General features: G+C 40.6%; 2 protein-coding genes across 2 annotated transcripts; both read left to right on the forward strand.

Moving 5' to 3' along the window:
* Positions 1–936: 936 nt before the first annotated feature.
* specc1la (sperm antigen with calponin homology and coiled-coil domains 1-like a) lies at positions 937–31,250 on the forward strand. The gene is made up of 17 exons (XM_072432875.1): positions 937–1,077; positions 11,394–11,547; positions 12,151–12,274; positions 13,148–13,774; positions 14,243–15,225; positions 16,174–16,381; positions 18,063–18,136; positions 18,315–18,490; positions 19,426–19,592; positions 20,416–20,534; positions 21,234–21,324; positions 21,785–21,874; positions 23,473–23,632; positions 26,875–26,977; positions 30,240–30,356; positions 30,440–30,499; positions 31,145–31,250. Exons 2-17 carry the CDS (start codon positions 11,428–11,430, stop codon positions 31,232–31,234), a joined length of 3,309 nt encoding a protein of 1,102 aa, XP_072288976.1. The 5' UTR covers positions 937–1,077; positions 11,394–11,427; the 3' UTR covers positions 31,235–31,250.
* Positions 31,251–36,452: 5,202 nt separating this feature from the next.
* Positions 36,453–53,371, forward strand: adora2aa (adenosine A2a receptor a). The gene is made up of 3 exons (XM_072433602.1): positions 36,453–36,510; positions 42,385–43,005; positions 52,145–53,371. Exons 2-3 carry the CDS (start codon positions 42,674–42,676, stop codon positions 53,112–53,114), a joined length of 1,302 nt encoding a protein of 433 aa, XP_072289703.1. The 5' UTR covers positions 36,453–36,510; positions 42,385–42,673; the 3' UTR covers positions 53,115–53,371.
* The last annotated feature ends 18,718 nt before the right edge of the window (positions 53,372–72,089 follow it).

Consider the following 72,089-nt stretch of genomic DNA (forward strand, 5'->3'; position numbering starts at 1 on the left):
ACTTTTAAACCCCTGCTCAAGGGAAACTTACTTTTTAGTCAGACCAGGAACATTTTTGGCAACACAAGAACATATTTATCACTGCCACTGGGAACTATTTTCATTCCTTCTCAGTCTGGCACAAACTTTATTGATCCACGAGAAATTACATATATTTATACTTAATAAATGTCTTGATTGTTATTGTTTCTTTGAGAGATTTTTGTGCATTCCAAATACATGTGCATAGTTTACGCTGCTCCAAAAGAGTAGAATGAAGAGGAAAAAAAACTACTTAAAAGCATATTTAAATATTCCACACTAAACAGATGCTAATCATAAAGCCAGTTAGACACAGCCACTGTTGCCATGAGAACGTGAGCACAGGGGACTGGGTGCTTCTTTTTTAAAGTTGGGGTACATGATTAAGTTTTTTAATAATTTAACTTGTTCCTTGCTCTCACAAACCCTTTGGCACGTGGTTAATATCCACATACATCCATTTTCAGGCACGCGCACAGTTTTACAACAGCTTTTTTTAAACAAAGTGAAACTGGGACGGACCACCCTATCGCAGCCAATCAGAGCGCTGCTTTCAGCTCTCACGTCCGGCTTGACGAGAAATAAAATACGTTATTATTACACGCAGACAGAATTTTGTTTTGTCACAAAGTCCTTTTTTCTTTTCTTTTTTACAACATATTCAACCAAAAAAAAACAAAAAAAGGAAAACGGAAAAAAAAAAAAGTTTGAAGTGTACCTTTAAATGATTGATTTGTCATCGAACGCATAATAAGTGCATTCAAAGCGCGCTTGGGCCATGGATAAATATTAGCTCAGGTTATGAATAAACATATGCAGAGGGAGTGGCCCGCCGCACAGAGGGGCTCGTGGGCACTGGTGGGTGATGCTGAGGTGATGCAAACACTAGAGGACTCACAGACGCTCTCATTCTGCAGCTGCCAACTCCCCCGAACCACAGCCCGAAACCAATGCTGCCTTCCCCGGCATCGACCGCTCCTCGCACGCCGCTATCCACCGCCGATGACGGGGTACTGGAAGAAGAAGCCTTAAGGGGGATAAATGGACGGAATCGCGGTAGGAAAGTCTTTAAACAGGCTGACAAAGCTCTGAGTTGTGCCGGGTGATGCTAATGCTAAAGGGTCGGAGCTAGCAAGTTTAGCTTTGCCGAAGTGTAGTGACAGCTCAAATGAAACACTTCGGCAAAACAAGCGTGTAACCAAAGTGACGTATTTATATTTAATGTGGTGCTATAATTTCAACTTGCTAATGGCAGAATTAAGCGCAATAACTAATACAATAACTGTTTTTTGTTTGTTTTACTACTGATGCAAAGTTAGCAGATGTGGAACATCAACCGGAAACACCCTTTCACAGTGTTGTTTGACTAGCTTTTTAAATATTAATTTGATTACATTTTTTTAAAAGTCTAGTGTTTACTACACACTTTAGCATGTATAAGTACGTATCATACATTTGTCTGCTTGATAAAAGTATATATTGTTTGTCTTGAAAAGTATTAGCGGACCTTTGTTGTGAAAAGGATTCGCCAAACCGGAAGTTTGTTATTCTAGCTTGTGACAAACGCTAAATAGCTTCGTTTATTGTATTTTGGCTTCAAATTGCCTTTTTACGTCTGTTTTTTGCCTCTAACCGCAAACTGTAGGACGTATGTGTACGTTCTTTAATAAAGTAGGTTTGTAAGTCTTAAATGTACATACAGTTCGGTACATTTTGCGTTTTATTTTGGCCGTAGTCTTGCTTTGTAGGTGTTGCCCCCTGAATAATGCAGCAGGAGCCCCCTTTAAGTCAACACAGTTTGTGTTGTCAGTTGTCTGTCATTGTCATGTTTGTGTGGCCCAGAGAATCTGCTGTGTATAAGCCACATTCCTGTCTTTTCTCCCTTCATCTCGTGTCTTTTCCCCCTCAGACCGTCCCAAATATTTTGAATCAAAGGTAACCAGAGATGTCCAGAGTTTTCCCAGGGCTAATGATTGATGTCAGGAATGCACTGCCAAAATAAATCTCATGTCAGCTTGTATCCCGGGACCTCACGAGCTATTCCATACCCTTGGAGCCATAATATTAGTCCTGACATCCAAAACAGCGATTAACCTTAAACGCTGTGCTTTTTAACTTCTTTTCCTCACTTAAACATTCAAACAGTAGTCATCGAGCAGCTGTGGTCCACGTTGAATTATTAAGTTTTTCCGTTTAACTGTTTAGTCCTCGCCAAGTCACAATAACACATTTTTGAGATATGGCAAAAAATAAATAACAGTTTTTCCCCTCATATTTATCAAGCTCAAGAGTTATTTTGTCGAGCAAAATAATGATGGCTCTCGGTTTTCCTTTCGTGATTGTAAATATGGATGTTAAGATTATAGGTTAATCGATAATCGTGATTATTCAGGTCACGAGAAGCTAAATTAAGCATTTTTCGTTCAGTCTATAGTCCAAAAAATAGACATTAAATGTAAATAACTTTTTTATCTGGCTGTTATTGTCGTATTTAACTTTATTTTGTCATTCAGAAAGTTACATTTCATAAAGCCGCTCACAAACTGGAGGAAAAGTAACATGTCAGACCACAGGAATGAAAGAAAATTAAAGCTTTCACTATTGTTTAGTCTCAATAATTGTGAATAATCGATAAATTGTGTTGTTTTTTCTCACAATAATCGTAACTCTAAAATTTGATATCATGACATCCCTAATCGTAAACAAGACAGACATTTGAATCATGCCTTTCAACCCACATTAAATCCCTCTCTCCCTCCAAAGTCCAGACTGAAGACTTCTTGATTAAAAAACAAACAAACAAACAATTAGACATGACTGAATCTCGAGCTCTATTATAATCTGATTAATTGCCAGAGCTAGTTTTGAGTGTGATTATATTTGCTGTCAAAAAGATCACAATGAAGACAATAATGTTGAGACTACTTCATGTCACTGACGCAATCACCTTGACTCTTGTTAATCCTGATAAACCCTCTTCTAAATGTACAATGTCAATATAAAAAAGACTATAAAAGCATGTGCTGAATTACATAAATAGCAGAACAAAGCATACATTTTTATGGATTATCGTAGAGGTGGAAGTCTTTATTTGACAGTCCACAGCTCAAATTTGATCATACGACACAAGAATAACACACACAAAAAATCCTGCCTGACAAGTGCAAGGAAAAGATAACCACAATATAGATATCGACACCGATAAATGTTGTTCCTTCTCTTATTCATTGAACAATAAGTCAATCGTAATTGTTGTGACAGGCCTAGTCGAGCATCGAGCTGTGAAAACGTAGGGAGAAGCAGAAACTAATTTACTTTAGAATATACTATGAAAAATGAGGGATAGAAATGTCTTGTGTAAACTTCCAAAAAAAAGATGCGACATTTCTGCTCGTTTGTGGTTCATTTTATCATCTACTCACGTTTTGTTCGAGACGTCGACCTCAGCACGACATTATCGCCGCATCGCTCGGCGCTCCTGTAGCGTATCACCAATCGTAACCAAGGAGTGAGAGACGGAACGACGGCTAACGTGTTGTCGTAAAAAATGAGCAATTATGAAGCCCTTTAAACTGTGGCCTGCTGATGTATTTTCCAAGAGCAGTGGGAGGTCGCTGTGCAGTATCCGAGTACTTTACAAGAGCTGGGTTTATAATCAGGAGTACCAAGTTGTAGGTTTAAGTTGATGGGGGAAACTAAGGAAAACCATTCACATCCAGCCGAGACGGAAAAGGTCCCCAAAGTAACACGCATAAGTTCTACTCGTTTGAAATGTATTAATGCAGAGTTTATTTGACCCGGCTGTGCGTCTGTTCGCCCGCTGCTTGTCCTTGTGCTCACAGCTGTCCTTTTACGGTATACAGTTGTTTCTTTTACTAGAGACGCCACAACAGGAAGCTGATGTTATGGCAAGGAAGTGCCTCCCAGCAGTCAAACCAAGAATGAGGAAGGCCAGCATCAAGGGGCTATTTATGAAGACCCTCCTAATTTTCCCTGAAGTAACGTGCAAAAAAAAAAAGAAATCGCTGGCAGCGGTTTGTCTCTTTGTTCAGCTGCGTCTGTAATGAACACTGGACACGTTTGTTCCTCTTGGATCTGGTTGGCCTTGGATCCAGTCCACTGCATTCATCAGCAGTGAAATCAAGCCCCTATTTAATTTGAATTACAACAAGTGTTAGTCTCCCAGGCTCGGAGGCACTCGGGTTCGCAGTGAGCGGCCGTGGACTTATTTGGGTATTTTTCTTTTCTTGATAGCTTTTCTAGGCTGCACGTCGTTAGTCATTCAGGTGATTAATCAGTTAATGGTGTCTTGGTCAACTAATTGTTTTATTTGGATTAATATGGACAACAGCAGAAGGGACTAAGTATGGCGTGGGTTCTCTGAGGTTTAGGGAGTGCCTGCATAGTTTATTCTGCCTTTTCACCTCTAAATATTTACTAGAACGTCTCTGTTTACAAAGCAGTTTTTGCAAAAATCCTAACCATTTTGGGAACTTTTGCAAGCGCCAAAACTGGCTCCCTTTTAGTCAATGAATTGCATGAAAAGTGAATTAAAACAAACCATGTGTAACTTAAAAGTTTATTGAATAATAACCTCAGCTATTGGAAAATGACGTCATGTGCACATGACACCAGGAAGTAAAATAATATAATCATATTTTGAACATCTTAATCATTATCTGGAATATACAGACTCTAAACATGGACAAAAAGACCTTTTATAACAAAGACAGTGGCATTATTGAATCATAATGTACAAGAAATGTTTTGACTTAATCAAAATGACAAACTGAAATAACCTTCAGATAAAAACAGTCTTTACTTTAAATCTAATTGGTTGGTTACTTTTTACATTTTAATAAAAGTTAGCGTTGAGAAATGGTTTAATGTAAAATGCAACATATTTGATACAACTCTTTCCAGACGTATTACTTAATGTATTACTATTACTATGTAATCAAGGCCAGTTTATTTGTAGAGCACATTTCATACACAAGGCAATTCAAAGTGCTTCACACGACAGGAAAAATGCATTAAAATCACAAAGACATGACAGAAATCACAGTTTAAGACAAAAGAGAAGAGAAGATCCTTTCAGTCATATGCACAGCTGAACAAAACTGTTTTTAGCTTAGATTTGAACATTGTTAGAGTAGAACCTGTCTCACATCTTCAGGAAGATTGTTCCAGATTTTAGCTGCATAAAACTGAAACGCAGATTCCCCATGTTTAGTCCTGACTCTGGCACCAGCAGGAGGCTGGTCCATGTTTAGTCCTGACTCTGGCACCAGCAGGAGGCTGGTCCATGTTTAGTCCTGACTTTGAGCACCAGCAGGAGGCTGGTCCATGTTTAGTCCTGACTCTGGCACCAGCAAGAGGCCGGTCCATGTTTAGTCCTGACTCTGGCACCAGCAAGAGGCCGGTCCATGTTTAGTCCTGACTCTGGCACCAGCAGGAGGCTGGTCCATGTTTAGTCCTGACTTTGAGCACCAGCAGGAGGCCGGTCCAAGTTTAGTCCTTACTCTGGGCACCAGCAGGAGGCCGGTCCATGTTTAGTCCTGACTCTGGGCACCAGCAGGAGGCCGGTCCATGTTTAGTCCTGACTCTGGCACCAGCAGGAGGCTGGTCCATGTTTAGTCCTGACTGGCACCAGCAGGAGGCCGGTCCATGTTTAGTCCTGACTCTGGGCACCAGCAGGAGGCCGGCCCATGTTAAGTCCTGACTCTGGGCACCAGCAGGAGGCCGGTCCATGTTTAGTCCTGACTCTGGGCACCAGCAGGAGGCCGGTCCATGTTTAGTCCTGACTCTGGGCACCAGCAGGAGGGCGGTCCATGTTTAGTCCTGACTCTGGGCACCAGCAGGAGGCCAGGACCCGAGCAGCAGCGTTCTGGATGTACTGCAGCTGTTTTACAGCTCGTTTGGAGAGGCCAGTGAGCAGGCCGTTACAGTAGTCTAATCTACTGGAGACAAACGCATGGATAAGTCTCTCCAAATGTATTAGACACTATATTTTTTATTTTGGCAATGTTTTTTATATGGTAAAAGGCTGCTGATGTTATTGAATTGATGAGTCTGACTCTGGAGGTGACCGCTAACACTTTCTCTTTGTTTCTGTGGCCAAAGACGATGACTTCAGTCTTGTCTGAGTTCAGTTGGAGAAAGTTGTTTTTCATCCACACACTGATCTGTTGGATGCAGTGACATAGTGAATCCACTAGTCCATATTCACCTGCCGACAGTGAAACATAGATCTGACTCGTCTGCAAAATTGTGATGGGACACATTTTTTCTGCGTATCATCTGACCTAACGGCAGCATGTAGAGATTGAACAGAAGGGGTCCCAGGACTGACCCTTGGGGCACTCCACAGGTCAGGGTCATGTGGTCTAAGACACAGTTACCAATTTCAACGAAGTACTTCCTGTCTTCCAGATAGGACCTTAACCAGTTTAGGGCAGTGCCAGTGATGCCCACCCAGTCCTCTAGTCTCTGTAAGAGGATCCCATGATCCGCAGTGTCAACCAGCCAATTTGGGGAAAAACAGACGGATCAAAGAAGACACAGACATGATCAGACAGAGCAACATCGACCACATCAACATGTACCCTCTGATTTTCATGTTTATCCTAATGGCCCACTGACAATTTGACCACCCCAAGCAAGCGGGAACCACACATATTGGCAAATATTACCACTTCTGACTAAAAGCAGTCCAAACCAGCTTGTATCACGCCGTCAGCTGTTCCACCTCTGACACGGCGCTGAAATGACATTGAGAGTGTACACTGTGGAGAGAGGCAAATGGCTGACTCTGGCCTATTTTGGGGCTCAGTTGGTCCATTCATCCTCAGTGAAAAGATGAGGGCTGAGCTAAAGCTGCTCCTGACATCTGCTTTGACGTTCAGCTCTTCACAACACAGGGGAGGATAAGGGCGAGTGTGTCAGAAGTGGATAGAACGCCCTTCACTTCTCTCACAGTGCAAATAAACTGGAGAGTCACTAAGCCAAGACATATGAACCAATCTCCAGGGCTGTTTTCACACTAAAGCAGTCCCCCTGGGGTCTTTTGGATTCTGTCATTATTCGTGAAGGAATGCCATGCTCGTGCTAGTTTTGGTTCTTTATCCTGCTTTGGTCCTGGTTTAGTCCATGTCAGAACTGCAGCAAGTCAATTGAGTAATCACAACTAATCGATTGGAGAAATAGTTGCCAACAAAACCCTCTAAAACATGCCATGAGCCGAGAGAAAAGGTTTAATGACTCAGACAGAGCAGGAATCGCACAAAAGTTACATCGGGAAGGTGTAAATTTTGTGTTTTAGATTAAAAAACACAATTTTTGTCTGTATTCTCCACCAAGACATCTTAAAATTGAGTAAACATCTCATATTCACTGGCTTTTTGCATTCTAAACAACTAATTGATTGATCGACTACCAAAATAATCGTTAGTTGTAAGTATTCAAACTATGCTCCATAGAAATTTAAGGGGGGCATAAGGTGTTATATATGTGAAAACAAAATCTACTTCATGAGCCTTTAACCTTCACAATGTTCCCTCATAATCATCTTACTCCAAGTTGAATTTCAATTGATTCTTGCTTGCTTCCGAACCCCAGTATTGTCCTGCTGTCCCTTTGAAAATGTCTGTTTTCACCTATCTCCGCCCATTGCTCTAAAAAAAAACATAAGAAACATGTAAATGACAATGTCTGCTGCTAGTTACAGTGAAATGCCACAGGGAAGATGATCAGTTCTGTGGTTTTGAACAAGAACTAAATGAACCCTTTTCTATTATGAAGTGGTTTTAGATGTAGGACAGTGCGATGGGTCACATTTTAAAAGGTTTTCCAATGGTCAATGATCAGGAACAAATGTGAAAAGATTAAAAGTCTGTGTTGTGATCGATCAATTAGTTATTTCTAATGTTTTTGTTGTATTGCCCAGCCCTAGTTTCACGTCACTTTACAATGAACAAACTATAAAATCTGTTAGTTTTAGCTTAATACTAAATCATACGTCAAAGATGGCTCCAACCCTCAGAAGTGTAACATTATTCTTATACGGTAAAGCTCGACGTGTCCCACCTTTGGGCTCTAACCTCCACTTGGTAAACACTCTTTAGCTAAATTGCGGTTCTGCCATAATGACACAGTAGCTCAAACTGCTTGAAAACGTGACCGTTTCGCCTTCTTTATTGGTTTTTCGAGGTGCCAGACGAGAAGTGCTGAACCCACGCTGCTTAAAGGCTTTATACTTTCTCATTGTGCTCGGCTTCAGTATTTGTCTCCCCAAGTATTTCATTTCAGTTCATCGTAAGTCACAGGGCGTGGAGTATTTTTCAGACGTGGGCCGATCTCCCTCCCGCATCTGTATCTCATTTGAAACCTTGAATCGTTTTTGTGTTTATTTATTGAAGACGCAGCGATACCGAGAGCTGTGCAAACATTTGTGATTGTGCCCCTCGGTATGACGGCCTCTTTCGACGAGGCAAAGTTAGATTCACGGGGAAATAAATGATGTATCTGAAGTACATTATGCAAGCAAAAGCGTGTGGATTTCTGTCAAAACACTGCTCCTGTCTTGAATAAATACTTGAAGATTTAGACTGAATGAAACACTTTTATTTCACCAAAAAGCATCTGATCTTTTAGTGACGTTTCAGTGTAAGTTAATCGTCCAAGAATCTCTTTTTGGTCGGCTACGGCACTAGAATAATTCAAATACACTCTTACTTTTCCACTGGAGTTTTTGAGCAGTCTTACATTTTTGTCCCACTTTCATTTTGCAAGTGTTCTGAACTTTCCAAGTTCACGTTAAAGCACTTTATTCCTTCGGTCCAGCTGTGCTCATAAGCACTTTTCATGCTTTTTGCAGCGTTAAATCAGGTTATCCAGAGACGCGGACATAAAAATCTGTGAACAAAGCACTTTATAAGGAGTTGTTGTTTGGCGTTCGTCCGCTTTTGACTGAAAATGAAATGCCCTCGAGCGCTCAGGTTTATTTGTGTGAATCATGTGTCTCCAATTGTCAGCTCGGACCAGGTTTGGAGTTTGGCACAAGATGTCCATTAAATTGTGATTAAAGCGTCTTATCGAGGTCATTTGAAGAGAACAGTTTGAGTTCTTTTATCGAAGCCAGGCCACGCATTTTGGCCTTGGCACGAGTGTATTCATTTACAAAAGTACATTCACGTTGTATATTTTACAGAAAGTGAAATGCCTTCTACTCGGTCTGAAGTTTTGGAACCCAGAAACATATTTTCCTTTCCTCATAGAAACTCCTTTGTCTGATAATTGACACAAGTGAGAGTTGTACTGTACTTTGGCAGTGTTATTGGCAGTAAATGATATAATGATTTACATTTAATTCCTGCACTGGATAATTTTATTTGTACTGGTCACAACCACAATCGCATGGAGAAAATATCAGCGATAATGTTGAAACTACTTTATGCGACAGAAAAAGCAGAATAATCCCAGTAAATCCTTTTCTAAATGTATAATATTGCGACAAATAAAGAGCAGAAGGGAACACTTAAGTGCTTATTAAGTGCTTAGTAGTAGCTATAATTAGTTTATTTGACACTCAACAGCGCAAATGTTATTGTGATACAAAAACGATTCCTTATTAGTGTAAAGAAAATGTCGAAACACGATAAATTTGATCGTACCGGCTGTAGTTTATTGAACGATAAGTCGATGTAGCAATTCTGGTGACTTGGATGTTCTCCACTGGGTCAGGAAGGAGATGTAAATCATGTTGGAGCAAGTACTCAACTCCTTTCTGCTCCAAACGCCCAGAAACTCGCCTCTACTGAGCTTTTACAAACAAACCAGCGCCCTCTGGTGGAGACTGTGTCCACGCATCGACTGCCACTGAATCATGGAAAGGAGAAAAGCAACGGTCAGTGGAGTCTGTGTTTGAGGGACCATAAACGGGCTCGCCATCGACCCTCTACATTGCAGTATTCTTTTGTTTTCAGCTCTTTTCAGCGTGACGTTTCACCCTCCTCGTGTGTTTGAATCAGTTTGTGCCATGTGTGTTCGTTGTGGCTGCTGTGGTGCTTTCTTATTTACATATTGAGCAAAATGTATGCAAAAAATGGCAGTTTAAAGCTCCGTAAAGCAGATAAAGGTCTCTGTGTTGTGCTTTAAATACAAAGAATAAGCAATTGTGACAAAACCACTTTAAAGTCAATGCAAGTTTAACCAGCCATAAGTAATATTATAGATTTTAGTGTTTAATTCAAATTTCAAAATAATAGGCCTTATTTTAATGTGTAGATTTGAGAAACAACAGATTCTTTCTCAAAGATGTGACCTCTAGAAACGCACATACACACTTAATCCTCCACTAGTTTGAGTGTGTGCGTGAGTGAGTTTGTGTGTACAGTTTGTATGTTGTAGCACAGTCATGGATACTTTTATTGCAAGATTCATGTACATTTATGCGCGTTACTGTGGATTGTATCGCGTCTCGTGCTTGTTTTACTACGTTGTCATGTCTTGCTGTGTGGTCTTTGTGTACTGTTGGTCTGTGTTGTGTTTGCTTTGACCCTCTGTCCCCTGTACGGATGGAAACTGCATTTGCTGTTCATTAGTACATGCTGTCCCATACAAACAAACAAACAAATAAACAAACAAACAAAAACCTAAAAATCTCCAGTGCTGACGTGGGCTCATAAAGAGTCTGCAGGTCTGTCACATACTTTGGACCATTCAGAGACTTGTAAACCAATAGAACAATTTTGTAATTCTATGATGGACTGGCCAGTGTAACGTTTGTACTACTGGGGTAATGTTTCTTTTTTTCTGTCATTTCTTGCTTTAGTGACAACCCTGACTGTAGTATTTTTTTTGCGTTAGTTGTAGCGGCCTGATGCAGGACTGTGTGACGCCGTTACAATAATCCATCTTAAATGCATAAATAAATGTATGGACCAGTTTTCTAGTTCTTGTTATAAAGTTATAAAAGCGGATCTACTTTATCTTTGGAAAAATGGCATGATATTAAAACGACATTAGGCTCCAGATGAGTTTGAAGTTGGGACACAGGGATCCTGCTTCTCCCACCCTTTTGGCATTGCTCGCCGCTGCACTTACTTTTCTTTCACATCATAATATGTTTAAACGTTTATTTGTCTCGGCCTCCTGAACGTAAAGCTGCGTAACGTTCTTAAACTGACACATTTTTATCTACAACGTCCTCCTCCCAGCCTCTTGAGAACTTGGGAAACGCCCAGTTTTTCATTATTCACGCGTTAAATGTGATCTCACCGTTTTGGGACTCGGTGGAAAGAATCTCTCCTTCTTGGAAAAGCAGCTCCATCACGCTTAACTTTTTTTCTCTTCTTCTTCTTCTTCTTGCGCAGATCAAGTTATAAATGAGGCGTCGGAGGTCTCAGCATGAAGAAGTCGGTGCGTCCCGGGGCGACTAAAGCGAGCGGGGAGAGAGGGAAGGCCGAGGGAGCTTTAACCACGGGCAACGCTAAACCAGCTGCCAAAAACAACTCTAACCTGTCAAAGGTAATGGCCAGATTGTGTACTTGTATTGAAAATATAACACAACTCTTTACAATTAAGTTATAAAATGATAATTATCATTCTTTCAAAGCCCTGTATTTAGCCCATTAACTGCTTATAAAACAAGTTAAAATGTATATGAATAAGTCATTATATTCAGCTTTTAGGCCCATCGTAGTGACTAGTGGGGCCCAATGCATCTGCAAAGAATTATTGAAGAAGTATTTATTTATTATATACAACTAGAGATGTCACTATGTCAAATTTAGTCTTCTGATTATTGTGAGAATAAACGATTCGGCGATTATTCACGATTATTGCGACTGAAATCTTTAATTTTCTTTCATTCTTATTGTCTAACATGTTACTGGCTTTATGAGATTTAACTTTCTGACCGACAAAATAAAGTTAAATATGACAAAAACTAAAATATTACATTTAGGTCTATGTTTTGCACGATTTTGGTTCTTCGGATTATATTGTGACCTGGATAATCACAATTATCACAGAATAATCTTGACGTCCCGCTGGCAGCACAGAGCAAGTCAAGCGCTGTGGTTTATATTTCGTATTATTTTGTTCACAGTGCAGCATTTCTCATTCTAGGTGAAGAGCAATGACGACCTTTTAGCTGCGATGGCCGGAGGGGCCCCGGCTCCGAGTGCTGCCTCCAGTAAGACCAAACGGACCACCACCTCCGGGACCATGGACAAACCAAAGACCACTTCAGGTACGGACTTTTCAATAGTTCAGACATCTGTATCAGGCCTGAATTACACCGTCTTTAAAGTATGAATCATGTGTGCGGGAGTGATTGGTGTGAAGGAATAATGATCCATGATACATCAATTTCTGATAACATGGCCTAATTTTTCACAATACCAAGGAAGAAAACTGTGATGATGATAATTGACGATACATATCTAAAGCTTCAGTTGCTATTTAAATTATTGTTCCAAGTACTGCTTCTTTATCTTTATCTCTTCTTTCATTTTTGAGTGTGTTCAGCCGCTCTCGGCTTTAGCGGTAGCAAATAACCACAATCTGTCGGCCTCCACTCAACACTGAGAGGAAAATCAACAGCAATGCACACAGATTGTTCTAAATGTCATATTTCCCCCAAAATAAATTACTGTATAATCACAAGCTTTACCATAGAGAACCAGCGACGCACACACTGACAGTAACTTGTACTTTGATCATAATACACCAGGTGTACTTTTATGTATTATCTGCCCTTTTTTATATAAACTTGGGTAGAATTGTACTTACATTTTAATACTAAAGTACCTATTTTATAGCTCATTTGAACACATAGCGGGTCCTGCTTATAGTATGTGAAAATGTGTAAGCGAATGACTGTAACTGTAAGAGAGAATGTCTTGTAACTGTAAAATGATGCACTTTCCTTTTTCCCCTCTTCCTTTTGAGGATGGCAGATGGGAATTAGCTTTCATATTCTATCATCTTTGCCCTTGCGCTTTATGTAACTGAACGCTGTCCTGTTACATTAATAATGAATGAATGACGCGGCGCAGCCCTTCTGACGACACTGCACACTGTTTTTAAATAAGCTGATCCTGAACTTGCCGTCCTTCATCAGGTGCATCGACCAAGCGAACCACTTCATCCACGTCAAAGGAGCCCAATTCTTCGCGGGACCGGCTGCGGATAACCCGGTCTTCCACCAAGAAACCGCAGCTCCTCTCCGGGTCGACGACGAGCAGCGACGCGGCCGCCACCAAGCGCCCCAGGGGTCAAATCCCGGCCGAGTCCGAAAGCCGGATGAGCAAGTCCAAGTCCGACGGGCAGATCAGCGACAAGGTGGAGCTGGAGTCCAAAGTGAAAGATCTGCTGGGACTGGCCAAAAGCAAAGACGTGGAGATACTGCATTTGAGGGGCGAGTTGCGGGACATGCAGGCGCAGCTCCATTCGGGCGGCAAAGACGTCCCGCAACAAGAGGTCTCGGAGGAGGAGGAGAAGCCCATAGTGTCCGCCTCCATAACGGCCGCCGATGTGGAGTCCACGCTGCTTTTATTACAAGGCCAAAACCACGCCATCCGAGAGGAGCTGAACCTGTTGAAAAGCGAAAACCGGATGCTCAAAGACCGACTGAACGCGCTGGGGTTTTCTCTGGAGCAGCGACTGGACGGAGAGAAGCTCTTCAACTACACGTCCCTGAGTCCAGACCTGGCGGCGGGGAGCGGCCAGAGCGACGGAGGAGGCACAGGTGAGCGTTTGTCGCGCTATACTAGACACGCCCACTTTCACAAAACAAAAACTGCAAACACTTTCTGCAACGATCATTCACGACGATTGAGTGAAATCCTTGACGTTCTTTCATACATACATTGCTGTTCCAATAGTTTGTGACCAGCTTTATGAAATCAAAGTTTCTGAATGCAAAAGTACATGTATTGTGGTTATATACGGCAACATTTTGAAGTGGATTGAGTTAGTTTTGCTTCTAAAATAGTCACAATTATTAGGTTTTAGTTTGTATGATTTATGTTGTGGTCGTAAAAATCCCGATTATCAATTAACTGAATAATCTTGACCACCCAATTGGTTTAATATAGTCAAATTTAGATTCTGATTCATTTATTCTTGCTTAAATATAACTCTTGCGTTTGATACGATTGCCGTCTGTCTGTTGTATTTTTCCTCTTGTGTGATTAAGTCTGATCTTGTTCCGAAGGCTCTGCTCCTGGTTCCCTGGAAGACCTCCTCACGGGACACCAACACGGCGGCTCTGCGGATAATTTGGACAGCGAATCCAGCGAGGTCTACCAGGCCGTCACCTCCAGCGACGACGCCCTGGACGCTCCCTCGGGCGCCTCCTCGTCCTCCGAGTCTGAGTGCGCCCCGAGCCGAGAGCGGCCCAGGCGGGGCAGCAGCGGGAACGCCAGCGAGGTGTCGGTGGCCTGCTTAACCGAGCGGATTCACCAGATGGAGGAGAACCAGCATAGCACGGCGGAGGAGCTGCAAGCCACATTGCAGGAGCTCGCCGATCTTCAACAGATAACGCAGGAGCTGAACAGCGAAAACGAGCGACTCGGCGAGGAGAAAGTCATCCTCATGGACTCGTTGTGTCAGCAAAGCGACAAACTCGAACAGTATGGCAGGCAAATCGAGTATCTACGCTCGCTTTTAGAAGAGCACCACATTTCTTATGCTTTAGAGGAGGATATTAAAAGCGGGCGCTACATGGAGTTGGAACAGCGCTACTCCGACCTGTCCGACAACGCGCGCTTCGAACGAGAGCAGCTTTTGGGCGTCCAGCAGCACCTTTCCAACACGCTGAAAATGGCCGAGCAGGACAACGCCGAAGCGCAGGAGATGATCGGAGCGCTGAAGGAGAGGAACCACCAAATGGAGAGGATTTTGGATTCCGAGAGGCAGGACAGGGGGGCGATGGCGGCAGCCCTGGACGAGTACAAAGCCGCCGTGAGCAGCGATCAAGCCGAACTGAGCCGGTGCCGGGGGCAACTGGAGCAGGAGAGGCAGAGGGTGGCAGAGCTGTACTCGCTGCACGCGGCGGGGGACAAGAACGACATTTGTCAGCTGCTGGAGGGGGCGAGGCTGGCGAAGGAGGAGGCGGAGGCCAAAGCGGTGAAGATGCACAAAGAGCTGGAGCAGGTGCACAAAGAGCTGTCCACATTGCAGGAGGCGCTGAGGAAGGTCAGTGCAGCAGGACGCCACAACCATCTTTGTTATTTTACGTACGGAAGCTTCTTGATGTACATTTCCCATTCATTTTTTTTCACATAATTTTAGGGGTAATATTGAATTTAGACATTTAGAGTATGTTCCAACACTTCAGTCTTTGAGTCTTAAGCGATTTTTAAATGTGAGCCTAAATGCACAGACCACAGACGCGAGGAGAATTGTATGAGGGTTTTAAATGTCATGATCATCCGAGCGCAAAGAGTGCAGAGCCAAAAGGTGAGAGCCGAGCGAGACGACACAATGTTCCAAACGATCAGAGCGTCTCACTTCTAGTTTAGATGCAAAACGGCGCTATCATTATTCAGTCAAATGTGGATCGTGTAAACTGAGTGTCGTTTGTAGAGTCAAATACTATTGGATGAAAGGACATGGATGAGAACGCTGCTTTCTAACTTTACGAGATGTGATTAATCAAAGTCCTTTTCTGCATTTCTTGTATTTGCATCGTGCGTCTGTGTGTTATGATTCACAGATATCGCGCTCGAGCGGATTAAAAAAAGCTCGCGAGGATCCAAAAGTCGGGTCACGTCTCCCCGATGTTTGGGAGATCCATACTGGGGCCTAAAAATGTCCTGTAGCCTAGTGCGTTCCAGGCTTCACAGTGAATAATGCGAGCTGTGCCACAAATCGGTGCTAAAATAAGCTGTCTGACCTCGATAGAAGTAGAACAAGTGTGTTTATTTCAGGTCATCTATTTCAACTCGGCTCATCTCCCAGTTTCAGTGCTGCCGGGAGAAAGAAGGTGCATTTTTAGCTCCGTCACTACCTGCCACTGAGTTTTTATATGTTCTTTTAATAATTTGAACACTGGGTACCACAGATCTCACACAAGTTGAAACATGAAATGGCTTTGGTTGTTGTGACACGTGTGCTTGACTGTGTGTTTTCCACGTTTCCCAGCTGGACCACGAGTACCGCGAGTTTCAGGAGCAGGCGCAGCGGCAGATCTCTGAGCAGGAGCGAGCGATGGAGAAGCAGCGCATGGACATCCAGGAGAAGGACACGGAGATCGGCGACATGAAGGAAACCATCTTTGAGCTGGAGGACGAGGTGGAGCAGCACCGAGCGCTGAAGCTGCACGACAATCTGATCATCACCGACCTGGAGAGTGAGTGGGAGTGGGAGGTTTGGAAGTCATCGTTTTGGTCACGTTTGTCCTGCGGGCGATTTGTGAACTTGGATTATATGATGGGAAAGTCTTTCAATGAGAGTTTAGATTGTTTTAATTTTGCATTATATTAAAATAACAGAAAGGGGAGAGTAAAAAGTAGTCATTAGTAATTCTACGTAGGTTTGGGCGATAATGACAGCAATTGATATAAATCAATATTTTTTTGGGATTATCTCTATGAAAATATTCAGACAAACTTATTGCAAGCCATCAAAAAATGCTAAAATGTGCTTGTAAATGTAATTTTTAGGGTTGAAGTGTCACATAAAACACAATAGGACTGTAACATTACTCCAAAAACGCGCAGAAATATCACATTATTTTATAGATTTCATGGCAAGTTTGTTGTATTTTTATATATTAAAAAAACACATTGCTTATTGCCCTTCTAGATTCTAGATTAAATATAACATTTGAACATTAAGTGTATCTCCAGAATAACAACTGCAATATTATATATGTTTTATACCTCTCGCCTATATTTCAAAACATTTCTAATATATAGTTCCTCATATATTGGAAATACGAGGTGAGCAAAATGGCAAAATTATGTTCTTGGAGAATAGGACACAACTTTTATTTAATTATATTCACCTAAGAGCTTTATTTTGTCTATAGGAATGTACTACACTCCATCTTCTGAGCGTTCTACCTGTCACTCACAGCCTGGATGAATGAGACGGCATATTCACATTATTATGAAAGATGCTGCGGGAGCTTCATCCACTTGTTTTACCGGTAGTTAAAATAGGGCTGTCGAAATTGCCCAGGGAATCATTGGCTTGGTCCAAACTAACACAGGACATTTTACCCAAATCAATCTACTTTATAGCACAAGACTTTTCCCTTGTTCCCCACTTTAATGAGTCTTCGTCATTGCAACGGCACAGATGAACTTAAATCTTGTACCACTCTTATCCACTTTAAAAAGAAGTCCAAGAAGCTTCATTTTCAGTATTTCTGCACATCAAGTGTTCATGTCTTTGGAATAAAGTCTCAATATATGTGACAGAAATAAACTAATAAACTAAACTAAGGGCTGATCTGTTGCAAAAAGAAGCAGAAGAGGGCGGAGTGGGATAAGATGAGATGACACAATCGACATCAGCAGAAACGCCCACTAACGGAAAGTTGGAACCATTAATTTTAATGTAGAAGCGCTGCTCTTTCTCCCTCTGTTTGACAACTACAAGAGCAAACTGGACTATAGCAGTTATTTTGGGCCAAATACAGACATGAAGACGTCTCCAAGAATACTAATGAGTACCACAATGCTAACACTGCCTTCTAATTTTTATTGAATCCTTTAATATCAACAGAATAATGCGTTTACATTTCTGATATACCACCATGTCAACAACCCCTTTAGAAATACACATAATCTTCAGGAAACGTCTTGAAAGAGTGAAAAAGTAGAGTGTTAGAGTGTTTCCCCCTTGTATTCATAGACAGAAATACAGAATAACACATACTTCATTCTTCTAGATCTTCGCAGGTTAATACATACATTTATGGTATAATTAATCACCCACACTTTACAATTCAAGCAGTGCACACAAAGCTATTTCAAAACTCTTTCACACAGTTTGTAAATCTGACATTTGCTTCTTTTCCCCAGACTCCGTGAAGAAGCTGCAGGACCAAAAACATGACATGGAGCGAGAGATTAAGATCCTCCATCGGCGGCTGAGGGTAAGGGTTGCATTTTACCGACGGTAAATTAAAAAAAGACAAATCAAAACGCACAAGTTTAAACATAAGTTGAAGAGATTCAGATGACGGTGACGAGAAAACGATGACTGAAAAGGACTCAAGCTATTATAGTCCATCAAAATCATTTGTTGTTCACGCCGTGACACGTCTGTAACAGGAGGAGTCTATGGAGTGGCGTCAGTTCCAGGCCGACTTGCAGACGGCCGTGGTCATCGCCAACGACATCAAGTCCGAGGCCCAGGAGGAGATCGGGGACCTGCGGCGCCGCCTACAGGACACGCTCGAGAAGAACGACAAGCTGAGCAAAGAGCTGGACGAGGTCAAGAGCAAAAAGTGAGTTTCGACTGTGGTTCCAAATGCATTCATACTAAAGTCATTTTTTCATTTTATTTAACAATATTCAGACCATATTTTATCACTGCATGTGCTCAGCTCTGCCTGTATCATCCTGTTGAGGTTGAAGTATTGCATAAAATCTGAATGAACAATAAAATGAACCACAAAAGTGCAGAAATATCACTTTATACTGTTTGGGAGATTTGACGTTTCCGTCTCTTTTTGAGCTCAGTTTTAATTGAAGACGATACTTGATATTCTGATTTTGCAGATCTTCAACACAGCCACTGGAGCTGAGCGGACAGTGTGGCACCATTTTCTCCAACACTGCGATATTATTCCCACCTCTAATTCATATTATAGGATTTAAAATGCTTTAGATGAACGAAAAAGCGGAGAAAGAACGAAAGAAAGAGAAAATGTAGTGTTTAAAGATTTGTCTTTTTTTTTTTCTGTCATCACTGATTTCATTATGTCATTATGTTATTATTCATCAAGTTGTTTTTTGTATGTAACTACTATGGATCAACATTTACATTAGGGCTGCAATAGAATGTCCTCTGCAAAGATCAAAATGTCCTGGGATTTTATTGAAAAGCCTCGTCGTATCTGAAGTTTAGACTTCTACAAACATGTTCCGATATTAATGGTAGTTTATGAATTAATAGTCTTCTCAAATGTTAACGCTTCTACAATGTGTGATAACGAAAAAAACAATGTCCATTTGATTCATGACAGTACATGCGAATACCAATGAATATAAACATGAATTCTGCCCCGCTTATCTCAGTCTGGGTCAGTTTTCACCTTTTCTCACCAGATGTTTAAGTGTATGTCGCTATGTGAAGCCTTCAACATTATCTATAACTCACTTTTAAATGGCAACTTTTTCAAAACAAACCTAATATTTTTGCTTCGATGCTTTCGTGCAGGCAGGAGGAGGAGCGTGGACGCGTGTACAACTACATGAACGCGGTGGAGAGGGACCTGGCTGCACTCCGTCAGGGCATGGGCCTGAGCAGAAGGTCGTCCACCTCCTCGGAGCCCTCGCCCACCGTCAAAACGCTCATCAAGAGCTTCGACAGCGCCTCTGTGCAAGGTCTCTGCACGCTTCACCACTTCTGTCAGCTCCGGTGTTCAATCTGACATGACACTACAGGCTTTTAAAGGGCATTTGACGGGTTAAACTACGCACTTCGCTAGTTAAAACACAGTGAACAGGAATATATTTTGCTCAACATTTTGCCAATTTTTTTCCTCCCATTTGATCATTTTGGTGACATTTATAATTGTACTTCCTGTTTTGACATGAGCAGCAGATGTGACGGATGTAGAGGCCAATCCACGACTGTTACCTAGCAACCATAATGTAAACATGAGAAAAAATCCATATAAATTACACAATAGTTATGATTTGACAAATAATAATAACAATGATTTATTTTTTAAACTGTCAGAAAAATGTGTCCTTTCCGTGTAAATGGCCTCTGCTTTTTTGATGGATCGTCGCTTATTGATGACATCACAGAGGGAGAATCTGATTTTAGGACTCGGCTCTACTTCCTGTGATTTTCTAACTTGTATTGGTCAATTATCACTCACAACCTGACACTCGACTGACGTAAAACTATGATGAATATTTACAGCAGGTTCTGTCCCGCCAAACTAAGTCGTAAACATGAGAACCTGCCATGTGCACTTTAACGTCACAAAAGAGTTGAACTTTTCCTATTACACTGATTTTGGACTGATATCCGCAAATTTATGGTAATTCTTAGGCAGCATCACAATCATCATAACTTTTAATCGCATCTAATACTTTATGTACTTGTTTTAAATGAATCAATATACTGTATCTAACGGCAGCAGCTTAATCACAGTTAAAAACGACCCTAAAACCATCTTGACGTCCTCTAACACAGGCCCGTGTCCCACTGCGGCTGCCGTCACTCCGACCGCTACCGCCGCTCCTCTGCCTCGGACGCCCCTGAGCCCCAGCCCCCTGAAGACCCCTCCTGCTGCTGCTGTCTCGCCCATACAGGTAATTATGACACGCCCTTTTTTTTAGCTTTTAATCACTGCGTTCATTTCAACTGCGCGGCAGCTTTAGTTGCATTTGTTTATCTCCTCGTTGTGATTCCTTCTGCTCCAACTCAATTCATGACATTGTGTACTTTCTGTATACATTTTTTTCTTAAACATGCTAAAGCAAAGATACTCAAAGCTAATAACAATACAAAACATGCATTCTGTTTGTCCTCTAAGTGACTGGAATAGTTGGTGTGTTACTGTACAAGGAAATAACTCGCATTTAAGGCAGATTCTTCACCATTCTTCATTCACTCTTAACCAACCTGCTAATACATTTGAAAAAAATAATAAAAAATACATATTCAGTTTACTTTTGCCACGAATAAAAAAAAAATAGACTTATTTATACTAATTATTAGGGCTGTTGATCTTTAGTTGTCCGGTCAACATTTTTCTGACAGCAGACGGGAAAGGACTGGAGTGGGTTGGCTGATGGTTTGGTCATTTTCTGTGCAAATAGTCGTTTTTGCATAAATTCACGAAAAGTTGAGAGAATTTTCACCAGTTTCATCACCACTGTCCCATTTAGCCGACCAATCAATCAAGAGATAATCGACCAAAAACATATTTTAATCGAATACAGCTCTACTAATTCTACTATTACTACTGATGATAACACTACTAATGATAATACTTTCTACTTGGACAGAGACACTCTTTGACCTCCTCCATGTCGGCGGCCAAACCCCTGTCTTCAATGAATGACAAGAGGAACACTTATTCAGACATCTCCATGCCGGGTAAGAAAGCTTTCATTTTTGTTTGCTTTTACTTTGACTAATGGCTTTATAGTAAACATAAGGCAATAGCTGTCAACGTACTAGTTACAAGTTAACTTTTCTAGGGTTTCTAGTGGGTTTTCTCCTCTGTTCAGATTGATTAGGTCGTCTGCATGTCACAGTCTCACAGGGAAGCGGATGTAGCGCGGACATAAAAGGAGAATAAAACCGCTGCCAAAGTTTCCATGCAGTTCAAGAGCTGTGTGTGAACGTGCGCGCTGGACCATAGCCTCCTCCGGTTCTGTTTATTTTGCTCTTTAATTTATTGTTTCTGTGCCGCGGGAGTGAGGCCTGGTGCGTCTGTCCGGCCCAGGAATGCGCGGCCTTTCTCGACCCCACATGTGCGATTTTTGAGGAAGTCCCTTATCACTTCCCGCTTGACAAAGTGCAGTGAATGAATGCCTGTTGCTCTCGTCCACAGCCGAGCACTCGTTCAGAGCCACGGCGGCCTCTCGGCCCCAGTCAGCGCTGCAGAGGGTCGCCAACATCGACTCGGCCAAAGCCATCTCAGGTTTGACACACCGATAAACTAAACGCAGACTGTGACTTATAAAAGGAAAAAAACAAACACCGACAGGGATGAAATGTACAATACAAAAAAGGCCAAACTGAACATAAACTGCCCCACGGCTCCTCCAAATCCTCCACATTTTACCCTCTGCAGCATCTTCTCGTGAGGCCACGTTTTCATCCTCCCACATCCCTCACAAAGGTTTCCAGGGAGACAGAATGAGCCACGTGTAAATTAAACATTTAAACATTCAAACATTAAACATTCCAAAACGAATACCGTATTTTCCGGAGTATAAGTCGCACCAGCCAAAAAATGCATAATAGAGAAGAAAAAACATATATAAGTTGCACTGGAGTATGAAATGCGGTTGCAAGTGTGAAAATAACAATAATATCACATATAAGTCGCTCCGGAGTATAAGTGTATAAGTATAAATATAAGTATAAGTCACACCCCGGCAAAAACTATGAAAAAAGGTGCGACTTATTGTCCGAAAAATATGGTATTTAGGTTCAACGTAATATGCCATTGACAAATAATAATATATAACATCGTATAGCGACCGACACAAAAACTATAAGTATAAAGTATGATAAAGTAATTAAAAGGCAGTTTTTAAAAAGGTGGTAGGTTTTCTGTGATTTTTTTTTTTTTTTTTTTTTTTTTTTTTTTTTTTAAATGAAGATTAACAATAACTTTAAAGCGGCTGCACTTGATTTTTTTGCATGTTATAAAGTAAAATCAGTTTTGCCCCAGGATAAATCTATTGCAAAAGCATCTTTTCAGGTTAAAATGAGACCACGTGTATTTATAGAGCGCTTTATTCTGTGCGAAGCCGGAAGTGCGTCGTTAGCATGTTAGCTTTAGAGAGCTAAATTTGAAAAGTGTTGTGAAAAAAATTAAGGACTTGTAATAAAGCAATAATTTCCAGGCAGAATCCATATAAAAGTCCTATTAATTTTTCATTTTATTATAGGGTAATTTTGTATTTGTGGGTTTGGAGTACAAATTGACACTGATGCTTTCCAGAATGATTGATTTGACTGGAAATAAGTGGTTTACAGCTTTATTTCTATGTACAGTATATCAAGCAGCTTGAGAGATCCCTTTTATAAGATGTGAGACAAAATGGAATAAAGAAAGAAAAAGTCCAACGTTAGCGAGTTAAAACATGATAATCCCAGTGCAGGCTTTTCTGAATAAACATTTCCGTTGAAATAGAACATAAAAAGCAGAATCTAAACGCTTGAGTAGTTAGTATCTATAATGATAGATTTATAAATTATACAAGGTATTTATACAACCTTTTACAGCTGAAATTTCACAATATCAGAAAAAATTACAATAACTGTTCCCACTTGTGCAAAGAAAAGCAACACACAATAAATATGGCTCCATCTCTCCTTGACAAGTATATTAATAATCATGACCTACCTATGAACAAAATCTATGCAGAAAGCAAATATCCTTACGTTACAATAATCTCTTTTACGTGGAAATTATTGCAGTTAATTAAGAAATTTGCTCTGATAATAAATTTAATAAAAATGTGTTGTGCTGCAGTTACTCTAGCCTGTTTCCTACTGTGTGTCCAGTGTCGAGGAGGAGCAGTGAGGAGCTCAAACGGGACATTTCAGCTCCGGACGGGGCACCCTCTTCTGGCCTGATGACCCTCAGCACAGGCTCCTCCCCTCTGTCTCTGTCCTCCTCCTCTCCGACCGCCTCCGTCACGCCCACAACACGCAGCCGACTCAGGTGAACCTCCGACACAACAGTCGTATCGCATTTCTGTTGAATCACTTACATGACATAATCCTGGTTAATAATCCGCTGAATGTCATGTTCTTCAGTAAGTTGAGTCTGAATGCTGCAAATACAAAGCCCATAAAAGCCATTATATATATATTTTTCTTAAGTTTCTCACGATAAAAATGTGTTTAGTCCTTTGTTGTTGTTGTTGTTGTTGTTTTGAGCTATTTTATGTGTATCATAAAAGGCAAACATGATGCTTTATTTGCAAATATGATGCTTTAAACATGCTCTGGAGTACCTTTAGTTACCTTTAATTTCCATCTGTATCTCTGCTGTTTAACCTGGGACTAAATGGGTTAGTGCCATCTACTGGCTGCAGAGGGAAATACACACAGTTTAAGATAAGATAAGATAAGATAAGATATTCCTTTATTAAGATAAGATATTCCTTTATTGTCCCACATGGGGAAATTTCATTGGTGCAACGCAGGTAGATACAGAGGTAGATCCAGAAGAACAGATCACTTATAGGAAGTCTGAAAAACACTTTCAGTAGAAGATCTCCTATAAATAAATAAAAACTCCCATAGACAAATAAATAAATAAATAAATAAATACCATTGCATGTGATCACGACAGTAATTGCACATGAATATGTGTCACGACAGCACATAGATTGCACATGAATTTCACAGTAATTGCACATGAATTCCAACAGCAATTGCACATATGACAGAGTTGCACATCAGTATTAGGTTAGGTCAGTATTGCGAGTGTTCAGTACTAACAGTTTTTGTTATAAAGTCTGACAGCAGCAGGAAGGAAAGACCTACGGAACCTTTCCTTCGCACATCGAGGGTGGATCAGTCTCTCACTGAAGCTGCTCTCCAGAGCAGAGAGAGTGTCCTGCAGGGGGTGACACTCATGGTCCAGCATAGATGTGAATCTAGCCAGGACCCTCCTGTCCCCCACCTCCTGCACCGAGTCCAGAGCACAGCCCAGGACGGAGCTGGACTTCTTGATGACTCTGTCCAGCCTCTTCCTCTCCCTCTCTGTGATGCTGCTGCTCCAGCAGGCCACACCGTACAGGAGGGCTGATGCCACCACAGAGTCGTAGAAGGTCTTCAGGAGTGGCCCTGTCACTCCAAAAGACCTGAGTCTCCTCAGGAGGTAGAGCCGACTCTGGCTCTTCCTGTACAGTGCGTCTGTGTTATGAGTCCAGTCCAGTTTGTGGTTCAGATGAACACCCAGGTACTTGTATGAGTCCACTCTCTCAATGTCCCTTCCCTGGATGTTCACTGGTGAGGGGGCAGTGGGGTGGCGTCTGCGGAAATCCACCACCATCTCCTTGGTCTTCCCCGCGTTGATGAGGAGGTGGTTCCGCTGACACCAGTCCACAAAGTCCTGCGCCAGTCCTCTGTACTCCGCGTCATCGTCGTCCGTGATGAGTCCGATGATGGCAGAGTCGTCAGAGAACTTCTGCAGGACACAGCTGTCCGTGTCATGTCTGAAGTCTGCAGTGTAAAGGGTGAAGAGAAAGGGCGCGAGGACAGTGCCCTGGGGCGCCCCCACACTGCAGGTCCGAGTGTCAGACACACAGTTCCGGGCTCTCACAAACTGGGGTCGGTCTGTGAGGTAGTCCAGGATCCACTCTGCCAGGTCATAGTCCACACCAGCCGTCTCCAGCTTGTCCCTCAGGAGCAGCGGCTGGATGGTGTTGAAGGCACTGGAGAGATCGAAGAACAGGATCCTCACAGAGCTGCCAGGCTTTTCCAGGTGAGAGAGAGAGCGGTGCAGCAGGGAGATGACGGCGTCCTCCACTCCGATGCCAGACCGATATGCAAACTGCAGCGGGTCCATGGCTGAGCTCACGGTGGAGCGGAGGTGGTCCAGGACTAGCCGCTCCAGTGTCTTCATCAGGTGGGACGTGAGAGCCACTGGCCTGAAGCTGTTGAGGTCTTTGGGGCGCGGTGTCTTAGGCACAGGTACCAGACAGGAGGTCTTCCAGACCTGTGGTACCACCCTCAGCTTCAGGCTCATGTTGAAGACATGCTCCATAACTCCACACAGTTCATCTGCGCAGGACTTAAGGAGCCTGGGGCTGATGCCATCAGGTCCTGCTGCCTTCCTCACTTTAATCCTCTTCAGCTCACTCCTCACCTGTGCTGCTGTGACAGTCAGTGGTTGGCAGGGGGACCGTGTGCTGGGGGGATGGGTGAGTCCAGGCGAAGTGGGGAGCTGACGACTTTATTGTCCCACATGGGGAAATTTCATTGGTGCAATGCAGGTAGATACAGAGGTAGATACAGAAGAACAGTTTAAGATAAACATTTCAGCTTTCTGGTTATTTCCTGCTCTCGAAAGCAGTTGTACTGATCGTGATTAGACGGAAGAAATTTACAGAATGATTCTCAGAGCCTTGTCGCAGATCCAGGACACGTCAGTTATCGAGGAGATTCAGAACAGGGTGTTTTTGACTCTCAAAGGGAGAGTTTTTTTTCTAACCAAGAGTCATTAAACTACCGGTTGTGTGAATGACGCTAAATGCTATTCCAAGTATGTTTTTGATGAGGGAACAATGTTAGAACATTATTAAAAGCTCAGAAAAGTAAGTTTTGCCTAATACATGTCCTTTAAAGGTTTTATCTAATACTAAATACTGCATTGATTTTACTATGTTAAAAAACTACAATTATTTACCGAACGTAAGCATTATCTGGACTCAAAAACACATGCAACAAGATGTTTTATCACAAAGATGATGACGTCAGTAATTAAAAAGTGTCTTAAAAGAATAAACTATTTCTGATTTTAATGACATGTAATTAAATTAAATGTCTGGATTTGTTTGATAATGTATTTTAAAAGTCTCAACGTTCAATAGAAATAATCGTTTGACTAGTCGACTACTAAAATAATTGTTATATAAAAGAATGAATCATGTTTTCCTAATTGAACGTTGGTAAAACTGCTTCTCTATTATTGACCATTGACTGTTTGATTTTCTAACTTCCTGCTGGTTAAAATCAACAGTTTTGGAAAGCCCTGCGAGGCCGCCACTATACAATAATAAACTTGAATTGAGTTGAAAGCTAGTTGCCGCTCCACTGCGCCTCATTCATGCTCGTCGGCTGCTTCTGAACGGCCAAAAACGCTGGGATTCATTTATCGTTTGTGTGAAATCATCCGTTGCAGGGTGTATTGTACTTGTGTGTTACAGCTGTGTATCTTTGTGTATTATTCAGGGAGGAGCGAAAGGATCCACTGTCGGCTTTGGCTCGTGAATACGGCGGCTCGAAGAGAAATGCTTTGTTAAAATGGTGCCAGAAGAAAACAGAGGGATATCAGGTAAAGCCTTGTCCTCGGGTTAAAGAGCTTAAAACGAGATTACAATTTCCCTCGACCAGTTTCACCGCTCAAGCTGGAGGCCTCTTATCAGCATAAAACAACTTGACGCTAACGTATAGAGATGGTATATGGGTATATCTGTGATTATTTTAGGGTTTTTGTCACAGATTTGCCGTTTTGAACCATCTAATGCAGGGGTGTCCAAACTTTTTTCAACGAGGGCCACATTTTGAAACTTATACGGAGCAGAGGGCCACAAAAAACCCAACAATGTCAAACTTGTCGAATTAAATTTTGTATTTGACATAATTTAGATGCCTCCACACCTTTAATAATACTTTGAACGTTTAAAAATTCTTGAATTTGACCAATTTTTACATTAAAATTCAATTTTTTTTGTTATTTGGGCCAACTTGGCAGGAAGCCGGAGGGCCAACAAAAATTGGTCTGAGGGCCGTGTATGGCCCCCGGGCCATAGTTTGGACATGCTGATCTAATTTGTACAAATGGATAAAAAAAGAACAATTGCGTTCAGAAATGTGGCTGTTTGTTTATAGAATCGTGCAGCAGATTATGTTATGGCACAAAGAAATACATTTTGTCAAGTTAATTTGTGAACTTAATACAAATTTGTGTTAAAATATATATATATATATATATATATATATATATATATATATATATATATCAGTCATTCGAGAATCAGAATCGGCCACGTAACAAGCCATAATATTGGATACAAAATTCAGATTTGACCATCTCTTATAACTCGTACGTTTATTTAATTCTCTGATTATTTGTGTTACTGAAGTGAGTTTACGGTACAATCCCAAAGCAAAATAATTGTGAATTTTCCATTTCTGGATTTCTGCCAGTTTTGCCCTCCCTCGGCTCATTTGGCGTTACCAAATAACATAAAATATAGACTTAAAGTGTGGTCCAGCTGCATCTCCCAAACAAACTGTTGATTCAGTCTTGAGTTGTAGATCTGCTCGATGATTTGAGCTGTGGGGGTCGTGGGAGGTCGAGGCCGGTCTTTTCCTTCGTAACAGGATGGATTTCTTGCGTCAGATGTTGCTCAAAGATTGTGTGGGTTTTGGCACTGGGCCAGTTCTTGTCGCAGTGAAAAGTTGGTTGTGATTAAAAGTGTGAAGCAACACAAAAGGTCTGGGAAGTAAGATAAAGTGTAGTAAAGTTTACAGCTCATTTGCTTAATACTAGATTGTGTACAAGTGTAACAAAAGACTGTTTCTGATCAGACACAATCTTGAGGCCGTCCGTTTCTTACCCAGAAACAACAGTTGTACAAGGGATATCTGAACCTGTAACCCTTTGGTTGGAAGGCTTCGTGACAGCAGAACTGTTATAACTGACGGTATAAGGTTGGACAATATTGACAACAGTTATTATCTCCATTTTCTGCAGTATCCTTATAACAATATCCAACAGAAATGTGTTAAAACTATATATATTGTCCAATGCACAGAAATGTTCAAATGTCAAATCTCTTTGCTTGAAATAAGATCCAATAAAACAAGTCAGAAATGCTTTGAAACAAGTGAAATTAATAGATCCTTCAAGTAGATTAATACAAATTACAAATTAAGATTCATATTCTGAAAGTCCCACTTGTTGTCTTTTTGAAGTATAAATGCTACTTTAATTAGTTCCATTAAATATCTTATTTGAGGTTCAGGTATTGCCTAAAACATGAATGGACCACATTTTGTACAAAAGTGTAGAGATATCCCTTTATACGCTTGTTTTTCGGGAGCTTTCCATCTTTTGTTTGAATTATAGCCGACACAATTGTCTCAAACAGTGCCATAATTTCTCCACCATCTAGTCTCCATCTCCACCTCTAGTAAAGTGAATAATGCTTTTATTTCTACTTCTTATCTTTCCTCTTGACCAATATAACCTCATCCATCGCCTCATATCCCTTAATCCACGCCTTGCACTAAACCTGAAGCCATAACCTTACTCCACTGACCCGAAAGCAAACTGCTCGTAGATAAACCCGTTTTGCATCTGCCGCGGTGAAATTATAGCTCTTTAAATGACGGCGTTTGTAGTTTCCATGGCATCATAAGCCTGTTTTTAGGAAGTACGCTACATTGAACTTGTATGGCATGTGAAAAACAACCAAAGCGACCTGAAGCTTGCATTTTAGCCAGATAAAAGCAGGTTTGTGACTATCTTTTACTTGAAATAATTGAATATGATTTGTAATTAGGAGGCGAAGCAGGTGCTGTTTTCTGTAAAGTTTTATTGGGTTCAGCAGCTGGTGGATTTATAGTGACAATAACGATGTTAAAAACCCATAACGATGACAGTGATATTTGCGTTGTGCGCTTATAGTTCCTGTGAAACAGTTTTCTCAGAAGCGAAGCGCAAACAACCTTTAAATGCCTTTTCACCAGCAGTTTAATCACATAAAATCCGCAATTGTGTCCATTCAAATGGACTCAAAACAAAATGTCTCTATTCTGCGTATTCACTGAAATGCATGTGGTTGTAACTAAAGCGGGGCCAAAGCGGGGCCAAAGCGGGGCCAAAGCGGGGCCAAAGCGGGGCCAAAGCGGGGCCAAAGCGGGGCCAAAGCGGGGCCAAAGCGGGGCCAAAGCGGGGCCAAAGCGGGGCCAAAGCGTTTTCTGACCTGTTTAAATCAAGGTTAATCAATGTGAACCAATGTGATGTTAAAGATTAGAGAGATTGTCCGTTTATAAAAAACAAACATATTGACTACAACCAACGTCCAGCTCCACGTTGTGTTGGAAAATTCTACTAAATAACTCGATTAAAGATGGAGAGCTGCACTTTTAATCATAATTTAGTATTAAATAACATTGATAATTGAGGAAAAATTGTTTTATGGGACTGCAGTTATCGACTGTTTTAGTAATCGAGTAATCTATCGGTTCTTTCTTCGATTAATTGAGTGAGTGTTTTTTTTTGTACATTCTGTAAACCATTTAGCGGTGGCTGCATTTTGCCGTTTTGCAGCGTTGGCTCTGTGTGCCGCTCACTTTGGCCTCCGTGTCATCTCGGACTGTCTGTTTCACAACAGATTATTATAACATGGTCGTGGTCCTCCGTGCCGTTTCCATGGATGTACCTGCTGTTTCAATGAACCAGACCAGTGCAGTGTTTTTAGGTCGAATAGTCTTTTTCATAATTCAGAGAAAAAAACTGTCCTGACTATACCATTGTATGTAACTCTCCATAATGGGCACTTAATCCGTACATTAATTTTTTTCAGAACATCGACATCACAAACTTCAGCAGCAGTTGGAACGACGGGTTGGCCTTTTGTGCGGTTCTTCACACGTATTTGCCCGCGCACATCCCGTACCAGGAGCTCTCCAGCCAAGACAAGGCAAGCTCTTTCTCCTGACAGAACTTCACGTGTGTCACTGGTTCACCTGCGTGTTTACTGACCTCAACTCCATTTTCCCGCAGAGGAGAAACTTCACGTTGGCTTTCCAGGCCGCAGAGAGCGTCGGAATCAAATGCACTTTGGTAAGATTTATGACCTTGAGTAAATCAGCGTGTTTTTAAGTGTGGAGAACTGTCCAGCGTTTATGAAGCTGGGATATTGTCCTGGTCTACAGATGTCTGACCTGTTTACTTTTATGGTATTAATTATAGCCTGTTTACACCTGCTGTGGTGTGCAGAGAGTCAAGGATCTGGACAAAAACAGGAACATTTTAGACTAAAGCAAAGTTGCATGCGCTCTTAGACCAAGAATAATAATTATGACTGTGTTTATTAATCATCATTTACTTATCGTTAATTCACTGTTATTGAATGGACGTTTGGACAGGTTGAAGATCAAGTTAGAAAGTCACTAATGATTATTTTTGTCAAACAGTTAACTCTCTTCTACATTGAGACATTTTTAAATAATATTTTCAACCAAATAAAGGTTGAAATATGGAGACTAAAGGCCTCTAGACGAAGATTTTTTTTCAAATAAATGTGGCAAAAACAGCCAGATTATTGACAACATTTAACTTATTTTTCCTGCAATTTCCTAAAGCTGTTCACAAACTTGTGTAAGAGTAATCGTGAATAATCGTTAAATCGTGATGTTTTCCTCACATTAATTGTAAAACATTAAAACCCCTATCTATTACTAAATGTGTCCTTTTCTGTTTCCCCAGGACCTTAATGAGATGGTGCACACGGAGCGACCGGACTGGCAGAGCGTCATGACCTACGTTACGGCCATCTACAAATACTTTGAAACTTGACTTAAAAAAGCATAATAATCCACACCACAATTCACCGCCACGACCTGCCATTTTACCTCACAGAAACCTTCATATTTCCCCACAGCTACGCTCTCATTGCGTTACTTCAAAATGGAGCGTGACTCTTTTCGCCGAACAACACTAAACGCGGAGGACTAACGCGCTCCCGAAGCTACACTCGCCGAGTCGATAAGGGCTTTTTGTCTTGTATATTTCTGCTGTTACACTGGTGAGGCACGAGCGCTACATGCCGGCGAACACGAGAGCACACGAGATCATCTGTACAGTTATTTAGGAAAAATAGTGCCTTTTACAGCCTTTGAGTTATTTGCTTCCTAATATATTTGATTTTTAGTATTTAGCTGTGAATATTTGGTTACAAGCGTAGACTGTGTAAACGAGTGGACAAAGTGACGCCATAATGTCGATTCATTAGCCATGCTAGGTGTCTTTTTCTTGATAAAAGCATGTCAAATCTCGACCCTGCGCTGCTAATTTGGCACATTCGTATTTGGTCATCGGAGTGCACTTTTCATGTCGACCACAGAGCCAATCAGAAGCGAGGTTGTAGAGGATACACGCCCCCTTCCCTTAGCAACGAGCCGCGTCAGCAGTCAATCAAACGTGTTGCTGGAGCGGACTGGGGGGAAAGGTGTCTGATTTATTGTTCATATCTTGATTTACTAAGACAAAAGTGAAATAAAAACACATCTCTTTGAGCTTTTTAAAACAAACATTTTGAGACCAGAATGTTGAGTCCTGACACCAGCAGTTTCAAAGCTGCAGATGTCTCAGTAGAAATTGAAACGGGGCCAGAGCTGAAGGAGACATTCGCGCTCACTTCCTGTTCGTAACGCGGCGGATAGCGGGCTAACGGGCTAGCTACGTCCACATTTATACAGTCTATGGTTAAAGCCAGAAGCCAAATGTCTGAATCTGGGTTAGGCAAAGCTAACCATCTGCCTTATAGCATGCATAGTACCACATCGGTTCCCACTACACTTATCCAGGCTTGGACTCGGCACAAAGATGACACTGGCTGTGGATGGAGTAGCCCTGCAGTTGCTTCAACAGAAATAGATTAAGTGCCTGTTGTAAGATCAGGTTGTAACTTTACGAATTTATAAAGCTGAAGTGAAACAATTGCCAAAATCTTTACTTTTATGGCCTTTGGTGGTGTGAATTTCCATATTACTTCGATAGAGGATTGAGAACGGACACATGCTCGGAGCTGCATTAGAAGAAGCACATTTTCTAACACTATATTCCCATTTGCATTTAATTTGAAAAAAAAAGAACTGGGCACATTTGTATTAATCTGACCATAATGTATTAGTGGAATTTGTTTGTTTTTTGACCCAATTTGTCAATGTTGTGAATTAGTTTCGACATGACACATACACGGTACAATCTTACAAAGGTCAGAGTAGCAAATTCACCTTTTTTTCTTCCTCCCTGAAATGTAGTATGCAAAATTCAGATTGTGCCAATGACTTTATATGTGTGTTCTTTTTAACTTGTGTTCAGTAGTTGCCCTGGCCAGCCAAACAAACCCTTTCACTTTCCTCTATAAATAGGTCTGCGATCACTTCATGGCACATTCCTCTGAAATCAATCTGCATCATTCATCCAAAAAGGGCTGTTGTTGTATGATTGCATTATATTTCTGACTATATCCTTGAGTGGTGTGCTTTTCATACCCACTTAAAAGAAATCAAGCTCAAACTACCTGCAAATAAGCCCAATCAAGCCCAAACTTTCTGCAAATAATATATATATATATATATATATATATATATATATATATATATATATATATATATATATATATATATATATATATATATATATATATATATATATATATATATATATATATATATATATATAAATTAATTAGTAACTTGGCTGACCAGGCTGGCAGCTTGTTTAAACGCCCCAGTCTTTCTTTGTGTGTGTGTGACCATTTGTGTGCCTCATTCTACCAAAATCACTGTATTTATTTGCATGATTTCAGCTCCTTTTTTGCGTTGGACATGAAGTAGCTGCTCTGAGATAAGCTGTTTTAACGATGCCACTCATTTCTTGCCTTTTTATAGTCAGAAATACTGTGATAGCTCAGTGTGAACATTATTCTGATGTTGCAAATCTTAATCTGAGACACTGAGGCACAATGTTGAGGGCGTCGTGACTAGAGCGAGACTGAATCTGGGCTAAAATTGGACCAAGTCGGGCCTAAACCTCGACTAAATCACAACGATACAGTGTGTGCAAACGGGATTTGTGTATTTGCAGGACTCTTGACTGAAAGCAAACGTGTCTACTGCAGGTACACGTCGATGTGTTGTGCACTTAGTTTAGGCTTTAGGCTAATCCTTTTCATCACCAGAAACTTTAAATCGTCTCTTTATTTTGTCTGGTAGTGAAGCAAACATGCCGTTTGATTTGAAATAGTAAGAATCTGTTACAAACACACATTTCTGACCCACTTCCTGTACGGTTGTGTCTGCAGAGTCGTGCGCTTCCTGTGCGTGGCTGTATCTCACCACACAAGCGTTACGTTGCAATAGAAAATGAGAAGACTGCTTTGTTAATGGTCAATTTTTCAATCGTCAACACTCGCAAACCGATGCTGGTTTGTCTGCTTTCTCTTACAAAACGTGGTCACTAATTTTTGTGTTTTGTCTGAATATTTATTGAGGTTTAGAATCACGTTCCCCCCACATTGCATCGAGCTCCGTTTAATATAAAACATTTGCCTTTGTTGCTACTGGTGATGTAAATTAAGTTAAGTCTAATTGCATTCCTTTGTTTTACACAGTGTTCCATTTCCTTTTGTTTACTTGAATATGATTATACTTCCACTGAAATGTAATTTGTTCCATTTTGATGTCAGATGTTTATTTGCAGCACACATTAATATGCTTTCGATGCAGAGGAATACGTCATGACTGTAACTGTGTGTGCGTTTGTTTATGTGTGTGTGTGTGTGTGTTTGTGTGTGTTTATACTAAGGGACTAAGTTGCAGTATTAGACAGACACTTGGATGATAATCAGTTGTTAAAATGCCAAATGGTCTTGATGCTTTATTTTCTTGTCATACTCTTAAAGGACCATTGGAAAAGCTGTGGCTGCTCTTTTATTGCCTCTTTCAATTTTTTTCATGTTATTTTCTTTCTCAATAAATGTCTGTTAGATGTCGAGTTGTTTAAATTTAAAGTAAAGAAGAGTAAAGAAAAATGCCCCAATTTTGGAAAAACGGCAATGTAATCCTGTGCAAGAATTCAGGTAAACATAAGCGTATAAATGCATTGAGTTATGGAGTTCTTTTCCTCATGTAGTGTGTCTTAAAGCGCAGGTCAAATGGGTTAAAACATACTGCGCAATAAAATAAGCATCAAGGGTAAAATGACCAGTGTATAAGTACTGAATAAAACAAAGCTGACTCACATCTGATTCACACTGATTATATACCACTCATTTCCTCTTTAAGTCATGTTGGAAAGTCATATACTGTAACTTGTTTTTTAACATACGCCCACGAAGTGCATATGATTAGACAGTTTCACTAGATTTTATTTTTAAACAAAACGTACTTCCTGGTTGGACATGAGCAGCAGATATGACATACAGTAAGTAGAGGTAATTCCACAACTGTTACCTGTGAACAAACCTTATAAATTACACAATAGTTATGATTCACCTTTGTTTTCTGAAATTCTGCTCCACTGCCTGTAATTTGTAACTTTTATTTAAAAAATGTTCCTTCACAAACTGCCACTTGACTGATGTACAACTGATTACACATTTTAACAACAGGGACTGTCACACCAAATAGTCATAATTACTTATTGTATATTTCTACGCAAAGCAACAAGTGTTCATTTTTTGTACTACTTCACAAACGTTGCCTGAAAAGTGTCGGGGATTTTGCCAACTAACGTCCATATAAAAAAGGCTTTAGAACGGGTTTGACATGACTTTACACAGACGTTTAACTGGAAAAGACCTTGATCAAATTAAGCACTAAAAGCTCAAAAACTCCACATTTATTGCAGCATTATTGCCTTACCCAGGGAAAGTTTCAGACACTTATAAGCCATGTTTGAATTGTTGATTTCTCCGAGTTCATTATGTTTGACCTGTCACTAATCACCAATGCTAATTATTTATTAGCATTTTCTACAGAACTCCCTAACAAAGCCATGTTTGCGTTTCAAAATGTAACAATGTACAATGTCATTTGTTTGTTTTACACAGCTAACAGTAAAGAGTTGAACTTTTATGATATCGCAGCAGTTTATGCAGATTTTAATTGGTGTTTACATTTGTTTACATTAGCGACCTAAACCAAGATGGCTGCTGGCGTACAGGTCACGTGACTGGAATCAATTACCAATCATAGTTGGTTTGGTTTGACAAACAGTAATAACCTGATACCAACATGTTTGTTTTAAACTGTCGGACTTGCCTCTACTTCCTGTATATTTCTATTTTTACTTTTTTAATGCTTCCTCTCCAAACTGCCACTTGATTCATGTTGAACAATGATAAATTATGAAGGTTATTTTGTGTTTTTATTATTTTTTTACATCAATTATTTATTTATTTTACATTGAATCTAGTAAAAATATTCATTGTATAAATAAATACGATTATTTCTTTTTAATTTGATGTAAAAAAAAAATACAAAGTAAAAAATAAATAAATTCGATGTCTAAAAAATCTGATGTAAAAAAGAAAAATCGTCGTAATAAAAACACAAAATAACCTTCATAATGAATAGTTCCCACGGGGATAATATAATAGATCCATGAGACAATCGCACCAAACAATGTCATAATTAGAAAAAGCTGTCATATCAACTTTAATAACGCAAGATACGTCCAAACCAGTCACCATGGAGACGAGCAAGTGGCGCGTGGAAATAACGTGCAGGTGGCGTGCGGTACCGTCCCTAAATCCAAACCACCTTCCTACATGACCATGACAGTTTGTGAAGGAGTTTAATTATTGATTTAGTATTTATTTGTTTTCTAGACGTCGATGGGTCTCGCCCCGCCCACTGCCCGTTACGCTCCATGTGGTTTATGACGGCGGGGCGCGCGCGAGAGGGACGTTTCACCAGAGAGAACAGAAGAGTTTGAGCTCGTGAGGGGGATTACGCCATGTTCCGGGATTTTATTTATTACGTTTGAATATTTGTCGTTTGCCCTTTTTTAAAGTAAACAGGTCGGATTCAGAGACAAAGTGCACTCTGCTGTAGCGGGAGAAGGTGAGAAAACTCCAGCAGTTCATGTTCTGTTAAGTGCTTTTATTTATAACATTTAAGCATATTATTAAATCTATTGGACTTGGATATGTTGAGGAAGTTGGTAAATGTGTCTAATCATCCAATCAGGCGTTAAATAGTGCCATAAGATTGTAAGCAGGTTTTAAAAAAGCTATTGGACTGAATATTAAATTGCCTTTCTAACTTTATTATCTGGATCTTGAAAGAAAAAAAAACTGCACTCGACATGTGAAATTGTTATTTCCAATACAACTATTTAAATACATTTTAACATACATAACATGAAGTTTAAAATATGATGACTGGAGGCTTCTAAATCGAGATGTGCCACAAATAAAGAGTATTATTGATGAAATGTTAAATCAAAATTAACATTCTGATTTAAAATTGTTGGTGTTTTTGTTATCAAAACAAACAGTCTGTATAGTCCAGATAACAATTACGATGATTTATCTATGGTTGACTCTTGAGTGCTGCTGCCTTAACCACCTGACCACGGGCAGCATTGCTCTCAGATTTTCAATATTTAGAAAATCTTCTCAACAATAAGCAAACTGTTTTACAAAGTCATGAGATGTGACAGAAGATAATCAGTTGGAAGATTGTGCTACTTATTTGACTCATGACGAAAATTAGAAAATGAATTCAAGCCGCTGACAGTTTCAATCTGTCGACCACCAGGCTATAATTGGATGTGCTACAGTCAATTTAAAAAAGCAGAACCTGTCGTGTCCTTCTTCTTTTACTAAGAAGCGTGCCATGCCATTTGTTTAAACTTCCTCCACGGGTGTGCCATGTATTATTCTGTTCTGTGGTGTAATGTTCAGGTAGAATTCTGTTGAAAAGCAACAGTGTGTTTAATCAGGATGTGGCCGCAGCATCTAACCTACAACACTACATGCTACTGCAACTGCTTCACTGCAACTCTGAAGTGCACTGACATGTTTATCTGTGATTATTCAAGTTTATTCATTCGGTTCGGTCAAAAAACTCCTCTAGGCAAATGTTAAAGTTCACATTCTTCTACAATTCTAAAGGTTCGCTGCCAAAAAGCATATCATAACTTAGCAAATGTTAAATAGTATGAATATTTTCATGCATGAGACGAACCTTTAGATCCCAACGTTAAGTCTGCGTGTCTCTGTTTTCATTCCTGACAATTGTTGAACGTGTTGCAAATATCGAAAGATCATTCAACTTTCAAAACCAGTTTGGACAGGGCTGTTGCATAGTTGTAACATTAGACTGTGAAATGACACCAATGCAAACTCCTCGGGGAAGGATGAAAAGCGCTGAACAAAGAGGAAATGTTATAAAAGCAGTAACAAAAAGGGCCCCGTGTGACCCCCTGAGGCCCGAGGGAGCACCACGACCCGGGGCAAAGAGCGCGGTGTTCCTCTTCTGAATGAGCAATAAACAGCACTTACTAGAAACATCTTTTACAGCTGATTGTGTGACACGTACGTGGGCACAGTTGTGACGCTCCTGGGATTCACAGAAGACGTTTTTTATGGTTGAGCAAATGTGTATTGTTCATTGTGGAGATAGATAGCAGGAAACTTAAGTATCTCGTGCCCACACTAGAGCTCTAGGGGAGCTCTTATGATTAGAACATGTACAGTGGATATAAGACGTCTACGCACCGCTGTTAAAATGCCAGGTTTTGTGATGTAAAAAGACCATGATAGATTATTTCAGAGATGTTTCCACTTGATGATTCAGTTGAAAACAAAAAATCAATCTATTTGTGAGGGGGAGGAAGAATAAAAAGGTTGCACAAAGGTTGCATTCGTGTTCCCACCCGCTTATGACAGGGGAAGTGGTTAAATAGGAGTCAATACACACCTACCATCATATGCACTGCCTCTGTAAAGCTGTTCTAGTAGGCTTTTCCTGACTCAGTCTCAGTTGCATCTTACGGCCAAAGCCATTGTCCGCACAGACCTTCCAAAAGCATCAGAGGGATCTCATTGTTGAAAGGCATCAGTCAGCAGAAGGGTACACCGAATTTCCAAGGCTTTCGATTTACCTTGGAACACAATGACAGACAGGACTCACCAAGTGGAGGAAATATGGAACAACAGCGACATTACCAAGAACTGGAAGTCCCTCCAAAATGGATGAAAAGACAAAAAGGGAACTGGTCAGGGAAGCTGCAAAGAGGCATACAGCAACTGTAAAAGAGCTGCAGGAGTTTCTGGCAAGTACTGGCTGTGTAGTACATGTGACGACGATCTAACGTATTCTTCGTATGTCTGGGCTTTGGGGTAAGGGGACAAGATGAACGCTTTTTCTTACAAAGAAAAACATCCAAGCCAGGCTTTTGCACAAACACATTTGAAACCTAAGTGGAACCTTTGGGCCATGGCTCCCAAAAGGTACGTTTGGTGCAAAAACAACACTGCACATGGCCAAGAGAACACCATAGCCACAGTGGAGCACGGTGGTGGCAGCATCATGCTTTGGGATGTTTTTCTTGAGTTAATCAAGTGGAGGGAATTATGAACCGTTCCAAATACCAGTCAATGTTGGCTCAAAACCTTCAGGCTTCTGTTGGAAAGCTGCAGATGAAGAGGAGCGTCAGACCTGGATCTCATTGAAAACCTGTGGAGTGATCTGAAGAGCTGTGCACAGGAGATGCCCTCGCACAGGAGATGCCCTCGCAATCTGACAGGTTTGGAGCGTTTCTGCAAAGAGCAGTGGGCAAATGTTGCCCTCTGCCCTGCTGATAGACTTCTATCCAAAAAGACTGAGTGATTTAAGAAATTAGAATAAAAAGGTGCTTCAGCAAAGTTTAAGGGTGTTATTTGACTTTTTATTTTTACTCCCCCCGCCCCAAAGGATAATTTTTGTTTTCAACTGAATCATAGGTCATAGGTTATAGGTCACATTAAAGGTGGAAACATTTCTGAAACAATTTATCTTGGTCCTATTTTTACATCACAAAACCTGGCATTTTAACAGGTGTGTAGGCTTAAAAAAGAAAATGAATGATCAATGTGTGATAATGACTGTAATGTCTGCCTGAATAAATAAATACAATCAACTCCCAATATTCACAAGAACCAATGTTTTAATAGTTTATTTATTTAATTTATTTCAGGGCTACAACAAGTTAATCAATTAATTGCAAATAACTGATTAAAGTCTATATGACAGATTCTCCTGTTTTTTCTAATTATGACTTAGTTTAGTAGGATTAAACCTGTGGTAAATATTCATCATAGTTTTACTTCCGTTAAGTTGCAGTTTGTGAAGAAATTTTGAAAAAGCCTCTGTGATGTCATCAATAAGAGACAATTTACACTTGACTGACACACTTTTCTGACAGTTCAAACAATCGAAGGTTTAAACTGTCAAAATAAAGGTGTTATATGGTGTTATTGTTTGTCAAATCTTAACTATTGTGCAATTTATTTGGTTTTTGGCTCTTGTTTTCAGTCTGGTTGCTAAGATGCTAAGTAACATTATAAACTTTACAAAAATTGTCAAATTGGGGACATATAGGCAAAATGTTAAGTAAAATGTGAAATATAATTGTGTTTTAGTAAATTTTTTTGAAATATGTTGTCTAGCCTGACAAATAAACTTTAAGTAGTCAAATAATAATTAACTGGACTATGCACAACTCCAAAACAGCTTTATCTGGGTAAATATTATTAAATAAATACATTCACAGGCTTTTTATGTTCTAAACAACTAATCGATTAGTTTAGTTTAGTCTTTATTTGAAGGGACAATGTACAGAGACTTTAAGCTCGTAAAAACAAATATGCTCTGCACCAGATTGTAGCTAAATAGCCATTTTAATCCATCTGCAGTCCCTGATATAATTAATCGAAAAGAATAATCGCTAATCAGTTATCAAAAATAATTGTTTGTTGCAGCTCTAAATTATGTATTGTTTATTTGATTCAACTGTTGAGCAAAGTCATAAGAAATATAAAAAGACTTTCCCACAGTATTGCAGGATACTTTTCATGTTTTTACATTGAGGGAACCTCTTTGGGGATGTTACTTTCTCTCATTCTAGTTTATAACATGGATTTATGTTCCAGTTGGACCTCAGAATAAACATCATTCATTTTCTGATGGCAACTTTAAGAGAGGAAGGAACTATGTTTGTTTACAAAGGCTTGTCTGGAAATGATGCTTTCAAAATGTTATCTAATCTAGACTTTCTTAATCGCGTTGTTCATTTTAAGAGATCAAAAGTGACCTTGAAGAGCACGAAGCAGCTTAGACATTTCCCTAAAACATGGTGAACATCATTATATTTAAGATGTTTAAGTTCTATGTATATTGTCCCTGCATTTTTGATGCTATGTCGCTTATTGATGACATCACAGAAGGATTCAGCTCTACTTCCTCTATTTTTTTACTTTTATTTTTGTTCTCTTCACAAACTGCAGAGGGACAAATGCCAGGTTAAGTGTGAACAGAGCCGACCTGGCAATGTTCTGGGACTGAAGCGTGTGTGTGAACGGGGGCCAGAGCTGACTGTATACTCAGATTTATGTGTGAATGGGGTCAATGCAACCCTCCCAACTCTAAACACACTCAAAAGACACGTCACGTCAGCCTAAACCAGAATTAAACAAGCACAAAATAATGTCAGCAATGTTGTCTGGAGTCCTGATGACAAAAACAATCCAAAGAAAATAGAAGCTTTGGCCCATGTGTGAAGTAAAAAACAACAATAGACAGGTAACATGCCGCTGAATGTTGAGTAGCGTCTCTTCTGCAGGTGCTTCCTCTTGGTCCGCAGGGGGATTTTCACAGGCCGAGCACTGGGGGCCGCGTTACGTGAACAACTCCGACCACAGTCTGCTCCCTCTGCTCCACACCGGGTCAACAAGGGCTGTTTATGGAAGCTGTAAGCAACCAGCAGTCCCACCAAACCACAGCGGGACGAGCCCCAAACATCAGTGTCTGTTTGAGAGCTTGAACTTTAGCAGTCCTGATACGAGACAGTTATTTATTGAACAGTTACTGCACCGCAAATCTACTCTTTGCTTCAGTGAAATACAAAATATAAGGTTATTAAAAACAGGCACGCGGCTCTTATGAGCGCACGGAGCTGTCAGAAACATGTCTGTGTTCTGGAGAGTGTCATTGGCCCTCGTAGGATTCAGTTCTGTCTCGCAGGAGAAGTTTCTCTGTGTGTTATTGCCAGTGGACGTCTTTGTCAATGGAGCGCTCTGATTGATCACGAGTTTCATTCTGGACAGAACGAACGGTGGAAAATAGATTAAATGGAAAACTCAACCTTTTTCCCTCTTCTAAGATGTTTCCTCTCGGTTTATGTGTATTTCAAGCTCATCTAAATCAAATCGAGTCTCAACTGAATCTTGACGGACGTGTCGTTGGCATTTAGAAGCAATAGACATCTGGTTTAATTGATGTTAAAAGCAGAGTACAGTAGAATAACAGAGCTAACTTCACTATTCAGGGCACCAAGAACCAATCACAGTTCACCTACAGTGGCCTACAGCAGCAAAGATGCCACAAAGTCATGCAAAGTGATGCAACACAGAAACCGTATTGCCTGGCCTCATATTCCCCCCTGGCCACCTATTGGAGACCCTGGATATAGGCTTTGTAGCTTGGTTCGTGAGGAAAAATGATCTGTCTCCTAAATACTCTCCAGGCATTGGACATGTATCTGCCTTTTGCCATTATTCAGTCCAAGTCTAAGTATAAAAGATTTACATTTTTTCTCCTTGCATGGCTCAGTTTGTGTGGCAGACAAGAGCACTGATGTTACAAGCTGTACAAATGAAATGTTTTTGATAACATGTTATCAGGAGTATTATTAATTAGATGTATATTTCTATCTGCCCCTCTTATCCGTAGTGACATCTGTACTTGCTGTCGCTCCGTTGTTGGCATCATCTCAGCTCCCCCCAGAGGCTCATGGGAAGAACGTCTCCGCGAAGGGGCCGGACCTTGGAGCCAGCAGAGCGGAGGGACACTTTTTATTTTACAACCGCAGTGCACACAACAGTTTATCTCCACATAGTGTTTCGTCTGAGCAAATAGCCGTGGTTAATGCGCTTTGTTTCGAGACGCTGTGGAGTTGTGTGCGCGCAGCTATGGTCCTTCTGCTGGTCCCTTCTACTTGGACCTTTCCGCCGGCACTACCATGTTTGACGCTCCCTCTGTCTTCTACATCGTCCTGGAGCTTCTAATCGCCGTCTTCTCCGTTCTGGGCAATGTGCTGGTTTGCTGGGCCGTGGCCCTCAACTCCAACCTGCAGACCATCACCAACTTCTTCGTGGTGTCGCTGGCGGTGGCGGACATTGCCGTGGGGGTCCTGGCCATCCCCTTCGCCATAGTGATCAGCACGGGTTTCTGCTCCAACTTCTACGGCTGCCTGTTCATCGCCTGCTTCGTGCTGGTGCTGACGCAGAGCTCCATCTTCAGCCTGCTGGCCATCGCCATCGACCGCTACATCGCCATCAAGCTGCCACTCAGGTTAGTGCGCCCTGTTGATTGGTGAGGGGTATAAAAGGGGTATAAAAGGGGTATAAAAGGGGTAAAGGTCGGTAGGAGGTAGAGTAGCTGAGACCGGTGCTCAATAAGGCACAGATTCTGGGATTTTCAAAGAATCGACGCAAAATGACAAAGCAAATAATAATTTATTCTGACAAAATCATGTTTTTGTCAGTTGTAAATTTACTCAAAGTGGGAAGAGAGACTTTTTTACTCAAGTAAGAGACTGTTACTCAAGGGGGGGGAATATGGTGTCTGAAAAGTACAATCTCTTCAAATGGGTTGTGGTTATATGTAACTTAGTAAATAAGAGTACTTCCCTCTACCACATCCAGTTCCAGCTCTTGTGAATGTGAAATTCCATACAAAAAACTATAAAAAAATATGATTTATTATAAGATAATCAGGCCTTTTTGTATATGTAATTTATCTAATGTCCATGTTCTACCAAACTACTGTGAAACAAATGGATAAAAACATGTTTTAGGTAAATAAATTAGTATTTCATATTTATCCAATCCAACTTTATTTGTTTAGCACATTTCATAAACAAGGTGGTTTCCAAAGTACTGAAGTGCATGAGTAATAGCTATAGGAAGTAAACACAGTAAAGATGTATGACAGTATCCAGAGTCCCTGCATCATGAGGACCGACCACAAATCTACTATTAAATGCCAATTCAAACACTTTAATCCATCATTTTTATGGCCCTGTTTTTACATTATTTTCTATTAGAATTTGGCTGCTCTTCCTCTCACAAGATGGCCGCCACGATCGCCACGTAAACAGAATTATTTATACCTTATTTTTATTACCAAACTTCACACTTTCAAACACTTCACTTCACAAGTTTCAAAATGCCACAAAAATAACAGTACTTTATGTTAGTATTGTCATGATTATGTTCGAGCACGAGTGATTCATGCTTGTTTCAGTCATCTTACTTCTCCTGCAAATCCCTGTTTCCACCGACACCCCCCCAGACACGCCCACTTCTCTGTGCTTACTTCATTCTCCACTTTTATTTTCTTAATCGGTGATACACACTCCGCAGACGAGGACGTTCACGGTGACGGATCGTAAAAGGGGGCAAGGTTTAGGTATTAGTCAGATGTGAAATTACTAAAATGACTCAATTTTGACAGTCATTTCACACAAATCATTAAAATCAGAAGGCAGAAATGTGGTTTTACACTTTTTACGCTGCCTTTTTTATGAATCAGTCTGGTCAAATCACTGACATAGCGCAACAGAAGTCATCATAATTAAGACTACAAACGGCATAAAATAATAACACTTTACATGGCATGTGGAAAAATGTGTTCCCATTATGAATCTTACTTGCTTTCATATTCAGCATTACAAATATAAGTTGAAATGTGAAAGAAAGTCCCTAGAAAATAAGACGACGAGTGACAGAATCGTTCCGTCTTTTCATAATTTCATATAACGCGCATTCTTCTTATCTGACTGTCTACCAGACTCATTTAATTCTATTTTCCTTCCCACAATAGCAGCTCCAAATTTTAGTCCCGTGTCAAGGTTGCGCCAAATCCAATCCCCCTAATGCACACGTCATCAGTCACTGTCCAGTTTAAGAAGCATTTAGCCGAGCACAAATAAACCCCGATTAAACGAACAGGATTGAAATGCGGCTAAACAATGTCTCATCATTAAGAAAAATCAAAAAAAATACTTTAAACTCCAAATAAACACAACACAACAAATTCCCATTCATTTATCTTCCTGTTCCTGTTTCAGCCCCAAAAGGACAATCTTGGAATCCGCAATTATTGTTCATGTTTACAGAGATTTTCTATTTTACAAATGTGTGTTATTCATTTCCCCTTCAAGACCATTTATCATGATCAGATCTTTTATCTACTATGTTTAGAAAGTCCAGGTTTGTGTAATGTGCAATGCTGTAATGTGTTCAATTTCTCAATACTGTGTTTTCCTTATTAGTCTGTGTCAAGAAAGTCTCACCGTTCATGCGCATAATTCATCTCACTGACATGTGGTCAAGACAGAATTGGCTCGGGTCAAATATGTCCCAGAAGGCCTCCCCCACAGGACAGTGTCTCTGGGGCGTTTTAAATGGAGAAGTCCTGATAGCTTTTGCAGACAGCGTATCCTCAACTTAACCCCATTTACTTCAGAACTGTGCTAAATGTTAATGTTAGAATGTGTTTTGTACCATATTCAGTTACATCAGAGTACTAATAGCAATAATAATAATACACTTTATATATGGCACTTTTTAAAACTACAGTTACACAAAGAACACAATGAAAATAAAAAGATACAAAGCACAATTATAAAAGGTTTTTCGTAGTAAAGTTCTATCATGAGCTCACACAGAAAAGGCTTGATCTCTTATGGATGTGTGTTAGAGGTCACTCATATAGCTTGTCCATTTTGGCATTTAAAAGTTAAAATTCAGATTTTAAAATCAATACGAAACTTAGTAGCACGAGTCCAGAATATAATGCGTTGCAATAGTCCAAATGTGAATAAATACAAGCATACAATACTTTCTCAAGGTAAGCATGAGTTCAATCTTTAATTTTAATATGTTTTTTGTAGGTTGAGAGCTCTATCTACCGGGGTCGCTCGCGGGTGACTGGAGCCTATCCCAGTGACTTCGGGCCTTAGGCGGGGTACACCCTGGACAGTGGCCAAGTTGTCGCAGGGCCAACACAGAGACATAGACATAACAGATTCACATCACTCTCACATTCATTCACTAGGGCCAATTTAGAGTCACCAATTTTGCCTAACACATGCATGTCTTTGGACGGTGGGAGGAAGCCGGAGAGAACCCACGGTAACACGGGGAGAACATGCAGACTCCACCCAGAGAGATCATGTGATGTTGGTCTGGTCCAGGAATCGAACCCATGATCTCCTTCTTGGGAGGCAAGAGCACTAACCGCCTTTGCCACCGTGCACCCAAGGTTGAGAGCTGTTCCACGTATACCAACCAGGATTCAAGGCGTTTGAGTCGGGTGGTATAATATACTTGATCAAACGTTGCACTTCTAAAAGAACACAGTCTAAAAGAACTTAATGTTTATAGGTTTTACCTCTGTCTGTTCAAAGCAGAAGATCATCATCTCTCAAACTTATTATTAAGAATGATAAACGTTTGGAGGCAATGGCTTTTCTAAAATGTATAATAAATAACATAACAAAATTATCTAAAATAGAATTATCTGAATTCTGATTTTTGTAAGAAGGGGCAGAATGATGCCATTCTTAAAACAATCTGGAAAATGTCCCACAGAATGGAAAATACTCAAAATATGCAAAAGTATCGGGAGACTAGATGAAACAGCTCTTTGGGAGCTGTGTTAGGAAACAGGAGGGTTACGATCTCCTGCAGCGAGGAGAAGGACTGGTTAAAGTGCCCCAGATAAGCAGATAGAGGATTTATAAGCACAGGTTATAAATCAGAACATGCTTTATTTTGAGACCTAATGTTTTCTACTTTCTCAACAAAATGAGAGTGAAACTGCTCGAGTTAATAATTAGATCAGAGAAATAATCATATCTGGCAGATTTATCTACCAGCTAATACGTTAGCATGTGATCTCTAAGTGCAGTGTGTGTAACCTCAGTTCTAATGGTTCTGAACTCCTGTGTAACTATTCCACCAGGGCCTTTCTATGTGTGCGTGTGGATTGTAAAAGGTGCCACTTGGGCCAGAGTGGAAACTCACTCCAGTATAAAAGTATTTAACACACCAACAGGATCATGGGACTGTAAAGTCACAATGACTGTATCACAGAATGTAAGAGTATTTAATGTACCTGCATTTAATGAGTGAGAGGAGGATTTACCACAGACTCAGAGGACAAAACTCTGCTCTGGACACACACAGGGACATCATATACTGCTGGATGCTGCTGGAATAATACCAGTGACCTAAATTAAGTCCAGTGTGTGAATTAAGTCATTTTCATGTGTTAGTTCACTAACACATTAAGGTCATTTTAAAATAATTGAATAGGTCTAAAAGTTAGTAGAAGCACACAAGTATATTCAAATCCTCATGTAGGATTATGTTTTCAAATGTCACAGTCAGTGACAGAGGATAATTACTCAGCAAATTCTGTGATGAAATTAGAAGATCTGGGAATTCTGTAAATGAAGATAAAAGCACAGGGACTTGATTATTGAGAGCAAAACAAAGAATTTCAATTGGTTTGTAATAATCAGCGAATGCTTCAAACGTGTCGCTGTTATCACTTTATTTCAACATGTTTCTGTGGCCATAATATTTCTATCATGAGATCATTAATGATGAATGTCTTATTCTTGTCTTATTATTAGATTAAGGAGGCCTATTACAGGGGCAGATACAGTGTTAAAACACAACACAAAAATAAATATATGTTTGTTCCACCATTTATGATGCATTTACAGTATTTATCACCTGAGAGAGAAGGAGAAGTCGCACATGTACTTGGAAGAGCAAAGAGGAGTGAAAAAAGGCATTTGGCTGCCAATAAGATAATAAAGTAGGGAAAGTAATTTGCTCAGAACTCAAGCTCTCCTGTGGTGCTGTGAAGGTGTGACGCAGCCGTCAGTCATGGGCACTGCACTTGTTTCAAAAGAGTGTAAACAGTGGCGTATGTTTTCTCCGGGTGCTCCGGTTTCCTCTACCACTAAAAACATGTACAATAGGCTCCTCCCCTCTGGGACCAGGACTCTCCAGAAAAAGAGATGCTGCATCTCAGTGGGACTTGGTTAAATAAAGGTCAATAAAAATAAACAATTTAATCTCTCACACCAACTGACTTTTCCTGTTTCATCTGGATTTCAAACTCAATTTCCACTAAGGAAAAGGCTAGACACCAATTTTGCAACAATAAAAATCACATTTGTCTTAAACTATTCAGGAGAAGACGGGTGGCACGGTGGCAGAGTGGTTAGAGCGTTAGAGCAGTAGAAATGAATACTCAGAAGTCCACACATTCATGAGATTGTTTCCTTATCTATCTTATCCCAATAAGTTTTTGCATTATCTCGATATCGATATTAAAGTTCAAGTGTTGCACATGAATGAACCATTAAATTAAGCACAAGTTCAGAAATATGTTTTATCTCTTTGTTTGGGAAATTCCACCAGACGTTTGTTTCTTTTTGAGCTTCTTTTTAATAGTTTTAACTTTTGAGGATAAATTCAATATTCTGTTTTACTCTCCAAAGGAAAAAACTCAATCTGGTGTAGTATTAGACATCTTCTCTGTGAGCACAATGTAAAGTTTAGAATGGGGTATTATTTCAGTCGTAAAGGCGTGGATGTTGTCAGTAAATTCACTTCAAGCCAAAAAATAAGGATTATAATTTCCGTAATAATGGATTTCCTGCACATAAAAATGGTGTTATTGTGGCTATTGTGTGATACAACTCTAACAGTTCTTACCTGTCTGTTCCATGCTTGAGTCTAAAGCCAAACTTAAGTCAGCAGAAATCTTTCCATTTTCCTCTGAATAGCTCTTTCTAACACTTTAGACCGTGTAGTGGCTAGACTTATGGGCCGACAATAGTCTTTTCCTGCTTTATCTTTAACAACTGGAGCTAAGATCACAGACATTTAGGATTCAGGTAAACATCCATGAATCAAAAAGCCTGTGAAACAAATGGCGAAGAAGTAATTGAGTTTTCCACTTGGATATTTTAAATGCTCATCAGATATCCTGCTCCACATGACTTGTTATCCAGTCACAATCTTCTAGACCTCATGTGGAGATTCAATCACATCTTCACTGTCAATATCACCCACTACAAAGGAATTGCTTTGTTGAAAATGTCATGTTTCTGCTGCGTGATCTGCTCTGCTCCACAAAATGAGTTGGTAGGACTTTAAATCACAGATCTCTTCAACATAATCATTCAAGCCTGGTTTTGTTTTTAATGTTTTGGTCTTATACGGATGAAAACAGTCCACAATATTAATATACAGTGAACATAACTCTGCTCTGTGTTGCATATTTTGACAGATAGTATCATGTCAATTTATAGCATCTTATAGCTAATCCTGAAGGTCTCAGTGGAGTTAAGAGCAGCACTTACAGATCTAACCTCACCAGAGAAGACTATTCTTCTCTGAGCAGACGTGATGATGCTTTGCAAAGAATTGATCTGCATTCAAATGTCCCACAGTGAAGACGCTGCTCGGTTTGTTGTTGAATTGTCTCTATATAGGCCATGATATTCACCTTATTCAACCACTTTTGCCTCTTTTTGCCACAGCTCAGCGCTTACGTCATAAGTCGAGCGGGAACTCCACCTCCTTAAGTGGAGAAAGAGGGAAACGTCTCGCCGCCATAAAGTAGATTAGTTTGTGTGAAATGTCCAATGTTCATGTGATCAACAAGTCAACAATGCACCGATTCCCTGGGCCTGAAAACACCTTTTAACTGTAGAACCTATTTTCTCTGGCCCTATGTTAACTAATACAACCGGAAAGGGGGGACTTAATTAAAGGTGACACCAGCAGCAACTTCCGGTTATTTTAGAACCCTATATGTATCACTCAACTAAGTCCAGGGATGTGGGCGGGGATAGGGGGTAGCCTCAGGACAAGTCAGGATTACTCAAAACATGCACAAATCAATCAACTTTGGGTAACATAATAATGAGGTAATTCAGTTAAAAGCTCAATTCAGTTGTCTTTTGCTTAATATGTTCAGTTTCAGCCACATTTGGATTATAAAATATTACCGGTAATTCAAGTATACCATAAAATACACCTTAAAAATCTGTTCATGTGTCACGCTGGGTTTGTCTTGTCGTGTCGTTATCACAATCACCTACAAAACAAACCTCCTACTTGGTTCTCTTTTCATTGTTTTTTCGCATCAGACCGTAGGGGGCTGTTTATGGACTTTAACCCTTTGCACTTTAACTTCCCAAGAATGCGATTCAGTGAGTTAAACGTCTCAGCTGCTCTCCCACACTGCAGCACGGCCAGGCCCAAAATAGACCTCACAAATGCTGTTGGGATTCATCACATTCTTACGCTTTTGTATCAAGTGTGAAATTAACCGTATCAATATATTTGGAATCTATCCGGGACTGTCAATGTTTAAGGGTTATTCATGATTACTGAGATCATGACTAAGCAACAGTGAAATCAAACTTTCTGGATGGAAAAATAAAGTTCATGTGACAAAAGCAGCCAAATAAAAAGTACTTTATTTTGCTTCTAAAAATGTTGTTATGTTTTAGTATTTAGGATTATATATGTGAATGATCATGATTGTCTTAAAATTCCTTCCCTTTGACTGCATATAGTGAGTGCTTTCTCATTTTAACTTTATTTAGTTAAGCACTCGTCATGATAATAGGAAAAGGAAAGAAAATCACTGTTTGGGGATGAGTTGAACTGTTCCTCTTGATATTTCAATCCGTATATTGATTAATTAGTCGATATAGTAGTAATTGTCACAGGCCTTTCCAAACAACAAGTACCAAAAGTTGAGATCCTCCAAGTCAATCCATGGGTTTCAGAATGATTTGAACCAATTGCCTCTGCGATAGAGCTCCCCCTGCAGCTCGCTTGTGAAAATACACTGTCAGAGAACAGACACAAAACAGTTTGTTTAAAAAAAAAATTGAAATAAGGACTTATAATCACATTCAAAATAAAATTCATGTTACCAGGACACTTCAAACCCCCCAAAAAATGCATATATAACCATCATAAGGACTTACAAAGATGTTTAATAAGTTTCTTGGTTCTCTTTTAAAATCTAGATATTACAGAGTTTGAATGGGGAAAGTCCTCAAAACGTTGCTATAGACAGGAAGATGAAGTCTATGAATAGTTATATGTTTGCCATTACATTATAGATTTAATGTCTTAGCAAAGATATGTCTGAGTGATTCTTGTAGCATGTTTTAAGTGTATGAGATGTATAAATAAATGTATACAACAATTTTTTTAGGAGCCAAATCACATTTTCAATTTTGCCATGATTCATGTGCCAATTGCAGTTTGTCAAATCCTCCTGTCACTCAGAACATTGTCGAGGCTGAACAAATGCAGGTGCAGATGGGAACGAGGAAATTAGCGAATCACAAAAGGCAGATTTTTACCAAACTCCCATATCGTCGTCACAGGAATGAGATCACACAATGTCGCTCTAATCTAGCCTGTACATATTCAATTGTAGACTGCATTTTGGGACAGTTGGCTGCCTCTTCCACGCAGTATGTGACTCAAAGCATGTGTCCCCTGAGCTGCTCAAACTCAAAATGATTTCACATCCTTCAGACTGATGGATTGTGAATATTTTTAACACAGACTTTAAAGTGCAGTCCAAACAATTGACTGGCTCTAGTCCATCCGGATTTCCTCCAGAACATCCTCATTGCATTTGTGTATCCTGGTTGTTTTAGGACGTGTATTAAAAAAACCAGAAGGATTGCAACCAACGGATTTGGATTCAATTACAAAAATACACTCAGAAGTTACATGTCTTCTGGCTTTTACATTAAATATGGAGTGGGATAAAGCACACACACACACACACACACTCACGCACACACACACTCACACATACACACACACACGCACACACACGCACACACACACTCACGCACACACACACTCACACACACTCACACATACACACACACACACACACTCACACACGCACACATACGCACGCACACACACGCATGCACGCGCACACACGCACACACGCACACACACACACACTCACACATACACACGCACACACACACACACACATTTCTGAGCCTAGATCTTAATATTAGTTTATAATATTCCTCTCAGGAGCTTAAAGGTGCATTATGTAACTTTTCTAGTGGAGGGTACGCAACTTTCCCGATGAGATGTTATTGCTTTTGCCCAGAAGGTTGGTGATAAACGTATCTGGAAATCAAATGCATCTCCATGGAGACAAGCAGTTAGCAGAACCTCCCCAAGAGAAGTTACATAGTGCACCTTTAATTGGTAATGAAATCCATGTACTGTGTTTGGAGAGTTCACACAAGTGTCTCTCAGACTATCACAATAATGTCGTGTATCACGTCCACGTGTGCAGATGTGTTCTATACTGAGTCTTGTTGTGTATTTTCCAGGTACAACAGTTTGGTGACGGGACAGCGTGCCCGGGGCATCATCGCCATCTGCTGGCTACTCTCTATAATCATCGGCCTGACTCCCATGATGGGCTGGCACCAGCCTGAGAAGAGCAGCCCTCCTCTGCCCACAGCGTTGCCCTGTCCTGACGGATACATGAACTGCCTCTTTGAGTCTGTCGTCGATATGAGCTACATGGTCTACTTCAACTTCTTCGGCTGCGTTTTGGTGCCACTACTGCTCATGTTGGGCATTTACCTGTGCATCTTCATGGCAGCGCGTCACCAGCTTAAACTGATCGAGCTCAAGGTGCTTCACGGCGAGAAATCACGCTCTACTCTGCAAAAGGAAGTCCAAGCGGCCAAATCTCTTGCAATAATCGTGGGACTATTTGCAGTTTGTTGGCTTCCTTTACACATCATCAACTGTTTTACTTTATTTTGTCGCAATTGCGAGCACCCGCCCCTTTGGCTCCTAAACTTTGCCATCCTCCTGACCCACGGCAACTCTGTAGTCAACCCGTTTATCTACGCCTACCGCATTCGTGAGTTCAGGCTGACGTTTCACAAAATCATTCACCGCCATATCCTCGGTAAAAAGGAGCAGATGGAGAGCAGGGGGAACCATCGCATGTCCATCCATCACAGCATCAGTGACTCCGTACGACTCAAGACAAACGGACTGAGCTTGGAGGTATTTACAGAACCCAGTAGTAATGGGAATAACTGTGAGTGCTCGTATCAGTGTCATGGTCAGATGTCACCACTAGGGGGAGGTCTGGTTTCGGTGGCACACTCGCCTTTGTCCATCATCATCTCCTCTCACTGCCCCAAAGCGAACATATGTCCCATAAAAAGCGCGAGTCGATTGGCAGAGGACAAGCAAGTGACGTTTACCCATGATGCATCGCTGCTGGAGTCAGTAGAAAGGCAAGACTGTTTGACTGAGCTGGAGACTGGATCATCGTGAGATTTTGAGATTTGTGCTAAATTAAAGTAGTGTGTAGCCGGACGGACATCAAGACAATGTGTTGAATCAAGACCAAGCGTGTGGTTGTTCTCTCTGTGATTTCATGGATGAAAGTGGTTTCTGTTTGCATGGTGTCGTGTCCGTCTTATGGCAAAACCGCTTTTACATTGTTTCCTGCGGGAAATGATCCATTTGTGATCTTAAAGGAAGTGTACAACAGGACTGGAGGAGGTCATAACCTTTCCATGTTATTGTTGGGATCTAAAGGTGACTGTTGTTTGTATGGTTTTGCTGAAGCAGAATTCAAATAAAGAATCAGTTGGACTTGTTTATTAGACCACCTTGACAAATATGGTTTGAATTATATTGTTATCAAAAATTTACAAAAAATGTGATGTGATTTGTATTTTTTTCAGGGATGAATAAATTAGAAAAATGTTTGTGTTGACCTCAGTCGATCAGTTCAGTTCCATCACAGAAGAAAATTATCAAATGGACAACAGTTTGAAGAGTGAACTCGTTTCACCACTCCAATCTAACTGCCCTGAAACAGTCAGTTACCAAGTAACATGTACTGTAATCTGAATACTTTTCTAGCCACGCTGTCATTTAATGTTTTATAATAAGAAACATGGTAATCAGATTTTTTCCTTTTTTCGACCAAAAATATGTATTTTACCCTTATAAATGTGCTATTAAGCAGTGTAAAAAAAGACATTTTAAAAAGGCGCGTTGCGCATCTGACAAAACCAAGCCCACATGGTTTAAGCTCTACTTCAAGAAGATCTGACAACCAGGGAAATCTGAAACGTGCTCTGGCCGAGAATCGAAGCAGCAAGGAGAGAGGAACAGAGAGGAACAGAGAGAAACAGAGAGGAACAGAGAGGAACAGAGAGAACAGAGAGAGAAACAGAGAGGAACAGAGAGGAACAGAGAGAGAAACAGAGAGAGAAACAGAGAGAGAAACAGAGAGAGAAACAGAGAGAAACAGAGAGGAACAGAGAGAGGAACAGAGAGAGGAACAGAGAGAGGAACAGAGAGAGGAACAGAGAGAGGAACAGAGAGAGAAACAGAGAGAGAAACAGAGAGAGAAACAGAGAGAGAAACAGAGAGAGAAACAGAGAGAGAAACAGAGAGAGAAACAGAGAGAGAAACAGAGAGAGGAACAGAGAGAGGAACAGAGAGAGGAACAGACAGGAACAGAGAGGAACAGAGAGAAACAGAGAGAAACAGAGAGAAACAGAGAGGAACAGAGAGGAACAGAGAGAACAGAGAGAGAAACAGAGAGGAACAGAGAGAGAAACAGAGAGAGAAACAGAGAGAGGAACAGAGAGAGGAACAGAGAGAGGAACAGAGAGAGAGAGAGAAACAGAGAGAGAAACAGAGAAAAACAGAGAGAGAAACAGAGAGAGAAACAGAGAGAGGAACAGAGAGAGGAACAGACAGGAACAGACAGGAACAGAGAGGAACAGAGAGGAACAGGATGTGTAATTGATGTGACTGACGGTGACTTTAATTCAAATCGATAATTAATTTTAAAATTTAAGTTTTTTTCCCCCTTAACTTTTAGTAATTTTGACTTTTTTCGTTTTGTTTTGTTTTGGTGAATAAATGACAGACTTTAGTTCTTTGAAAATAATGTTGTTAAATTTAAGAGACAAAAGAAAAGAAAGGCAACATCTTTGTTTTGCAGAAGAATTCCAGAAATATTTTTTCTTCAAGAAACTCTCAATGGGGGAAAAGTGTTATTTCAGCCATGACACCAATAAATCTTACTAAACAGATCTCAAGGAACTGTTAAAAACCATATTCATTCCAAAGAGGGGAGCTGGATGATTCTGAATATTGAGGCGAAGAAATACAGTTGAATTATTTGCAATATATTTAACTACAACAATGTAACTTTGGCTAAAGCAATGACATCTCAACTTGTGAAGAAATGATCAGAAGTGAGAAACCAAATGTTTATATAATCGTGGGGTTTTATTTCAACCATGCACATAATGATTTAGTTGATAGAAACTTCCAAAACAGTTTTGGCCTCCAAATTTAAAAGCACAGAATGGATGATTGACCAACTAAATCTGACGGACGTATGACGCTTTTTATCTTGTTATTAAGGAATATACTTCAAAGAATTCATCAAAAAAGTGTCTCATAATCACGCCCCATTCTCTGACCATCAAATGATCCCATTACATCTTGCTGGCTCAAAAAAGAACAAGAATAAGATCAGAGGCTACTGGAAATGGAATATTAAACTATTGAATGATGATGTTTTTTGTAAAATGGTTGAAAATATGGAGAGAGAAAAACTCTTCATTGCAATAGAAAAAAAATACCAAAAAAATAAATGTTAACGCACAAAAAGTAAATGACAAAGTATTCACTAATTCTGTAGCTATTCTGGAATATGTTGAATCCTTTTATCCAAAAATCTATCAGTCAGACTCTCAACCAGATGTTTGTATTAAAAATATATATTCAAATTATTTCTGAGAACTTAAGGTCACAATTTGATCAAGCGATAACGATTGTGGAGCTACAGGAAATTATAAAATCCCCCCAAAAGATCTCCCAGGTGTGAGGAGAGACTTTTATGCAAAATTCTGGGCCATAATTGAAAAACCATTGTTGTTTGTAATGCTATGTCACCTTGGGAGAAATATCATATTCAATAAAATGTGATCTGCCTGATCCCTAAACCTGAAAATGATCCCCTGATTATTGAAAACCGGCGTCCAATCACAGACTGTAAAATACTGGCCTCAATACACGCCACACGTCTTAAATCTGGCCTTGATGACACATTAGTTCCAATATAAGACTGGTGTTTAGTTAATTATGCAGATGAAATTGATTCCCAAGCCTTAATAATGTTTTTAGATTTCTACAAGGCTTTTGACACCACTGAACATGACTTTCCATTTAAATCATTGAGCTTGATGGGTTTTGGAGAATACTTCATCACTGGTGTTAAAATGTTATATTAATATCAACACTCCTGGGCTTTTGATCAAACGCTCTGGTCGTCAAGGCTGCCTGTTTTCACCGGTCTTATTCTCAATGGCAGTGGACATTTTATCGAACTATATAAATATGATAAAAGCATTCAAGTCTTTCAAAAGGAAATCCAAATGACACAACGTGCTAATGACACAGAGATAGACATCAGGTTGAGAAGGCCTTTGCTCTATCCACAGTTTCTGATGCGTCGGGACCACCAAATGTGCAATATCATGTTTAAAGACCTTGGTGGTGTTGCTGTCTGTGAAAATGTGCAATATCTCAGGTTTCATATCACGAAGGATGAGAAAGAGGGAAAAACCTTTGACCCAAAACTAAAAAAAGTCCAGTGGAGAAGATTTGTTTACCCGGCATTGTCACTAGAGGTCAGCAAAGCCACCTGTAATGAGATTTAACAAACTTTTTATAAACTTTGTGTGGAAAAATTGAAATCACTATATCAGAAAATAATCTACCCAAGGAAAATCTTCAAAACTCTTGGATTTTGAAGATTTAAATAACACCTTCAAGATATAATGTATTAAAGAGGGCTAAAGTAACCCTGGCTCATTTTGGCATTTTATTTCCAGCAACATTTTCAGTGAGATTGGTGGTTTACAACTTCTACTAAAATGTCAATGGAGCTGATGAAAGAACTTCATAAAAAACACAAACACAGAACTTCCCGGAAAATCTGTTAATTAATGGAGTCGACATCAAAGATAAAAGTGTACAAATAAGCATATTAAAAGACACTGCAAGACCAAAACAAATTAAAGCCGCAAGCGGCATCCAATGGCCCTCGCGGGCCGCCGGCCTTCCGACTCTGCGCTTTCGACTTGATAAAGATGGCGCCCTTATTGTGTGTTGAATAAAAAAAGAACTTGACAGACGGCGACACATTGGACATGGCCAATCCAGTGCAAATGAACACAAGTGTCAGTCAAATTTGCTGCGCCGCCGCACAGAGACCGTAGCACTTGGAATAAAAATATGGATAACTTTTGATGCCCCGCTTGTGTAGATGATTTTCCCCAAATATGAGCTTGATCGAGCTATTGCCCACAGAGGAGTTCATTAAAGTGTGAAGCGTAAATGTGAACATTTCAGAGATTTCGCTGTTTTCCCATTTCTGACATATTTTTGCGGGTCCGCCACACAGAGACCGTAGCACTTAGAATCAAAATATGGATAAGTTTTGATGCCCCGCTTGTGTAGATGATATTCTCCAAATATGAACTTGATCGGACAATCGCCCTAGGAGGAGTTCGTTAAAGTGTGAAGCGTAAAAATGTGGTGATTTGAGCAATTCTATGATTTTCATGGGATGTTTCTGTCATCGCTACGGTTACGCCGTACAAAATATGACTTTGGCTCTCATACTTTTGTAATCAGGATGGCAAATTAGAATTTTGTTCAAAATATCATGTCATTTGGAAAAACTCTATTGTTTATAGGCCACTCTGAAGGCCAAATAGTCAGAATTCTGGGAAACGTTTGCGGCTCCGTCGCACAGAGACCGTAAAAGCTATCCTTAAAATTTGGATAACTTTAGATGCCCCACTTGTCTAGAGGACGTACACCGATTTTGAGGTCGGTGGGCAAAACGCACTAGGAGGACTTCGTTAAAGTGTAAAACATAAAAATGTGGATATTCGAGAGATTTAGCGGTTTTCCCATAGGGATAACATGGGAGGTTTATGTCATCGCTACGACTACGCCGTAAAAATTAAGGCATTTGTCTGATTGGCTTTTTTGATCGCGACGCCAAAATAGAATTTTGGGTAAAGTTTAGAAAATTTTGGTAAAACAAATTTTTGACCTTCAATGTTAATTTAAAGGTCACTCTGTAGGGGGCGCTATCGCGCCCATTTCAATTTTGTCATTATAAACTGGTCCAAACTAGAAAGTTGAACAACTGATTCAAATTTGGTCCTAATCGGACTTGTTTTGATCAAATGGGAACAATTTTTAGATCTGCAATATCCCAAAATAAGTTGTCCAACTTTGCGGCTGCGCCGCACACAGACCGTAAAAGGTATCTCAAAAAATTGGATAACTTTAGATGCCCCACTTGTCCAGAGGACGTCCGCCGATTTTGAAGTCGGTGGGCAAAACGCCCTAGGAGGAGTTCGTCAAAGTTTGACGTGAACAAAATGGCTAACACAGCGTGTTTTCATTTTCAAAGGAAGATGGCGGGCATAGGGTAATTCTGGGGGCGTGGCCACAATAATATTTGTTTTTTGTCCTCACAAGAGGAATGCGTGTTCCGAATTTCGTAGCTCTACGACAAAGTTGACCTCGGGGCGTCTCCCATAGGCGCAATGTATTTTGACTTTTGTCGGTGGCGCTGTCGCGCCATTTTTTAACAAAAAAAAAAATGGCCCAGAAAAAACAAAATTTTTCGCCGATTTTGAATTTTGGGTAAAGTTTGTTGAGTTTTTGAGCATGTTCAGGGGGTCAAATTAGAGCTCAAAAAGCAGAAGAACAAGAAAAATAATAAAAATTAAAGCCGCAAGCGGCATCCAACGGCCCTCGCGGGCCGCCGGCCTTCCGACTCTGCTCTCTGCATTTTACAGAGATGGCGCTGACGCGCCCTCATTGTCAAAGAACTAAGACAGTGACACATTGGACATGTACAATGCTGCGCTTAACCAGTGCAAATGAACACAAATATCGGTCGAATGTGCAGCTCCAGCGCACAGAGACCGTGACATTTGGAATAAAAATATGGATAACTTTTGATGCTCCGCTTGTGTAGATGATTTTCCCAAAATATGAGCTTGATCGAGCTATTGCCCACAGAGGAGTTCATTAAAGTGTGAAGCATAAATGTGAACATTTCAAGGATTTGGCGTTTTTCCCATTTGTGACATATATTTGCGGCTCTACCGCACAGAGACCCTAGTACTTAAAATCAAAATATGGATAACTTTTGATGCCACGCTTGTGTAGATGATTCTCCCCAAATATGAACTTGATCGGGTGATCGCCCTAGGAGGAGTTTGTTAAAGTGTGAAGTGTAAAAATGTGGTCATTTTAGAGATTTTGCGGTTTTCCCATAGGGATAACGTGGGATGTTTCTGTCATCGCTACGGCTACGCTTTACCAAATATGACTTTGGCTGCCATACTTTTAATTTGGGGATGGCAAATGAGAATTGTGTGCAAAATGTCATGTCATTTGGAAAAACTCTTGTTTATAGGCCACTCTGAAGGCCAAATAGTCAGAATTCTGCGAAAAGTTTGCGGCTCAGCTGCACAGAGACCGTAAATGTTATCCATAAAATTTGAATAACTTTTGATGCCCCACTTGTCTAGAGGAGGTACACCGATTTTGAGATCGGTGGGCCAAACGCACTAAGAGGAGTTTGTTAAAGTGTGAAGCGTAAATGTGAACATTTCAAGGATTTGGCGTTTTTCCCATTTGTGACATATATTTGCAGCTCCACGGCACAGAGACCGTACCACTTAAAATCAAAATATGGATAACTTTTGATGCCCCGCTTGTGTAGATGATTTTCCCCAAATATGAGTTTGATCTGACAATCGCCCTAGGAGGAGTTTGTTAAAGTGTGAAGCGTAAAAATGTGGTGATTTGAGCGATTTTCACATAAGGATAACATGGGATGTTTCTGTCATCGCTACGGTTACGCCATACAAAATATGACTTTGGCTCTCATACTTGTATGATCAGGATGGCAAATTAGAATTTAGTGCAAAATGTCATGTCATTTGGAAAAACTCTATTGTTTATAGGCCACTCTGAAGGCCAAATAGTCAGAATTCTGGGAAACGTTTGCGGCTCCGTCGCACAGAGACCGTAAAATCTATCCTTAAAATTTGGATAACTTTAGATGCCCCACTTGTCTAGAGGACGTACACCGATTTTGAGGTCGGTGGGCAAAACGCACTAGGAGGAGTTCGTTAAAGTGTGAAACAGAAAAATGTGGATATTCGAGAGATTTAGCGGTTTTCCCATAGGGATAACATGGGAGGTTTATGTCATCGCTACGACTACGCCGTAAAAATTAAGGCATTTGTCTGATTGGCTTTTTTGATCGGGACGCCAAAATAGAATTTTGGGTAAAGTTTAGAACATTTTGGTAAAACTAATTTTTGACCTTCAATGTTAATTTAAAGGTCACTCTGTAGGGGGCGCTATCGCGCCCATTTCAATTTTGTCATCATAAACTGGTCCAAACTAGAAAGTTTAACAACTGATTCAAATTTGGTCCTAATCGGACTCGTTTTGATCAAATGGGAGCAATTTTTAGATCTGCAATATTCCAAAATAAGTTGTCCAACTTTGCGGCTGCGCCGCACACAGACCGTGAAAGGTATCTCAAAAAATTGGATAACTTTAGATGCCCCACTTGTCCAGAGGACGTACGCCGATTTTGAAGTCGGTGGGCAAAACGCCCTAGGAGGAGTTCGTCAAAGTTTGACGTGAACAAAATGGCTAACACAGCGTGTTTTCATTTTCAAAGGAAGATGGCGGCCATAGGGTAAGTCTGGGGGCGTGGCCACAATGATTTTTTTTTTTTGTCCTCACGAGAGGAATGCGTGTCCCGAATTTCGCAGCTTTACGCCAAAGTTGACCTCGGGGCGTCTCCCATAGGCGCAATGTATTTTGACTTTTGTCGGTGGCGCTGTCGCGCCATTTTTTAACGGAAAAAAAAATGGCCCAGAAAAAATAAAATTTTTCGGCGATTCTGAATTTTGGGCAAAGTTTGATGAGTTTTTGAGCATGTTCAGGGGGTCAAATTAGAGATCAAAGCGCTGAAGAAGAACAAGAAAAATTAAAGCCGCAAGCGGCATCCAACGGCCCTCGCGGGCCGCCGGCCTTCCGACTCTGCGCTTTCGACTTGATAAAGATGGCGCCCTTATTGTGTTGAATTAAAAAAGAACTTGACAGACGGAGACACATTGGACATGGCCAATCCAGTGCAAATCAACACAAGTGTCAGTCAAATTTGCAGCTCCGCTGCACAGAGACCGTAGCACTTAGAATATAAATATGGATAACTTTTGATGCCCCGCTTGTGTGGATGATATTTCCCAAAGTAAAGCTTGATCGAGCTATTGCCCACGGAGGAGTTTGTTAAAGTGTGAAGCATAAATTTGAACATTTCATAGATTTAGCGTTTTTCCCATTTGTGACAGTATATTTGCAGCTCCACGGCACAGAGACCGTAGCACTTAGAATCCAAATATGACTAACTTTTGATGCTTCCCTTGTGTAGATGATTTCCCCCAAATATGAGCTTGATCGGGCAATCGCACTAGGAGGAGTTTGTTAAAGTGTGAAGCGTAAAAATGTGGTCATTTTAGAGATTTCGCTGTTTTCCCATTTCTGACATATATTTGCGGGTCCGCCACACAGAGACCGTAGCACTTAGAATAAAAATATGGATAGCTTTTGATGCCCCGCTTGTATAGATGATTTTCCCTAAATATGAGTTTGATCGGACAATCGCCCTAGGAGGAGTTTGTTAAAGTGTGAAGCGTAAAAATGTGGTGATTTGAGGGATTTCGCGATTTTCCCATAAGGATAACATGAGATATTTCTGTCATGGCTACGGTTACGCTGTACAAAATATGACTTTGTCTCTCATACTTTTATGATCAAGATGGCAAATTAGAATTTTGTGCAAAATATCATGTCATTTGGAAAAACTCTATTTTTATAGGCCACTCTGAAGGCCAAATAGTCAGAATTCTGGGAAACGTTTGAGGCTCCGTCGCACAGAGACCTTAAAAGCTATCCTTAAAATTTGGATAACTTTAGATGCCCCACTTGTCTAGAGGACGTACACCGATTTTGAGGTCGGTGGGCAAAACGCACTAGGAGGAGTTCGTCAAAGTTTGAAACAGAAAAATGTGGATATTCGAGAGATTTAGCGGTTTTCCCATAGGGATAACATGGGAGATTTATGTCATCGCTACGACTACGCCGTAAAAATTAAGGCATTTGTCTAATTGGCTTTTTTGATCGGGACGCCAAAATAGAATTTTGGGTAAAGTTTAGAAAATTTTGGTAAAACTAATTTTTGACCTTCAATGTTAATTTAAAGGTCACTCTGTAGGGGGCGCTATCGTGCCCATTTCAATTTTGTCAGCCTAAACTGGTCCAAACTAGAAAGTTTAACAAGTGATTCAAATTTGGTCCTAATCGGACTGGTTTTGATCAAATGGGAGCAATTTTTAGATCTGCAATATTCCAAAATAAGTTGTCCAACTTTGCGGCTGCGCCGCACACAGACCGTAAAAGGTATCTCAAAAAATTGGATAACTTTAGATGCCCCACTTGTCCAGAGAACGTACGCCGATTTTGAAGTTGGTGGGCAAAACGCCCTAGGAGGAGTTCGTCAAAGTTTGACGTGAACAAAATGGCTAACACAGCGTGTTTTCATTTTCAAAGGAAGATGGCGGCCATAGGGTAAGTCTGGGGGCGTGGCCACAATGATTTTTTTTGTTTGTCCTCACGAGAGGAATGCGTGTCCCGAATTTCGTAGCTTTACGTCAAAGTTGACCTCGGGGCGTCTCCCATAGGCGCAATGTATTTTGACTTTTGTCGGTGGCGCTGTCGCGCCATTTTTTAACGAAAAAAAAAATGGCCCAGAAAAAATTAAATTTTTCGCCGATTCTGAATTTTGGGCAAAGTTTGGTGAGTTTTTGAGCATGTTCAGGGGGTCAAATTAGAGTTCAAAGCGATGAAGAACAAGAAAAATTAAAGCCGCAAGCGGCATCCAACGGCCCTCGCGGGCCGCCGGCCTTCCGACTCTGCGCTTTCGACTTGATAAAGATGGCGCCCTTATTGTGTCTTGAATAAAAAAAGAACTTGACAGACGGCGACACATTGGACATGGCCAATCCAGTGCAAATGAACACAAGTGTCAGTCAAATTTGCTGCGCCGCCGCACAGAGACCGTAGCACTTGGAATAAAAATATGGATACCTTTTGATGCCCCGCTTGTGTAGATGATTTTTCCCAAAGTAAAGCTTGATCGAGCTATTGCCCACGGAGGAGTTTGTTAAAGTGTGAAGCGTAAATGTGAACATTTCAAGGATTTGGCGTTTTTCCCATTTGTGACAGTATATTTGCAGCTCCACGGCACAGAGACCGTACCACTTAAAATCAAAATATGGAAAACTTTTGATGCCCCGTTTGTGTAGATGATTTTCCCCAAATATGAGCTTGATCGGGCAATCGCCCTAGGAGGAGTTCGTTAAAGTGTGAAGCGTAAAAATGTGGTGATTTTAGAGATTTCGCTGTTTTCCCATTTCTGACATATATTTGCGGGTCCGCCACACAGAGACCGTAGCACTTAGAATCAAAATATGGGTAAGTTTTGATGCCCCGCTTGTGTAGATGATATTCTCCAAATATGAACTTGATCGGACAATCGCCCTAGGAGGAGTTCATTAAAGTGTGAAGCGTAAAAATGTGGTGATTTGAGCGATTCTACGATTTTCCCATAAGGATAACATGGGATGTTTCTGTCAACGCTACGGTTACGCCGTACAAAATATGACTTTGGCTCTCATACTTTTATGATCAGGATGGCAAATTAGAATTTTGTTCAAAATATCATGTCATTTGGAAAAACTCTATTGTTTATAGGCCACTCTGAAGGCCAAATAGTCAGAATTCTGGGAAACGTTTGCGGCTCCGTCGCACAAAGACCGTAAAAGTTATCCTTAAAATTTGGATAACTTTAGATACACCACTTGTCTAGAGGACGTACACCGATTTTGAGGTTGGTGGGCAAAACGCACTAGGAGGACTTCGTTAAAGTGTAAAACATAAAAATGTGGTAATTTGAGAGATTTTGTGGTTTTCCCATAGGGATAACATGGGAGGTTTCTGTCATCGCTACGACTACGGCGTAAAAATTTAGGCATTTTTGTGATTGGCTTTTGTGATCGGGACGGCAAAATAGAATTTTGGGTAAAGTTTAGACAATTTTGGTAAAACTAATTTTTGACCTTCAATGTTAATTTAAAGGTCACTCTGTAGGGGGCGCTATCACTGCCATTTCAATTTTGTCAGCCTAAACTGGTCCAAACTAGAAAGTTTAACAACTGATTCAAATTTGGTCCTAATCGGACTGGTTTTGATCAAATGGGAGCAATTTTTAGACCTGCAATATTCCAAAATAAGTTGTCCAACTTTGCGGCTGCGCCGCACACAGACCGTAAAAGGTATCTCAAAAAATTGAATAACTTTAGATGCCCCACTTGTCCAGAGGACGTACGCCGATTTTGAAGTCGGTGGGCAAAACGCCCTAGGAGGAGTTCGTCAAAGTTTGACGTAAACAAAATGGCTAACTCAGCTTGTTTTCATTTTCAAAGGAAGATGGCGGCCATAGGGTAAGTTTGGGGGCGTGGCCACAATGTTTTTTTTTGTTTATCCTCACGAGAGGAATGCGTGTCCCGAATTTCGTAGCTTTACGCCAAAGTTGACCTCGGGGCGTCTCCCATAGGCGCAATGTATTTTGACTTTTGTCGGTGGCGCTGTCGCGCCATTTTTTAACGAAAAAAAAAATGGCCCAGAAAAAATAAAATTTTTCACCGATTCTGAATTTTGGGCAAAGTTTGGTGAGTTTTTGAGCATGTTCAGGGGGTCAAATTAGAGATCAAAGCGCTGAAGAAGAACAAGAAAAATAATAATAATAATAATATTTTTAGCAAAAACAATATAGCCGTTTTTACTATAACAACAAATGATACATCGTTTGAAAGCTCTAAGCCTTCCCGATGCCGCCATGGGGTGGAATTATCATTACGAGCGCTTACGCGCTCGTCACTCCCTATTCCGTCGGGATGCCCCGCCCACTCCCCATAGACTTCCATTGATTTGAGCAGATACAAGCATGGCCCATGCCTGCGGCATGGATTCTCGCATACGGGACGATGCCAGGAGGGTTTTTGGAGGAATGCAGCGCTTCGCGCTGCTGTTGTCAACAATTAGTGAATGGGCTACGCCCATTCACTAATTGTTGACTATTTCTGTCATAGCAGGAGTAAGTATGCATGATCCATGCCTTCGGCATGGGCTAGTTCACTGTACTTGCCAGGGGCGACGGGGTACCAAACATGCGGGCTGCGCCCGCATGTTTGGTCAGACAGTTGCAACGCTGCCTTCGGCAGCGTTGCGGGAGCAATAGGCCCTCCCCCTGCTGGGGCTCGGGCCTAAAAATAATAATTAAAGCCGCAAGCGGCATCCAACGGCCCTCGCGGGCCGCCGGCCTTCCGACTCTGCGCTTTCGACTTGATAAAGATGGCGCCCTTATTGTGTGTTGAATAAAAAAAGAACTTGACAGACGGCGACACATTCGACATGGCCAATCCAGTGCAAATGAACACAAGTGTCAGTCAAATTTGCTGCGCCGCCGCACAGAGACCGTAGCACTTGGAATAAAAATATGGATAACTTTTGATGCCCCGCTTGTGTAGATGATTTTCCCCAAATATGAACTTGATCGAGCTATTGCCCACAGAGGAGTTCATTAAAGTGTGAAGCGTAAATGTGAACATTTCAGAGATTTCGCTGTTTTCCCATTTCTGACATATTTTTGCGGGTCCGCCACACAGAGACCGTAGCACTTAGAATCAAAATATGGATAAGTTTTGATGCCCCGCTTGTGTAGATGATATTCTCCAAATATGAACTTGATCGGACAATCGCCCTAGGAGGAGTTCGTTAAAGTGTGAAGCGTAAAAATGTGGTGATTTGAGCAATTCTATGATTTTCCCATAACGATAACATGGGATGTTTCTGTCATCGCTACGGTTACGCCGTACAAAATATGACTTTGGCTCTCATACTTTTGTGATCAGGATGGCAAATTAGAATTTTGTTCAAAATATCATGTCATTTGGAAAAACTCTATTGTTTATAGGCCACTCTGAAGGCCAAATAGTCAGAATTCTGGGAAACGTTTGCGGCTCCGTCGCACAGAGACCGTAAAAGCTATCCTTAAAATTTGGATAACTTTAGATGCCCCACTTGTCTAGAGGACGTACACCGATTTTGAGGTCGGTGGGCAAAACGCACTAGGAGGACTTCGTTAAAGTGTAAAACATAAAAATGTGGATATTCGAGAGATTTAGCGGTTTTCCCATAGGGATAACATGGGAGGTTTATGTCATCGCTACGACTACGCCGTAAAAATTAAGGCATTTGTCTGATTGGCTTTTTTGATCGCGACGCCAAAATAGAATTTTGGGTAAAGTTTAGAAAATTTTGGTAAAACTAATTTTTGACCTTCAATGTTAATTTAAAGGTCACTCTGTAGGGGGCGCTATCGCGCCCATTTCAATTTTGTCGTCATAAACTGGTCCAAACTAGAAAGTTGAACAACTGATTCAAATTTGGTCCTAATCGGACTTGTTTTGATCAAATGGGAACAATTTTTAGATCTGCAATATCCCAAAATAAGTTGTCCAACTTTGCGGCTGCGCCGCACACAGACCGTAAAAGGTATCTCAAAAAATTGGATAACTTTAGATGCCCCACTTGTCCAGAGGACGTCCGCCGATTTTGAAGTCGGTGGGCAAAACGCCCTAGGAGGAGTTCGTCAAAGTTTGACGTGAACAAAATGGCTAACACAGCGTGTTTTCATTTTCAAAGGAAGATGGCGGGCATAGGGTAATTCTGGGGGCGTGGCCACAATAATATTTGTTTTTTGTCCTCACAAGAGGAATGCGTGTTCCGAATTTCGTAGCTCTACGACAAAGTTGACCTCGGGGCGTCTCCCATAGGCGCAATGTATTTTGACTTTTGTCGGTGGCGCTGTCGCGCCATTTTTTAACGAAAAAAAAAATGGCCCAGAAAAAACAAAATTTTTCGCCGATTTTGAATTTTGGGTAAAGTTTGGTGAGTTTTTGAGCATGTTCAGGGGGTCAAATTAGAGCTCAAAAAGCAGAAGAACAAGAAAAATAATAAAAATAATTATATTTTTAGCAAAAACAATATAGCCGTTTCCACTATAACAACAAATTATACATCGTTTGAAAGCTCTAAGCCTTCCCGATGCCGCCATGGGGTGGAATCATCATTACGAGCGCTTACGCGCTCGTCACTCCCTATTCCGTCGGGATGCCCCGCCCACTCCCCATAGACTTCCATTGATTTGAGCAGATACAAGCATGGCCCATGCCTGCGGCATGGATTCTCGCATACGGGACAATGCCAGGAGGGTTTTTGAAGGAATGCAGCGCTTCGCGCTGCTGTTGTCAACAATTAGTGAATGGGCGTAGCCCATTCACTAATTGTCGACTATTTCTGTCATAGCAGGAGTAAGTATGCATGATCCATGCCTTCGGCATGGGCTAGTTCACTGTACTTGCCAGGGGCGACGGGGCACCAAACATGCGGGCTGCGCCCGCATGTTTGGTCAGACAGTTGCAACGCTGCCTTCGGCAGCGTTGCGGGAGCAATAGGCCCTCCGCCCTGCTGGGGCTCGGGCCTAATAATAATATTTTTAGCAAAAACAATATAGCCGTTTCCACTATAACAACAAATTATACATCGTTTGAAAGCTCTAAGCCTTCCCCATGCCGCCATGGGGTGGAATCATCATTACGAGCGCTTACGCGCTCGTCACTCCCCATTCCGTCGGGATGCCCCGCCCACTCCCCATAGACTTCCATTGATTTGAGCAGATACAAGCATGGCCCATGCCTGCGGCATGGATTCTCGCGTACAGGACGATGCCAGGAGGGTTTTTGGAGGAATGCAGCGCTTTGCGCTGCTGTTGTCAACAATTTGTGAATGGGCTACGCCCATTCACAAATTGTTGACTATTTCTGTCATAGCAGGAGTAAGTATGCATGATCCATGCCTTCGGCATGGGCTAGTTCACTGTACTTGCCAGGGCCTTCGGCAGCGTTGCGGGAGCAATAGGCCCTCCGCCCTGCTGGGGCTCGGGCCTAATGATCCATACCAGCAAAGCGTACTGGGGCTGCTTTAGACTATTGCTTAAACAACAAGTCAGGCAAACGCAATGGAAAATTATACACAATATTTATCCCACCAATTTCCTTATCTCTGAAATGAAAGACATGTCCCCTTACTGCACCTTTAGCCCAAAAGAAGAAGAAAAAATAAAGTATCTCTTTTACAAGTGTAAACCCTGTTGTCAACTTTGGAAACAATTAGAACAATATATTGCAGAGAAAACTTTGCAAACAGTAAAACTCACGTATGTAAAGATGTGGGATAAATATGTGGAATATATAGTCCGTCTGATGATTTTATTATGGAAATACCACATCCATAAAGTAAAATAACATCCCCTCTTCAAATTCTTGTTGTATGATTTGCACAGTAACATAAGCTCCTTAAATATGGGCTGGAACAATTGAAGTATACAGGACATTTTTCAATCCATCATAATAGTAACATGTTACTCTCTGTATTACAAACCTCAGCCTGTTTTTATCTGCGTTCTCTCCGGGTCCGAGTGCTAGCAGGAGTTAGCATGTCTAAGCTAATGATAGATTTAAACTAAATAGTGAAAGTCTAGCTCAGACTAACAAATGTTTTAACAAAAGTTATATTATGTGGACTTCATATTTGTCAGTTTTATGTTTGGTGTGATTGTACCAACCTGAAATAACACAAAATGAGCTGCTGCAGATGGACAGAAGAAGAAGCCAGACTCCAAACAGTCTCACTGCGGCTGGCTCCACCAAGTGGCGAAAATCTGTATTACAAAAACACTATTACTACACATGAAAAAATCACATCAATAAAACTGTGAACACACATTGTGAGCTCACATTGTGGGAGTCACACACTTACACAGTTCTGGTGCTTCAGTCCTTTCCTCTTTAACAGCTTTTACCTCCTGCGTCATTATTTTGTTACATGTTCTTACTATTATTTTATTAATTTAAACCTCGGGCCACAACGAGTTCAAGTCTTTTGTTTCAACTTGAACTCCCAGGACTCCAAAAACCTCTTTTTTGGCCCAAGTCTCAAACAGAATTTTGCAACTGAAAAAAAATGAACAAACAAAAACTAAAGTCACATATAGTGTCACACAGCGGAATTTGGAGCAAAAATAATAAATAATACATTGAAAGAAATATCCAAAAATTGAATTCTCATGTACAAATCCTCTTCACAGCATGGCATTTCTGTTCCATATGTAAATAGAAAATTACTCAAATTTAACTTAAACTTAGTTTAACTTAAATTGAAGCCCATCTGAGCTCTGTCTCTAATGGTTCACCTGCTGTTTCTTTAATCACAGACTTTGGACAGTTTTTGGCAGAAAATTATATTGTATCACAACTTTTTTTTTAGACAATATGACTTAAATATGTCAGATATGGTCAGTTTAACATTTAGAGAAACATTAGTGTAATTGTGAGACATGTTCAGTCACATGATTCTATTTCAGTTCAATCATCTGTAATTGAGACATAATCTTGTCTTACTTTGTAAAATGTGCTCTAATTTCTATGTATTTTCATTTAATGTGTTCTTGTCTCAGCAGTAACACTGTTGTCTGAAGTTCAAACTCAAGATAAGACAACATTAGTCAAATGCATTTAAAAGCAATTTGAAACCATTAGTACATCAATAATGTGCAAATGTGTGTCAGATTCTGTGTCATTATAATGTTATTTGTTTGTTTGTTGTAACTGTTGGTCAGGACTCCCTTGGAAAAGAGGTTTTTAATGGAACGCTCCTGGTTAAATAAAAACATTTAAACATTCAGTGAGAAAATCAACCGATATTACAACTAGGCCTGTGTATTTATGTAAAGTTACTGTTTTACAAGTTCAACAAACCCATGAAGAAACTGGACTAAAGAGTCAATAAACTGAGGATATAAACTAAATGCATTTTGTTTAAAGTAACATTGCATAATTCAATATTTGTTTTGCTGACTTAGTTGTTTGTGCAGAAAATATGAGTCTTGTAAATGTAAGTGTCAGTGATGATTGACAGGGACTTAAAATTGCTGAGATGAAAAAGTGAATGTTCTGTAATAATAAGAGAAACAGAAGCTGATATTTGACCTCCACTGGTTTTGTTGTGACGCCACAAAGTGAAACAGCTTCAGGACGCCTAATAACACTGGAATACTGCTGACGACACACGCAGTTTACAGATCATTTTAGGCTGAATCTACAACAATAAGTGTAAGAAGAACATCAACATAAATGCAAGAGTTTTTGTGCTGTCCTCGCCCCAAGTTACTCTCTTTGCAAGGCTAGACTGCCAGATGACGGCGCTCCAATAAACAGACATCTTGGTGTTTTGTTAATTTATTGAAGAACAGCATATAGCTGTTGTCCTCTTAGACCAACCGTAAAACTGGAATACAAAATATGTAATTAGCTGCTGACATGCAAATGAAATGCTAGGCTAACACATTAATTGAGGTTCAAACCTGCTCAAAATAATGCAGAAATCACCCAAAATCAATAACAAACTTATACTTTTACATCACGATACTTACAGACAAATATTGTCCAAAGCAACAACACGTATGTGGGAAATACGAGCTCAACACATGACAAACTCTTGGATTTTTAGACGAAAAACAAACAATAGCACTGGGCGAACACAAGAGGGCGGTGTAGGCTATGTACAACCCTTGTAACAACTAAAACCTTGAGAATGGGCAGAACACTCCCCGTCTGGTACAATACAAATTGTGCCATTAAATATTTTCAAAATAAAACAACAGATTAATTATCATCTGGTAAAAGTAAAACCATTTCTGCAATGGGTCTGAAAAACACTTTCACATTTCCATCTTTTACAGTTTTCACTTCTGCTTTTCTGATCTTATTGTCCATGCTCTGGATCGTTTTCATGACACGTCCCATTGGCCAGTCATTTCGGTGTGCTAAGGCATCCTTTAGCAACACAACATCTCCAACATTAATGTTTGCTTTCTCATCAGTCCATTTTCTCCTCTGTTGAAGAGTTGAAAGGTATTCACTTCTCCATTGTTTCCAAAAAGAGTCTGTGAGACACTGTACCTGCTTGAATAAAGATCCCGTGGTGCAAAACTCCCTGTAAGTGCAGCTAGTGCATTGGTCTTTTGGGTCAGGAGCATTGCTGGTGTTAGAATGGTCGGATTGTCTGGGTCTGTTGATACTGGTACCAGTGTTCTTGCATTCATTATTGCCATTACTTCTGCCATGAATGTACTTAACACTTCATGTGTGAGTTGGATATGTGAGGCTTTCGAAAGAATACCATCCAAGATCCGTCTGGCAACTCCGATGAGTCTCTCCCAGGCTCCACCCATGTGCGAGGGGTGTGGAGCGTTGAACAGCCACGTACATCCTTTTTCTTGAAGGAATGTTTTGAGTCCTGTGTCTTTGTGGTCAATTTTTAGTTCATTACATGCTCCAATGAAGTTAGTACCTCTGTCAGAGTGTAGTATTTGTGCTGGTCCACGGATACTGAAAAACCTTCTCAGTGCGTTGATAAAGCTTGACGTTGACATTGATTCAATGAGTTCTATGTGGACAGCTCTTGTGGACGTGCAGGTAAAAAGTACAGCCCAGCGTTTACTGTCTGCGCTTCCTCCTCTGGTGCGGCGTGTAGTCACTGTCCAAGGGCCAAACACGTCCAACCCTACACTGGTGAATGGCGGCATAGGTGACAGCCTATCAATGGGTAAGTCTGCCATTTTTTGAACTTGCAGCTATCCCCCGAGCTTACGACAGAGTACACATTTGTGAATGACAGAAGATACGAGTCTTTTGCAGCCAATAATCCAAAATCCAGCTCCTCTGAGCGCTCCTTCTGTTATGTGGCGACCCTGATGTGCCACTTTCTCATGGTAACATCTCACAAGAAGCACAGCTATGTGGTGGCTATGTGGAATGACGAGTGGATGTTTCTCGTTTGTCAGATTTGCAGGTGCCAAGCGTCCTCCTATTCTAAGGAGGCCTTCTTCATCAATGACTGGGTTTAACTTTTTTA

Source organism: Eucyclogobius newberryi, unplaced genomic scaffold, assembly GCF_026437365.1.
Source record: "Eucyclogobius newberryi isolate DKJ021-1_F unplaced genomic scaffold, fEucNew1.0.hap1 SCAF_6, whole genome shotgun sequence".
NCBI lineage: Eukaryota > Metazoa > Chordata > Actinopteri > Gobiiformes > Gobiidae > Eucyclogobius > Eucyclogobius newberryi.

Bases quoted from the DNA above. Each gene is read 5' to 3' on its own strand.
- specc1la (XM_072432875.1), top strand. From the start codon at position 11,428: ATGAAGAAGTCGGTGCGTCCCGGGGCGACTAAAGCGAGCGGGGAGAGA. The intron at 18,137-18,314 runs GTAAGGGTTGCA...CGTCTGTAACAG, and splicing joins TCCTCCATCGGCGGCTGAGG to GAGGAGTCTATGGAGTGGCG. The intron at 23,633-26,874 runs GTGAACCTCCGA...TGTATTATTCAG, and splicing joins ACAACACGCAGCCGACTCAG to GGAGGAGCGAAAGGATCCAC.
- adora2aa (XM_072433602.1), top strand. From the start codon at position 42,674: ATGTTTGACGCTCCCTCTGTCTTCTACATCGTCCTGGAGCTTCTAATC. The intron at 43,006-52,144 runs GTTAGTGCGCCC...TGTATTTTCCAG, and splicing joins GCCATCAAGCTGCCACTCAG to GTACAACAGTTTGGTGACGG.